The 72,089-nt window shown below is 44.0% G+C and overlaps 1 protein-coding gene and 1 long non-coding RNA gene across 3 annotated transcripts; one reads left to right on the top strand and one right to left on the bottom strand.

Annotated features, from left to right (window-relative positions):
• Nucleotides 1–2,081: 2,081 nt before the first annotated feature.
• On the top strand, nt 2,082–3,960 carry LOC124218126 (uncharacterized). Its single transcript, XR_006882993.1, has 3 exons — nt 2,082–2,248; nt 2,789–3,029; nt 3,321–3,960. It is a non-coding gene; the product is annotated as an uncharacterized lncRNA (long non-coding RNA).
• A 37,924-nt stretch (nt 3,961–41,884) lies between these two features.
• Nucleotides 41,885–71,144, bottom strand: LOC124217715 (homeobox protein abdominal-A homolog). Of its 2 annotated transcripts, none has more exons than XM_046623744.2 (3): nt 69,168–71,144; nt 68,261–68,305; nt 41,885–43,268 (listed from the first exon to the last, which is right to left on the bottom strand). In XM_046623744.2, exons 1-3 carry the CDS (start codon nt 69,916–69,918, stop codon nt 42,874–42,876), a joined length of 1,191 nt encoding a protein of 396 aa, XP_046479700.1. In that variant the 5' UTR covers nt 69,919–71,144; the 3' UTR covers nt 41,885–42,873. The 2 variants fall into 2 exon arrangements, with proteins under 2 accessions (XP_046479700.1, XP_046479786.1); XM_046623830.2 differs by having other exon boundaries at nt 68,273–68,305.
• Nucleotides 71,145–72,089: the final 945 nt, after the last annotated feature.

The raw sequence follows: 72,089 nt of genomic DNA, 5'->3' as shown, positions 1-72,089 counted from the left end.
ATCGGATCAGTGAATGAGGATCAGTACATAGATGACAAAACACGGCAAAACCCTTTGTCACTCGATTTAATTAGCCTCGGAATTCGAGTTATATCGTTAAATTTGGCACGCATAGTAATTTGCTGCGTAATTAGGCATAATGTATATCTGCATAAACAAACTGTTTCCGGGTGTTCTCTACAAAATCAATACCCACTGTGTTAGCGGATGAGAATCCGGTGCAACTGACGATCATCATCCTCCGTGAATATATAGGTATAAGCATTCTTTACGTTCGCGTGTAAGTTAGACGAATATATATTTATAATTTTAGCGAAATAAACGAAAGCTTGAATTGTTGATAACTCCGCAGAGTTTCACGTAGTCGTCAAGGAGAGAATATACTGATGATTTTGTTTTCGGCTTAGCAGATTCTTGGCGTGCCTGTGAGGGACGTTTTTACGAGAACTGAGAGGAAGAAAAATTTACTCACCATACCAACAAGGAAAGCTCGTTACGAGAGGAATGCCGTAATCACAGCGTTGTATAAAGTGGGTGCAATTCTGCACGCTGCATTAAAGGAGTTGGCTTCATCGGCATGACGGAGCACAACACCCAAAGCAAGTATAAAAGTAAGACGAAGACTCTTAATCTATGCTATAAAAATTGTAACGTCTGTTCCCCGTATCTGCTACCAGAGGTGGTTTCACAAATAATAAGGATTCCATTTATGAAATTTAGAATTTCATAATTATTGAGTACCTATGAGAAAGAAGAGTGTGATTAGAAAAATGCATGACTTCGACACTTGCGGCTGCTTCTTATCACGTGAAACTAAAGACGCTAATAATTTTTCTCTACAGCCTGTAGCTTTCATCGTTCACGGGTCGGCGATAACCGGGAGGAAGAAAGACCGCCTTGTCGAACAAACTAAACAGTCGATGTATGGAGTGGAATGTCAATCGTGGCCCAAGCTACGCAGACCGTCGGGACAGAAGTGAGTTGAATTGGAGTCGCAGGCATCAATGGAACGACTGTTTATTAACCATGTTATTCGGTTAGCTGTATGCAGTACTTTGGTTATCTCACATCTACGGATTAATTTTTATCATAAAGTGGAACACGTGTGTTCATACTGAACCATCCTGAAAGTATCATTCGCCCGTTAATTAGAAAGTAGGAATACGGTTTTCGCCATTTGTTATTTCACCATCGCAGTTTACCTTCTACCGAGAATCCAAGTTTTGCGACTCAACTAGCCGTGAAACGCGCTTCAATCACGGCACTCCATTTAGCTTACGTCGAGATGTATTTTACGCGGAAGTCGTGTGCTAATGGAAAGCCTCATGTCGATATCGCATACGCGTCTTATTGCGTTTAAATATTCATACCTAATTGAATTCAATGACTCGTCGTTAACGCGTGATTAACTCTTATTCCAGTTTTTTTGTATACAACGCCGTTCGCGATAACAGCCAAGCGATGATGATAAGTTTTCTCTAGTTATAAATATACGTATAGAATTTATAGATTGTAAAGCTGTTCTTGAGTCGAAAATTTAAAAAATTTTAAATGTTAAAATGGCAAATCGACTGGCATTCTCCCATTCTTTAGTGAAACAGGGTATATAAGCTCGTCATTGTAGGGTGGCGCCATCGTCTGAGGGTCCTTCAACCCTCTCAGAAACTACGCAACTCGGTGCGTACAAAAGCTCGGATTAAGCAGACTCGGTCGAGAACGTTGTCCTTCAAATTACCGTACGTAGAATACAAAGAAGTAAACAATTTTAACTTGATTCATTCGTATAGTTGGCAAATTTTAAGTGTCATTTTTGCGGAAGTCGATTTTTTGTTCATTCGTCATTTAATTGAGGGAAATAAAGCGGCGAGTGCTGTTAAGTCGAAACGAAATTACTCCTTGAAAATGATCAGCTTTATCGGTGGTAGTTAAAAGTCAGCCGGCATGCGCGGCGGCAGGATATATATTATTGTAATATAAATATTATAAATTGTCCTTTGCGAGTTAGCACATAAAACCAAGTTACACGTTCGCAAAATGAACAATGCTAACAGTATGAGTTCACGTTTCAGGTATGTATCGTTCCCTTCATCAAAGAAAATCCGTTAAAGCCAAACAAACTGCAAGCGTCCAACGGAGAGGCTGAAAAGCCAGGGTAAAATGAAATCGGTACGTGACAAGCATTGCCGAAATTGTACTTCTGAAAAAGTATGGCCCATTAAATGAAGCAAAATCACATCCGTAGCAAGAGGTAAGAGGAAAAGAGCAGAGAAATACTTTTTTCTTGCCAAAAAATTTTACTCACAATAATCCAGAACACGCGGCTGGATGATTCTTGAGAAAAAACCGCCCATTGCGGCAACAATTTGACTCCTACGGATTAATATTTATTAGCCCACATTTTAATCTAAAAATATACGACTTATCGAGTAGATTGAAACGCGCCCAATGATCCACCACATGCTTTAGCGATTCGAATTCTCACTCCATGATTCAGACACGGCGATAGAGCTCTTTTTTTTATCGTTTAATGATGCCCGGCTCGTTGAGGAGTTATAGTTATTATTTCCCACAAACTGCTTCTAGCTACCCCCTGCCGCCTCTGCCGCTGGCCCACCCTCTACTCTGCCTCTACAGATAATTTACATAATGCGGTAGTATCGTATGTTATGTAAGGAATAAATATCGGCAAAGCTGTTACCGAGGTATGCGTACATACCCATGGAGCCTGGGCATGCTAACATAATTTTCTATTCGTTTTTTGATTGTTAATTTAGGTGTTTTTTTGCAGAAGGCCATTGGTCAGCACCCACCAAGTCACTACGAGTATGTTCTTCCCATTCGTTATTCCCGGGGTAGCCTAACAGGACGCAATTGCTTTCCCTACGTACTACACGAAGCATGCGGAACGTGGGCGCTTAGCAACATATGTTTATTACTGCATATCCATTGCAGTTCACTTCTGTCATTGAGCTTCGTGTGAGTCAAAAACGGCAGTGATTGAAGGACTGAATAACACCGATAAGCTGAAGGTAAACATTGAACTAATTTTCAAGTTGAGCATAAGTTGTAAGGCCTAACCAATGAACGTAGTTAACGATCCGGGTCAGTTTAATCTAAACTACCATTTTATGGTTACCATAATATTGATTCGACTATCAAAACAAATCTCAAGATATACCATGGATTATTGTAGACAAATAACAAACCTTGCATGTCTCAGGTATGATTTGACGAATCAATTCGTCATTAGAAATACCGTTACTGCTAAATTCAAAACAAGCAACAATGAACGAGACGGAGTTTGTATTGATATGTTCCAGATGCAGACTCGGTGGCCAAAAACGATATCTCATCGGAAACTTTTTACAACGGCTAAGCATCCTGGATTCGGCTATGTAATATTAGCTGAAGAACGCTGCGGATTTGCAATTATCGAATGACGGTGGACAAAACACAAAATAATTAATTCGATACCAGGTCTAGATATGAGCAGAAGTTGATCCTTGAGGAAACAGTAGATTTGCAATGCAGAATAAATATAACACGGATAAGTTAGGCCTTGAAAACACATGAGATTGGCAATGTAGGATAAATATAACAAATTTAGAATAAATATGACAAAGATTGTACGTGAACAGGAAGTAAATGAAGTTGACGTATTAAAAGTTCAGTAGTTTATTGTTGGAAGGCAAAGAAAAATATATGGTACGTTTTCTTAATTTTACGCTGGATGGTAGGCAAGAGGATTTACAGCTATAATTGCAATTACCATATCTCTGATACAGAGGCGGTGCGATCTGAATAAGTCTGCAATTTCACACGACAGAAAAATTGCGGGTTTTATAAAGCCATTTTCCACTTTTAAGAACGGAAGATTTTGGTGAAATTATGTCATTAGATTAGAGCAATAACATAATGAAATATTTTCGATTGTCTTCCGTAAGTTTCAAATCATTCATCGCACTTTTCATTCTTTCCAACGACTCAAAATTAATAATAAGAACAGTTGTATGATCTTGAAATATTGCTTCGTCATAGCACAGCAAAAATAAGATTCTAGCATTTGAAGTAATGAAAAAAAATAATGTTAAAACCCATTGATAATAGGTACATTTGTCAACATTGTTAGAACCGAAAAACTTCCTCTGACTGAATCTGTTTCAGGAGCCTTGTCTGACTACTTGATTGATCGGTGAGTCGGAGAAACAACTAAAATTATGCCGGACGATAGCTGCGAAAAAAATACCAAATTTTCCTCATATTCAATTAAAAAAATTCTCTTCATACTTGCTGGACCACAAGGATATCAAAGAAGAATTTTGACAAACCTAATGATGGACAGCTCTTGGAGTGAAGAAAAAATCCGTAGCGTTTCTTCGGTCTTCGCTGTAACTTTTGATTCACGTTTCGCAGTAACTACTAAAATTCACTTCCTTTTTTAAAATTGCGTCGATATGGTGTCTGAATGAATCGTTTCAGAGCTTTTTGAATTCTGTCGAAAATGAACAAAATAATGCAAATCAGTTAAACTTACTTTTTTCTCGCGCGAAAAACTGTTCGTCTTGAGATTAATTGAGGTGCTCTTTTCGAGACAAATTGGACCCTCAGGAACGTGAAAAAGACATTGAAAAGGGCAAAGAACCAGGAGTGGACGAATGACGGAGAAAACTACTCGTTTTTTCTTGATCCGTCACTCGCAATGTATTTCGACTGGGCGCGATCAATTCCTCTCACAAAAATACGTCGATATAGTGCATAAAAGAATTGATTCCGGCATTATTTCAAATCGAACAAAGTTTAACAGACATAATTCTGAGGGGTTAGCCTGACTTTCGTGCGATTTATTGAGCACATGACTTTTCATCGCGAAATCTCTTCCTCGACTCTTCCTAGACCATTTGGACCGTCAGAAGTGCGGAACAGAAATCTAGAATAGCAAACGACTGATACTTGGAGAAGTACAACGAAAATACGAAAGAATTATATACGGAATATGGTCACATTACAATATCAAACATTGTAAATCGTATCCTGCAGAGGTGTGTTGCAACTGTATCCAGAACATAACATGAGCTGTATTACAAAACTAAAGTCATGACTATCTCGTGGAGTATTTATCATATACTGCTAGGAACAATGTATACAGCACGCATGTTTCTTCGAATAATTATTAGATTTATTATCTAATGTTGGATCATGTTTTTACATTCCTCTTAATTATTGACCGTAATTCCATTTCTTAACTTCTTATATGACTACACACTGACACGCAAACACTTGTACTAGAATTAGGGCATCTTAAATAAACTTGAAATTACAGCTGAAAATTAATGTATTATTGTCCCCACTTCTTTGAGAACGTCGTGTATATCATGTATTTCAGCAGGAACTTCTGATCCGTCGTAAGGCAAAATCATACGTTTTTGAAACTATTGAGAACTTCAAAAAGGATGGGTAGATATCAAGATATGCTGAAAACCAACAATAGGGAGATAATTTGAAGCTTGGCTCGTATTTCAGCGGCAACACTTAATCCGTTGCGCGTAGCGTAGAATTACTCAACGGCGGCTGATAAGATGACCGACTAAGGTTTCGTTCTGAAGCTGTAACTTTTGATGCGTTAATCGCAGCGTATTGGGACTGCGCCCAATCGGTTTTTCTCACAAAATGACGTCGGAATAGTGCCTGAAAGAATTGATTCCAGCACTTTTGAAAATCGCGAAAATTTTCGCCGAAAATACAAAGGGGTTAACCTTCCTTTTTTTAGACCAAAAAATTTTTCGTCTCAGATTCGATTCTAATGACCCTTACCTGACTAATTGGACCACCTGGAACCCAGAAAACACAGCGAAAAGAGCGTGGGATCAACAGGAGAGAAGTTACGAAGGAATAAGCAACTGCTGAAAAATGTCGAAAACACAGGTTCTCGTTTTTTGGCTCTAACTTTTGATGCGTTGATCGCAGCGTATTGGGACTGCGCCCAATCGATTTCTCTCGCAAAATTACCCTGGAATAGTGCCACAATTAAATTATTCCAGCACTTTTCAAAATCGCGAAAATTTTCGCCAAAAATACAAAGGGGTTAACCTTCCTTTTTTTTTGACCAAAAAATTTTTCGTCTCAGAATAGATTCGTATGACTCTTTCCCGACCAATTGGACCACAAGGAACTCAGAAAACGCGGCAAAAGGAGCGTGGGATCAACGGGAGAGAAGATACGAGAAAAAAAGCACCTGCTGAAAAATGTCGAAAATTCAGGTTTTCGTTTTTCGGCTGTAACTTTCGATGCGTTGATCGCAGCGTATTGGGACTGCGCCCAATCGATTTCTCTCGCAAAATTACGTCGGAATAGTGCAACAAATAATTTATTCCAGCACTTTCGAAAATCGCGAAAATTTTCGCCAAAAATACAAAGGGGTTAACCTTCCTTTTTTTTTGACCAAAAAATTTTCCGTCTCAGATTCGATTCTAAGGACCCTTACCTGACTAATTGGTCCACCAGAAACTCAGAAAACACAGCAAAAGGAGCGTGGGATCAACGGGAGAGAAGATACGAGGAAAAAAGCACCTGCTGAAAAATGTCGAAAATTCAGGTTTTCGTTTTGTGGCTGTAACTTTCGATGCGTTGATCGCAGCGTATTGGGACTGCGCCCAATCGATTTCTCTCGCAAAATTACGTCGGAATAGTGCCACAAATAATTTATTCCAGCACTTTTGAAAATCGCGAAAATTTTCGCCTAAAATACAAAGGGGTTAACCTTCCTTTTTTTTTGACCAAAAAATTTTTCGTCTCAGAATTGATTCGTATGACTCTTTCCCGAGCAATTGGACCCCAAGGAACTCAGAAAACGCAGCAAAAGGAGCGTGGGATCAACGGGAGAGAAGATACGAGGAAAAAAGCACCTGCTGAAAAATGTCGAAAATTCAGGTTTTCGTTTTTTGGCTGTAACTTTCGATGCGTTGATCGCAGCGTATTGGGACTGCGCCCAATCGATTTCTCTCGCAAAATTACGTCGGAATAGTGCCACAAATAATTTATTCCAGCACTTTTGAAAATCGCGAAAATTTTCGCCAAAAATACAAAGGGGTTAACCTTCCTTTTTTTTTGACCAAAAAATTTTCCGTCTCAGATTCGATTCTAAGGACCCTGACCTGACTAATTGGACCACCAGGAACTCAGAAAACGCAGCAAAAGGAGCGTGGGATCAACGGGAGAGAAGATACGAGAAAAAAAGCACCTGCTGAAAAATGTCGAAAATTCAGGTTTTCGTTTTTTGGCTGTAACTTTCGATGCGTTGATCGCAGCGTATTGGGACTGCGCCCAATCGATTTCTCTCGCAAAATTACGTCGGAATAGTGCAACAGATAATTTATTCCAGCACTTTCGAAAATCGCGAAAATTTTCGCCAAAAATACAAAGGGGTTAACCTTCCTTTTTTTTTGACCAAAAAATTTTTCGTCTCAGAATTGATTCGTATGACTCTTTCCCGAGCAATTGGACCCCAAGGAACTCAGAAAACGCAGCAAAAGGAGCGTGGGATCAACGGGAGAGAAGATACGAGGAAAAAAGCACCTGCTGAAAAATGTCGAAAATTCAGGTTTTCGTTTTTTGGCTGTAACTTTCGATGCGTTGATCGCAGCGTATTGGGACTGCGCCCAATCGATTTCTCTCGCAAAATTACGTCGGAATAGTGCCACAAATAATTTATTCCAGCACTTTTGAAAATCGCGAAAATTTTCGCCAAAAATACAAAGGGGTTAACCTTCCTTTTTTTTTGACCAAAAAATTTTCCGTCTCAGATTCGATTCTGAGGACCCTTACCTGACTAATTGGACCACCAGGAACTCAGAAAACGCAGCAAAAGGAGCGTGGGATCAACGGGAGAGAAGATACGAGAAAAAAAGCACCTGCTGAAAAATGTCGAAAATTCAGGTTTTCGTTTTTTGGCCGTAACTTTCGATGCGTTGATCGCAGCGTATTGGGACTGCGTCCAATCGATTTCTCTCGCAAAATTACGTCGGAATAGTGCAACAGATAATTTATTCCAGCACTTTTAAAAATCGCGAAAATTTTCGCCAAAAATACAAAGGGGTTAACCTTCCTTTTTTTTTGACCAAAAAATTTTTCGTCTCAGAATCGATTCGTATGACTCTTTCCCGAGCAATTGGACCCCAAGGAACTCAGAAAACGCAGCAAAAGGAGCGTGGGATCAACGGGAGAGAAGATACGAGGAAAAAAGCACCTGCTGAAAAATGTCGAAAATTCAGGTTTTCGTTTTTGGGCTGTAACTTTCGATGCGTTGATCGCAGCGTATTGGGACTGCGCCCAATCGATTTCTCTCGCAAAATTACGTCGAAATAGTGCCACAAATAATTTATTCCAGCACTTTTGAAAATCGCGAAAATTTTCGCCAAAAATACAAAGGGGTTAACCTTCCTTTTTTTTTGACCAAAAAATTTTCCGTCTCAGATTCGATTCTAAGGACCCTTACCTGACTAATTGGACCACCAGGAACTCAGAAAACGCAGCAAAAGGAGCGTGGGATCAACGGGAGAGAAGATACGAGAAAAAAAGCACCTGCTGAAAAATGTCGAAAATTCAGGTTTTCGTTTTTTGGCTGTAACTTTCGATGCGTTGATCGCAGCGTATTGGGACTGCGTCCAATCGATTTCTCTCGCAAAATTACGTCGGAATAGTGCAACAGATAATTTATTCCAGCACTTTTAAAAATCGCGAAAATTTTCGCCAAAAATACAAAGGGGTTAACCTTCCTTTTTTTTTGACCAAAAAATTTTTCGTCTCAGAATTGATTCGTATGACTCTTTCCCGAGCAATTGGACCCCAAGGAACTCAGAAAACGCAGCAAAAGGAGCGTGGGATCAACGGGAGAGAAGATACGAGGAAAAAAGCACCTGCTGAAAAATGTCGAAAATTCAGGTTTTCGTTTTTGGGCTGTAACTTTCGATGCGTTGATCGCAGCGTATTGGGACTGCGCCCAATCAATTTCTCTCGCAAAATTACGTCGGAATAGTGCAACAAATAATTTATTCCAGCACTTTCGAAAATCGCGAAAATTTTCGCCAAAAATACAAAGGGGTTAACCTTCCTTTTTTTTTGACCAAAAAATTTTCCGTCTCAGATTCGATTCTAAGGACCCTTACCTGACTAATTGGACCACCAGGAACTCAGAAAACACAGCAAAAGGAGCGTGGGATCAACGGGAGAGAAGATACGAGGAAAAAAGCACCTGCTGAAAAATGTCGAAAATTCAGGTTTTCGTTTTGTGGCTGTAACTTTCGATGCGTTGATCGCAGCGTATTGGGACTGCGCCCAATCGATTTCTCTCGCAAAATTACGTCGGAATAGTGCCACAAATAATTTATTCCAGCACTTTTGAAAATCGCGAAAATTTTCGCCTAAAATACAAAGGGGTTAACCTTCCTTTTTTTTTGACCTAAAAATTTTTCGTCTCAGAATTGATTCGTATGACTCTTTCCCGAGCAATTGGACCCCAAGGAACTCAGAAAACGCAGCAAAAGGAGCGTGGGATCAACGGGAGAGAAGATACGAGGAAAAAAGCACCTGCTGAAAAATGTCGAAAATTCAGGTTTTCGTTTTGTGGCTGTAACTTTCGATGCGTTGATCGCAGCGTATTGGGACTGCGCCCAATCGATTTCTCTCGCAAAATTACGTCGGAATAGTGCAACAAATAATTTATTCCAGCACTTTCGAAAATCGCGAAAATTTTCGCCAAAAATACAAAGGGGTTAACCTTCCTTTTTTTTTGACCAAAAAATTTTCCGTCTCAGATTCGATTCTAAGGACCCTTACCTGACTAATTGGACCACCAGGAACTCAGAAAACACAGCAAAAGGAGAGTGGGATCAACATGAGAGAAGATACGAGGAAAAAAGCACCTGCTGAAAAATGTCGAAAATTCAGGTTTTCGTTTTTTGGCTGTAACTTTCGATGCGTTGATCGCAGCGTATTGGGACTGCGCCCAATCGATTTCTCTCGCAAAATTACGTCGGAATAGTGCCACAAATAATTTATTCCAGCACTTTTGAAAATCGCGAAAATTTTCGCCAGAAATACAAAGGGGTTAACCTTCTTTTTTTTTGGACCAAAAAATTTTCCATCTCAGAATTGATTCGTATGACTCTTTCCCGAGCAATTGGACCCCAAGGAACTCAGAAAACGCAGCAAAAGGAGCGTGGGATCAACGGGAGAGAAGATACGAGGAAAAAAGCACCTGCTGAAAAATGTCGAAAATTCAGGTTTTCGTTTTTTGGCTGTAACTTTCGATGCGTTGATCGCAGCGTATTGGGACTGCGCCCAATCGATTTCTCTCGCAAAATTACGTCGGAATAGTGCCACAAATAATTTATTCCAGCACTTTTGAAAATCGCGAAAATTTTCGCCGAAAATACAAAGGGGTTAACCTTCCTTTTTTTTTGACCAAAAAATTTTCCGTCTCAGATTCGATTCTAAGGACCCTTACCTGACTAATTGAACCACCAGGAACTCAGAAAACACAGCAAAAGGAGAGTGGGATCAACATGAGAGAAGATACGAGGAAAAAAGCACCTGCTGAAAAATGTCGAAAATTCAGGTTTTCGTTTTTTGGCTGTAACTTTCGATGCGTTGATCGCAGCGTATTGGGACTGCGCCCAATCGATTTCTCTCGCAAAATTACGTCGGAATAGTGCCACAAATAATTTATTCCAGCACTTTTGAAAATCGCGAAAATTTTCGCCAAAAATACAGAGGGGTTAACCTTCCTTTTTTTTTGACCAAAAAATTTTTCGTCTCAGAATTGATTCGTATGACTCTTTCCCGAGCAATTGGACCCCAAGGAACTCAGAAAACGCAGCAAAAGGAGCGTGGGATCAACGGGAGAGAAGATACGAGGAAAAAAGCACCTGCTGAAAAATGTAAAAAATTCAGGTTTTCGTTTTTTGGCTGTAACTTTCGATGCGTTAATCGCAGCGTATTGGGACTGCGCCCAATCGATTTCTTTCGCGAAATTACGTCGGAATAGTGCCTGAAAGAATCGATTCCTGCACTTTTCGAAATCGCGAAAATTTTCGCCAGAAATACAAAGGGGTTAACCTTCTTTTTTTTTGGACCAAAAAATTTTCCGTCTCAGATTCGATTCTAAGGACCCCTACCTGACTAATTGGACCACCAGGAACTCAGAAAACACAGCAAAAGGAGAGTGGGATCAACATGAGAGAAGATACGAGAAAAAAAGCACCTGCTGAAAAATGTCGAAAATTCAGGTTTTCGTTTCTTGGCTGTAACTTTCGATGCGTTGATCGCAGCGTATTGGGACTGCGCCCAATCGATTTCTCTCGCGAAATTACGTCGGAATAGTGCCTGAAAGAATCGATTCCTGCACTTTTCGAAATCGCGAAAATTTTCGCCAGAAATACAAAGGGGTTAACCTTCTTTTTTTTTGGACCAAAAAATTTTCCATCTCAGAATTGATTCGTATGACTCTTTCCCGACCAATTGGATCCCAAGGAACTCAGAAAACGCAGCAAAAGGAGCGTGGGATCAACGGGAGAGAAGATACGAGGAAAAAAGCACCTGCTGAAAAATGTCGAAAATTCAGGTTTTCGTTTTTTGGCTGTAACTTTCGATGCGTTGATCGCAGCGTATTGGGACTGCGCCTAATCGATTTCACTCGCAAAATTACGTCGGAATAGTGCCACAAATAATCTATTCCAGCACTGTTGAAAATCGCGAAAATTTTCGCCAAAAATACAAAGGGGTTAACCTTCCTTTTTTTTTGACCAAAAAATTTTCCGTCTCAGATTCGATTCTAAGGACCCCTACCTGACTAATTGGACCACCAGGAACTCAGAAAACACAGCAAAAGGAGAGTGGGATCAACATGAGAGAAGATACGAGAAAAAAAGCACCTGCTGAAAAATGTCGAAAATTCAGGTTTTCGTTTTTTGGCTGTAACTTTCGATGCGTTGATCGCAGCGTATTGGGACTGCGCCCAATCGATTTCTCTCGCAAAATTACGTCGGAATAGTGCCACAAATAATTTATTTCAGCACTTTTGAAAATCGCGGAAATTTTCGCCAAAAATACAAAGGGGTTAACCTTCCTTTTTTTTTGACCAAAAAATTTTTCGTCTTAGGATTGATTCGTATGACTCTTTCCCGAGCAATTGGACATCAAGGAACTCAGAAAACGCGGCAAAAGGAGCGTGGGATCAACGGGAGAGAAGATACGAGAAAAAAAGCACCTGCTGAAAAATGTCGAAAATTCAGGTTTTCGTTTTTCGGCTGTAACTTTCGATGCGTTGATCGCAGCGTATTGGGACTGCGCCCAATCGATTTCTCTCGCGATATTACGTCGGAATAGTGCCTGAAAGAATCGATTCCTGCACTTTTCGAAATCGCGAAAATTTTCGCCAGAAATACAAAGGGGTTAACCTTCTTTTTTTTTGGACCAAAAAATTTTCCATCTCAGAATTGATTCGTATGACTCTTTCCCGACCAATTGGATCCCAAGGAACTCAGAAAACGCAGCAAAAGGAGCGTGGGATCAACGGGAGAGAAGATACGAGGAAAAAAGCACCTGCTGAAGAATGTCGAAAATTCAGGTTTTCGTTTTATGGCTGTAACTTTCGATGCGTTGATCGCAGCGTATTGGGACTGCGCCCAATCGATTTCTCTCGCAAAATTAGGTCGGAATAGTGCCACAAATAATTTATTCCAGCACTTTTGAAAATCGCGAAAATTTTCGCCAAAAATACAAAGGGGTTAACCTTCCTTTTTTTTTGACCAAAAAATTTTTCGTCTTAGGATTGATTCGTATGACTCTTTCCCGAGCAATTGGACATCAAGGAACTCAGAAAACGCGGCAAAAGGAGCGTGGGATCAACGGGAGAGAAGATACGAGAAAAAAAGCACCTGCTGAAAAATGTCGAAAATTCAGGTTTTCGTTTTTCGGCTGTAACTTTCGATGCGTTGATCGCAGCGTATTGGGACTGCGCCCAATCGATTTCTCTCGCGAAATTACGTCGGAATAGTGCCTGAAAGAATCGATTCCTGCACTTTTCGAAATCGCGAAAATTTTCGCCAAAAATACAAAGGGGTTAACCTTCCTTTTTTTTTGACCAAAAAATTTTCCGTTTCAGATTCGATTCTAAGGACCCTTACCTGACTAATTGGACCACCAGGAACTCAGAAAACACAGCAAAAGGAGCGTGGGATCAACGGGAGAGAGGATACGAGGAAAAAAGCACCTGCTGAAAAATGTCGAAAATTCAGGTTTTCGTTTTTTGGCTGTAACTTTCGATGCGTTGATCGCAGCGTATTGGGACTGCGTCCAATCGATTTCTCTCGCAAAATTACGTCGGAATAGTGCAACAGATAATTTATTCCAGCACTTTTAAAAATCGCGAAAATTTTCGCCAAAAATACAAAGGGGTTAACCTTCCTTTTTTTTTGACCAAAAAATTTTTCGTCTCAGAATTGATTCGTATGACTCTTTCCCGAGCAATTGGACCCCAAGGAACTCAGAAAACGCAGCAAAAGGAGCGTGGGATCAACGGGAGAGAAGATACGAGGAAAAAAGCACCTGCTGAAAAATGTCGAAAATTCAGGTTTTCGTTTTGTGGCTGTAACTTTCGATGCGTTGATCGCAGCGTATTGGGACTGCGCCCAATCGATTTCTCTCGCAAAATTACGTCGGAATAGTGCCACAAATAATTTATTCCAGCACTTTTGAAAATCGCGAAAATTTTCGCCTAAAATACAAAGGGGTTAACCTTCCTTTTTTTTTGACCAAAAAATTTTTCGTCTCAGAATTGATTCGTATGACTCTTTCCCGAGCAATTGGACCCCAAGGAACTCAGAAAACGCAGCAAAAGGAGCGTGGGATCAACGGGAGAGAAGATACGAGGAAAAAAGCACCTGCTGAAAAATGTCGAAAATTTAGGTTTTCGTTTTTTGGCTGTAACTTTCGATGCGTTGATCGCAGCGTATTGGGACTGCGCCCAATCGATTTCTCTCGCAAAATTACGTCGGAATAGTGCCACAAATAATTTATTCCAGCACTTTTGAAAATCGCGAAAATTTTCGCCAAAAATACAAAGGGGTTAACCTTCCTTTTTTTTTGACCAAAAAATTTTTCGCCTCAGAATTGATTCGTATGACTCTTTCCCGAGCAATTGGACCCCAAGGAACTCAGAAAACGCAGCAAAAGGAGCGTGGGATCAACGGGAGAGAAGATACGAGGAAAAAAGCACCTGCTGAAAAATGTCGAAAATTCAGGTTTTCGTTTTTTGGCTGTAACTTTCGATGCGTTAATCGCAGCGTATTGGGACTGCGCCCAATCGATTTCTTTCGCAAAATTACGTCGGAATAGTGCAACAAATAATTTATTCCAGCACTTTCGAAAATCGCGAAAATTTTCGCCAAAAATACAAAGGGGTTAACCTTCCTTTTTTTTTGACCAAAAAATTTTTAGTCTCAGATTCGATTCTAAGGACCCTTACCTGACTAATTGGACCACCAGGAACTCAGAAAACACAGCAAAAGGAGCGTGGGATCAACGGGAGAGAAGATACGAGGAAAAAAGCACCTGCTGAAAAATGTCGAAAATTCAGGTTTTCGTTTTTTGGCTGTAACTTTCGATGCGTTGATCGCAGCGTATTGGGACTGCGCCCAATCGATTTTTCTCGCAAAATTACGTCGGAATAGGGCCACAATTGATTCATTCCAGCACTTTTCAAAATCGCGAAAATTTTCGCCAAAAATGTAAACGGGTTAGCCTTACTTTTTCCTCATTTTTGGAGGCGAAAATTTTTGGTCTCGGATTTGATTTAAATGACCCTGACCTGACTAATTGGACCCTCAGGAACTCAGAAAACGTAGCGAAAAGAGCGTGGGATCGACAGGAAAGAAGTTACGAAGGAAAAAGCACCTGCTGAAAAATGTCGAAAACACAGGTTTTCGTTTTTTTGCTTTCACTTCCGATGCGTTGAACGCAGCGTTTCGGGACTGCGCTCCATCGACTAATTTTGCAAATCGACATCCATGTTTCGGTCGACAAAATCGATCCCGGCATCTCTTCGAATTGTCAAAATTTTCATCCCAAATTGAATGGGGTATGCCTGATCATATTTCAAGCCCGAATCTTTCATTCTGAAACGATTCGTCAATCCATGTCTAGATCAACTGGACTCCAAGGATCACACAAAGGCATCAAATATGTCGGAGGATCATTTACTGAGAGTAATACATAAAAATTTGGAGAAAATATTTGTGTATGCAGTTTTATTCACGATACATCCAATAGTAAGAATACATACTGTGTAATGCATATTATATTTTACAGCAAATCTGTGCACATGCACGCAGGTCCGATTCCAATCGATACCTAAAAACTGCAGTGATAACTATTCTATACATGGCTTTTTAAATCTCACTCAACGTAATGTGTATTACAGTTTTGTTTTGACATGTTTTATTCGGTTCTCTCATACAATGTCCAACCATTCTTTCAGATTTTTTTCTCACTCACTTTAATTTCATCTAGCACCTTATCAAAGTACTTTCCACTGACATTTGAATTAGGGCATAATCAAACAACTGAAACTGAACTGAACCTGTCACTTTGTAGATATGAATTTTACATTTCTCTTCACTTCTGTTTCTGAAAACTGAGGGCGCATTTCCTGTTTTTGAACTCAGAGTCGATCCTGTGGACTTTTATCCGATTCATTTCACCCGAAAGATTGCCAAAAAGACATTTAGACTATCCTAGGACTAACAGCCAATATAATACGCAGAAAATACGGAGAAATCTAATGTTTTCCGATTATCACTCCTCATACGTTGCTGTCAGCCACTCAACACTACGCGTAATTGATTAAGCGCCCAAGTAAATCGATTTTAGCCTTGTTCAAAATCCGCCATAAATGACTTGAAAAAATCCCAGGTGGTCATGCAGGATATACGTATCTCATTCGTTTTCCGTACTGAGAGAAATATATCTTACGTCAGGTAATGGTGTCAGTGGTTTGTCACTAGCTGATTACGATTTATAAAAATAGTTGTTAACACATGATTGTACGATGGTGTCACCATCTGTGATCCACCGAGTATACTTCATCCTGCATCGCTCGGTAGCCAGGCGTCTGCTTCAGCTTTCCAGTCATGGTATCTCCCAGATGGGCGTCTTACGGATCGCTGAACTGGTATCCACAGTGGAGATTTCTTTACCTACAGACCAACAGATTTATGATCAAATTTAAACTGACAATTATTATTATTATACGGACCTTCAAGGAGGCAGCAGATAATAAATTTGGCCGTAAAACATTAAACTAGTGGCTCTAATTTTGTAGGGCTGGTTTAGTGCTGAGTCGCGTGCGACGTCGCTCGTTAAACCGACCGTAATCTGACGTAACCACCAACCGACAACACAGCTGAACCATGTTCAGGACTTGCCCACGATTGCTTCACGGCCTAGGAGTGAAAAGTGCTGTTATCTTGATTCGACAAAGTCAATCATGTTTTTCACAACTGGCACATCTTACGTTCAGAGCACTGGTCTTCGAAAACCGGATTAGAACTTACACCAAGCTTTATTCTCCTTATCGATGCTCGGAAATGGGAGTATACGGCAACACTTGAATCAAAAACCAGCCGGTTGATGCTAAGGAAGCGTACCAACTTCACGATATTACCATCTATGTCAGACTAACATCGAAAATATAGTTAAGAAGTCAACCGATAGTGTCTTTAGCCTTGGTAACTCCACAATATCCGGCGTTACGGACTAACCGGGGACCGGGGACCAATTTGATCATTTTTCAATTTTTCTCTCATCATTAATAGAATATGAGGAACTGGTTTTCACGTAACACAACAAGTTCGTGGCAACCATGGTCAAGGGCAATCAGCTTTTAAACATCATGTTTAGGATTCCGCGTCGTTTCGGTTGAATGCTTCTCATCTTACTCGAAATCAATACTCGAGTTCCAAATTCAAAAAATATTTTCAAAAGAAGTCAAGTCCGTGTTTACATGAACATCCATGTCATACATGATATGTCGATAAGTTTCGAAATCTCTTAAAAATACTGATTGCCTTTAGAAGTTAGTAAAACAATGATCCACAAAGATACTTTGCTCGACAGAACGGTATTTACAAAGTAATTATGTTTTCAAATCTATTCCAGAAAACCGGTTAGAGCTAAATATGACCATGAAAACCAGAAACCAAAACGAAAGAATATCGATGATGTATTCTAGTGCCTGTATCGTATGGAATTGGAGAAATGGATGTAGAAAACTTTAATATGTGGTAGCGAAGATCGCTTTTTTCTTAGTCTCTCGATACCATTAGCTAAATATAGATTTACTGCTGTGGTCACGAGGGTATTAATTTATCGAAGAAATATCGGTGGTGCCGAGAGTGAGACGTTGTCGAAAAATAAGCATCCTGTAAATTCATCGCGTCATGGTGAATATTTTCACAATTATTATCGTGCGAAAATGTTGGAAAAATTGATTCGATCAACGTAGTGGAACGATTCTAACCAATCATAGGAGCGTAATGGCCTCCGAGTGACTTTCGAAAGTTCGGCGCATCGCCACTAGATGCCAGAGTCATAGCTGGTCATAAATCCTTACGAACTTCCCGCCCATTCTATGGCATGGGGGCGGTGCTTCGGCGGTAAATGACGTCAGAATACCCCTACCGCCCCCAGCTATCCCCACCATCCCAACGTCACGTCTCTTTCCCTCCGAGCCGTTCCTCCTCCGACGAGAGGAGCACGCTGGCTGCCCACCATCATGGCCATCTTCATGAATGCAGCAGAGCGACCGTTTCAAATGGTATTCAGGCTAATTTAAGTGCCGTTTAAGCGATATAGTGTTTGTTTATTGCTTGTTAAAGTGTTCTGGATTAAATATAAAACGTTGACAGGGCACCGAGGCTAGACCGAGTGGCGCGCGTTCGCCTCAGCAATGACTTTCGTGACCGCACCACGTCCCGTCAGGCAGTGCGAATATCTTTGTGAAAAAGTTCTTCAAATCCGCCAGCCGACGGCACCGAATCTCCGGCCTTCACATGGAGTCGGAAGTCGTAAAAGTCCTGCTTACGCAAATATTACCAATGTAAGACGTTGAATCGTCCGTTACGTCATTGGGTGATCCCAACATCGGTGCAATGAACCAGCTACTTGAGTATGCAAACTTCACAGTTGATTGCAATTTTCAAACACTGACGAAAATAAACAGTGACCAATGTGTTCTGGAACTCAGTGATCCATGTTCAAACTTAATCCATCCGAGGCTTCCCAAATGTAACATGCAATTCATACCTCAACTAACAACGATGAATACCTGAAGATCCAGAGCTCAATAACATCGTGGTTAAGGCATGAACTGGAATTATTTCATCTCCAAACCGGAATTCCACGGGTGTCATAAACTCCATTAATGTGTGAATTTTGGTATCTGCGAGATCAAACGAGGTTAAATTTAGCGATTGATATGTACGTTCGTGTTGAGAGTACCTACTGCTTCTAACCTGAATTATTCGAAGCCGCACATATCGGGCTTATTACAACTACAGGTATAATTGCACTGCAGCCAGGAGTGGACGGTATTTTCAGTCTTCAATCTTCACTGATGTAAAGAACGAGGAGCAGTAGCTCAGGCTAAATACGTCGCGCGTTTTTGGCCCAATCACCATCATTCCGTGAGCTGAAAATATGAGAAACCAGAAACCGCTTTCAGAGCGAGCATCGCTTCATCTTTCAGCAGTGATTAATCAATCTGTGAGCCGGCTGATGTTTCTTGTTCAGGGTTGAATTTGCGACGTAGATACGATGCCAGACCCACACAAACATCGACACACCATACCAGCAACTGCTGCGGGCAATCTCTAAATGCCCGTCACTGCAACGGACGTTTGACAGGCATATAAAGATACCGATGTCTTACAAGAAGTTCACATATATTTACTTGAAAGTGACAGGCACGATATTGTGCACGTATAGTGGCAGTTCTTTGCGTTTTCCAAATTGCTTAACACCACTTCACAGTCTTTTAAATAATCCACTATCGCGTTTCTTACGCTGAAAAAGCAGTTATATATATACGGGATAGCGATGGCTTACTGGAAAATACAGCTAGTTATACGTTGTAACTAATTACAATCCAATACTTTCCGCGACTCGAGTTTATTAGAGCAAAAACTGATCCAAGTACCTCTGTAGCTCTGTAGGAATCGCGGGCGTAAGCGTTGTTTAAATGAAAATTGATCGTAAGAAAGTAACGGGGATTCCATGATATCCTCGAAACATCGTATTCAGGGCGTTGTTGTCGAGCATGATTCTTCTCTACCTGCGAAGGCGTTTGGCCACCATTACCGCGAGAGCATCGGTGCGAGGTCCCATCACCGAGGGCAGCGTACCTCCTCGAATATAAATTCGTAGCACAATGGCCCGGGCAAATTGTGTTTATAGGAATAGTGAAATGTATTTGTCCCGCGGGAAATATAGACCTCCAGTCTGCACCAGTTGGATTGCGTCTATGCGAAGATACCGGCGCTGCCACTAAAAAGATCAATACACCATATACCCGCCCCATTCTTACCGTACCTGTATCCCGTACTCTCGCACCATGTAGAAAACGTACCTACTTCTTCGCAGGGTGGGTATGTACCATAATACTCCACCTTATACCCTGAGCCCATGCCTTGCTCGATGCTAAGGGGCAGCATGGTATCTATCGATTTACCAACTAGCCAGGCACACTCGTCTCTACGCCGCCTACAACAAAGTGTGAAGTCTTACGTACCTACGTAATCAAACGGACAGAGGCGAGGAACGTTTAAACACTTTATACCTTACTCGTGTAGCCCGTTACCTACCGTTAAATATGTCGCTATACAGGTCGTAGATTTGCACTGTCGCTGTTTAGAAATGCTGCAAGCCTTAAACCCCAATTAGACTGCGGAGTGATCGCATGGTGAATCGACCTTGAAATCTGAGTGTTTCCAAGCATGTCTCAGCAACGCTAAAAGCATGTACCTCCGTCCAAGATTCTCAATAGCTTGTACGTTCAAACGTTCGCACTGTAAGAGAGTGAATTATATGCCGAAGGTTATTCAGAATATTGTACGCATGGTGATAAAAAGTTAAGTACTCTCTCGCAACTTGTTATTGATGCTTGATAATGAGAAACGGAATTAACCGATAACTGAACGTCTAATGCGTCATTAAAAATTAGACAGTACAATATTCGACTCTATAATCGAGTATGAAAAGACACTTGAAGGTAGCTAATGAGGCAATGAGAATGAATAACGGATAGCGCTCCTCACTGGGTGACGTCTAATTTTAGGTATTATAACGATGCTCTATGGGTCGTATGCGTATAATAATGGTACCTGCATACGGTGCGTGAATACCAATTAGCAGGACATTAGACTTCTCTAAATTGTTGTAGCGAATAATTTTTTTTCTTCGGAGAAAAATGACGCATCTTTCGCGAGTAACCGCAGGCCCGTTAATCAGAGAACTTCCCTAACAGCTCTACCGATACCGCGATCATACCGACGCATCCGTTAATGCCCTTCAAAATCAATTACTTTCACGTCATGACAACGTCGTACGGACGTCGTCGGCGTACAAGCATCTGCATCGGTTGGAGGCCAGAGCGAAGACGTGCGTGTGTTGGCATTATATTCATACAACGACTGCGTGGGCAGGGACCAGTCGAAGTCGCAGGGCCCATTCCTGGCACGTGTTGATAGAGGGAAAGGCGCGTACCTGAACAATGCAACGGATATACCGCTAATGAATTCTCCTAGACATATAAGAAGTCATAGATTAGCGCCAGATAGAAACGGGCGTGCGCTTAACGCGATGCAGTGCTTGCAGCAGAACATCACCGGGGTGGAGCAATTTCAGGATCTAAATTAAAACTGGGAAAATTAAATTTATGAGTAATTAAATCAGGCCGGGGCGTAGGAGGCACCGGGTAATTGCATGCGAGGAACGATCGCACGCAGGCTAAGCTAATCTCGTCAGTCGGGCTTTTACTCCGAAGCCAACATCTCGGCAGACGGACGTTGTTTCGACACGTTGATCACTGGACGTCGTTTTTCAAAGCACTTTTCTCCTCGCCCTTCCCTCCTAATTACGCGCTCTCCGATCGCCCGAGCTACGACCCCGCCGATATCGGCGTTGCTGCTGCTCCTTCACCTACGCTTCGTATCACGCACCTTTAATTCTACGTCAGATATATAACGCCAGGTGATTCACAGCTGACACAGCAGTCCGGCCTTCTTCCAAGCGATCGTCCTTATTAGGACCCGAAGGACTTATCGCAAATCAAGGAACCGCGAGACGGAAATTAACGAGATGTCTAACTCGACGTGAACGAAAATTTACAGAACTTATCTCCGGGGTTCGATACGGAAACTAACCTGTATTGGGTGAAATCGGTTCTTCTTTTATCCGCGATACGGGGTTGAATATATATATATATACGTGGAGAATCGAGGTTGACCGTGAGTTTAAGTGCACTCGCGGCGTGCGATTAAATCCGCCCCCGGTTATCCGACTTGGCAGAATAAGATCAAGGCGGTTTTTCGTTCATCGCCTTGCAAATTTATCTCCGGCTGCACATCTGAAACATAAAAATCAACCTAGGAATACATCGGGTAGGTGTGTACGTAATTATACCTGCCCACCATCGCACTCCCAGTGACTGCAGGCAGGCTGCACCACACCGACAATTTACATGTTTGCGCGTTATTATATTTTATGGGTTGTAGCCAGTGCAACGCGCGACTGCCGCAGCAGAGCGCTTTTGGACGGCAAACCTTGACTCCGGGTGCGTTAACCGAGGTATACGCGTATCGGTATACCAGCTCCCCGTAGCAAACTGTGTTCAGCACGCTTTTAACTTATTTTTAAACCGAGATAATCGTCCGCGCTGCAAGATGAAGGCTCCATTTGCGATATTGCGTAATCGTTTTTACGGCTATTTTCATGTCGTTCTAATTGCGCGAACTGCTCATAAACCTGTCCAATACCACTATTTCGAATATTTGCAATATATTGAGTCCACAATTGCGATCGACGATTGACTCGCGGGTATATATTAGGTACTTTTTCCACGAATCGCTTGGTCGAACACTAAATAAAGGGCCTGCAAACTGAAAGGAGCCATTGCAATATTGCAGAATAAACTTAATGTCCGCGGAATCTCGACACACGGGCAACACGAGCTGATGTATAAGAAACTTGAAAGGAACACACATTCTCAACCGCGTTTACCTAATTAGCTGACCCTGGACAACGCTGTAATTCTGGTTTTTGGAAACGAATACCACGGCTGGAGACAAAGCGTGGGTCGTGGTACACGAGTGACTCACACCTCGGATGGTCGTTTCCTCCTAGCATGCTTGCCAGCGGTGATTCGAACCGATTCAGAAATATCCGTATAATGAATGGACCCTGGATTCGTTGTCACGTCCGAGAATTGTCCAAGGTATCCCCGCATTCGGTCTCGGAAATATACGGTATATTTATTCATTGATTAGTCGGATCGGCGAGGAGCGCGATGCGGTTAATGAAGGCATTGATCACGGGAAAATAGGTCCTTTCAACCGAATAACTTTCGGAGAGAAGGAAAAAATTTACCGCGTCTAGCGAACAGGAAAATATAGCGTCTACTCGTGATATTGCGTATACCTCTCGCAAAGTAATTAAAAATTGATGAAAACGACGCCACTCGCCGGAGTTGACACTCGAAATTGCATGTAATTTAGAATGCAGGTGCATCGCGCGGTGACTGACTGCCTACGAAAGTAACGATCGGCCATGCTGTTTATTAATTCAGCGTTATTGACGGAAACGCATAGAATAAGGGTTGACGAATAGGTCGTAAAGCGGCTGGGTAGATAGGTCAGCAAATGGCGAAGCGTTATCCGATCACTGTTTCAATCTCGTTTCACCGAGTGAGGAGGAAGTAAAAGAGGAGTATAAAAAACGCGCAAATATCAGAGGATGCAACGCGAAACTGTATAGGCGATGCGGCACTTTGGGGACAGATAAGTGGGCTGAAAATGCACCTCGTTTGCTAAATTGCAAATCGATTTCTCTGCCGGGAGTTCGCAGATATCTACAGCCTTTATTCAAACAACACGCGCATGCAAGGTATACCTACCCGTTAAGTGTTCTGGGAAAATGAATGCAAACAAGGAGGACTTTATAGACGATAGTGAGAGACGAGTTCTGTCTCACCTATTACCGGGCACGAAACGTCGTGTCAAGATGATAAACCAGACGCTAAGTGATCGTAAAGAAAGCGGCAGCATTAACCCGGCATACTGATTTTTTGCGGCAACGTGATTACGGCTAATTATATCACTGCGCATCAGGAGTAAAAATTTTACAGCATAAAAAATAGCCCGACAAATGCGTGAATTTTGTATTATACGCTCACTTTTTATACGTGTTCACTGCAAGTTTAACCCAGCTGTACGACTATTAGGTTCCTGTATTATACGCACCCTCCACGCTTTGAACGTCTTGGGGAAAAAGTGCTGCGAAGGCGTCGCGTCGGCGGTCGGTCAGAAAGTGAAGAAGATTGTCCGAGTGCCGTAAAAAAGTGAAAATGCAGGCGACGACGTAGCAGCCCTTTCAAAGTAGCTAAGGGTGTAAAACCTCGGTAGGTAGGTGATTCTCCGCGTGTCCAACGGCTTGGCCGACTTTCTACTTTCACGTTCGACGATATCCGCGAATATACGTGTACCTATAACGCTACGAAAGGTGTGTAAGTAGAGGGAGATCTTTCATCGACCGAAAACAGCGGAGTTTGAAAAGAGAAGAGAGAGAACGTTTCGCAAAGACTTCGTTATTTACAGCTAGCGCTGCACCTGCACATTGGCGAATATATTGCGAATAAAGCGAGGTGTTACGGTTGGCATTATCCGTTGCGGATCAATCCGGATGTTTGAAATAATTGCCTGAGTGAAACCATACGCTTACCGTCCATCATATCTCAGCAGGACTGAGAAGCGCGTTGCCGTGAAAAACAGTCTTGAAGGTCTTTAAAAAGAAAACATTACGTGATTAAACAATTAGGGATAAAGGATAAGCAAATAAAGATGTAAACCGAGCGTAATAAGTAACCGCTGCAGAGCTATCCGAGGGGCATCTAAAAGCCCGTCGAGTCTCGACTACAACATCCTGCCGCGGACAATGCGCGCCATGCACTTATACTCGGCCAGGCCACATGCCTATCCAACAAATTCATTTCCACCGTCTGCATCGTGGAATTTCTGTCGCGGGCTGTTGGGGCAATCCTTTTGCCGCAGTCGTACGGGGCACCAATTCCCTGTATAATGCATGGCAACCTGATACCTATCGAAACTGACGTTTCTACTGACGATTTTTACGAGTTGGGTGACACATTTGTCACCCTCTCGTCAAGATTCGTCTCGGAGATGGAGTGCGGGCAGCCGTTATCTCCGATTCGATCCGAGGTCCTTCGAAGCCAGGGGTGAACCGAAAACTGTAGCGTCGAATAATTTCAGTGCCCAGGGTATGAGAGAAAAACCGTGCACACGATGATTTTGTGCGTCGAATAAGTGGATTATAGTCAAATTAGTTTCCTTGTTCAACCCCTGCGCGCCATTACCATTTTTTATAACCACGGAGATACAACGGCGCCGTTACACTGACTTCTGCCTGTAATTAAGGTGGCTTGTCTTCATTAAGAGATATCTATGGAGCTGCTTTCAGGGCCCCGACAAAGAGCCGTATTTACAATGAATCAGAGTGCATAAAGGTCTCGGATAATGAGGTCCTAGCTGCAGTTTTTCCATTGGTCGTTGCTACTCCCGATCGGACGGCTCGTGCACCTATAACACTTTTGAAAATGAATCGAATTATACAAGGCAACAAAGGGACTTTGTACAAGATAAAATTAATTTCGAACACCGAGTGCTCGTGCTTTGCTGTTGCAGCCGTGCGATCCGATAAAACACGTATCGATACATTATTCCATCGTTTAAATAACAACGAAAATATCTTTACACACAATTTGAATTCCGTGTAACCAGGGTTCGGGCCTAATTGTTAGCTGCTGTACATGCCGTTTACAGAATAAACATGCGGTTGGTTTCACACGGTAAATCGAGATAAGGTGAGTTCGACTGTATAGCGCGAACAATTATATCCTCACGATCTACAAATATCGTGTACGTATGTGAAATGGAACCAGGTTCAAATCCGTGGCACCTGTAGAAATAACAATAAGGGTAGAAGTTAGAAACATTGATTTGCCACGATTTGGAAATCATCGTTTCTCTCAGACAATCGAACTGCATCGTCGAAGGTCAGGGTAGCCGTAAAATCAGAGGATCAGAGGATATATAATCGCGTCTAATCGAGCGCGAAGAGTTTCCCTGATACGGGATATGTGCAACGACTGGGTATTTGACATCGCGAGATCAAAAGACCACAGGGGTGGCCTGTCGGAGAACGAGGCAGGCAGGCGGACCAGGCAGCGTGTTGTGGGACAGTTATCTGCGGCAATAAAAAGCAACAAGACAGACGCCCCTCGTCAGGAGTGTCAACGGCGCTCGTCGACGGTCGACTCGGCGCGTAACGTCGTACAATCACGAGCTCAGGCCGCTCCGTTGCGTGCCGAGAGCTTTGTCAAGCTCGCTAAAGGCGGCCCGGAGAACCCGGGGACCCCGCAAGCCCGAAAACCACCCTGAGCCTACGCGTATACCTTATCTCCAGCTCGTTACATAATCATTCTTGTATACTCCTCGTCATTGTATCGTAACCCCGGGTCTCGTTCCCGACTACGGTAAGCAAATTGTCTGTAGCCATTCGCTACCCACCAAAATTCACCCTTAAGCGTTCCCAAATCGAACGGAAAACCTCTCGACATTGTTTTCCATCTGCCGGCATAACGTTCCGCCGTGTCGTGATGATTTTTCAAACTCTTCTCAGTCGAAAAAAGAGGAGGGAAATAAAATCAGCGACACCAATGACAGAAACCAATTACAACATTTCTATCACACGTCTGCTGGCGAAGAAATTAAAATTTTCCACAGCCAAATTGATTCAACTTGAGCGAATTAACCGACTGATTAATTATTACATTATAGAAACAAACGAAACGAGGCGTTATTTGACATCGCCTGGTTGATGAATAATAACTTGAGTAATAAAATTTCTAGTAAAAAAAAAAAAAAAATGTAATTTATGGGTGTACCGAAATCCGGCACATGATACTATGTGTGCGAAAAGATTATGTGCAGACCTCAAGACAGTGTATTTTGATGTATATGCGTATTTTTAAAATTCGGTTTCATCACTCTTCATTTTTCTCCCGTGATTTTGTTTGATAAATTCGTCTCGAATGGTATGGGGAACATAAGCACTTGAGCGCGTTATAGCTCGTGTATTATGGGCATGTTTGCTTATCAATTCTAGTACCTACACCGCGCGTATCTACACTCATACAAAGGAAGCTAGGTGTGCACGTGCACGCACGTTTTTCATAGTGGATATTGGTGTTTTCGTTCGTTTCTTTCCCTTTTTTCTTCCCTCTCCCCCGTACAAGCGATTCGATATTTGCATAAGAATTTCCATCATAGTTGAAAGATATGGAATAAGTATACATATACCGGCTAGAACGGAGTCGAGCGAGGGGAGCGCGCCTAGGAGCTGTAGATATGATCGCAACAAGACCGAATGAATGATTATGGGAGCATTTCTATTCCGGAATGCCATACGGATACCGAAGCGAGGTAACGCGGGGTGGGGGGGGGAGATCGGACGGAAAAATTAAAGCCGAGAGAGCCGGCCGTGCCGGGAGAAGGGAAGGAAGCTGCGCGAAGAGAGAAATAGGAGAAAGCTCGGTGCGGGTTAGAGACGCGGCCTGGGCTCGCTTTCACCCCATCTGCGGGGCGTTCTAGGTGTCCAGGGCTACTAGGGATGCTGCCTGTAGGGGCTGTGATGTAGCACGGGGGTGGGTCCGAGCATCCTGAATAAATTGCGGGTCCTTCCACCCCTTCGCAGTCGCTCACTGCCGCCCCTCGTGCCCCCGGATCACGAAGCAGGGCCGCCGCCGCACGGATGAGCCCGATAGCGACCCGAAGCAGGCAGCCAGTTCCGCCTAATCTCAACCTCACCGCGATAATTTTGTGCTTCGATGATACCGTCGCTACACGCCTATACGCGGGTCCGATAGATACCACGGAAAGATTATAAATTCCGTCCGGGGCCGATAGATCCGCGATCGATTCCTTTCTTTTACCCTTTTTTGCAAACCGTTTTATCCTGAATCTGCGGAGAATTCCGGTGTGCAGGAAGATCGATACTCACCTTTATAATTTCGGCTATTTATAACAGATTCTGTGCGAAGCAGATCGATATCCCAGAGATTGTAACAGATGTGAATAAAATATTACGAATAATAATTTTTCGCAATACTTGAATATTATCCACGAATTTTGAACAAGAATTTTTTTAGAACCAAGGTGAAATGGAATCGCGAAGACGCACAAGGGGTGACAATTTCGCCCCTGCAGTTTCCGCGTTCAGCATCAACAAATCAAAATATAGGGAGAGAAAAAAAATCCCGCGAACCAGCCCTGCAGGGCTCTAACAAAAAACCGATAAATAAGGGAAGAAGAGCGTGGAATGGTGGAGGCGCGTTCCCCGCGCGTTAATATTTTACGCGCATCGCTTACACGGCCCTCGGATTGCCAGGGTGTGGGGTGGCTGCCCGCGGAGGCGTCGCGGGGCGTCCTGGACGGGTTTTCAGGTCGAGATCAGCGAGCGATCCCCAGACCTGCAGCCGACCCGAGAACCGCGAGGTACGCATTTTCGGATGATGTTACGGGCGCCTTTCGCGAGGGAGGAACGATCCGTCGATGAGAATTTGGGAAGGGACGTTTAGCGAGGACCAGCGTCTCGAAAAAAGGCTAATTGCGGGACGATCGCTATCTCGGACAGAGCTTGTCCCAGTCCACTGCAGGCGGTAACGCGTAGATTACGATGGCCTCATCGGGACAAACCGATCCCGATGCGAGATCCTTTATTTTTTCACGTCGCAGCGGCTGCACATGCCCACGATGCTGCACCCCGACTGCAGCAAAGCTGACGGGGCGGGTATATTTCGTAAGTGGAATCGTTAATTTACATAAACGCGCTGCAGAGAGCGTTGGTATTTTCAGGTCCAGGCTTAATTTCTCGGTCTTCTCGGTCTTCTCTCTCTCTCTCTCTCTCTCTCTCTCTCTCTCTCTCTCTCTCTCTCTCTCTCTCGGTTCGTATAATAAAACTAGCGAGGTGAACACAGTGCCTTCCTACCTTCCTATACCTTACACACCCGTGCCCACCTACCAGGGTTTCGACGCGTTCGCCGCGTAGCATCGAGCAAAGATACACCCGCCCGTGGTGTTGTCTGCTGGTTAACGTACCCAGCGTGGCACCCATACCCGTGCATAGAGTCGCCATGGCAACCGATGGCCGAAGCCAGGACGACCCGGCCGCACTACGTACACGCCGGCTCTCAATTCCCCTCGTAAAGAGTGGAAAAGTGGAAAAACTGGGGTCGGGTCGAGTCGAGCGCCGGAAAAGTAGTAGAAAAGTACAACGATCCGGGAGCCCGATGCGCCTCAGATCCATCCGATGCCGGCGCATCGGCAGTGCAGCTGAATCAGCAGCACTGCTATGCCAAAAGTCTTGGCACCGCGTTCTCTCTGATACGTATGTATACATGGGAAATAGCTATCTCTCGGAAGTTGAAATCCGAACATCCAGAACTCGAGTTTTCGGGAAAAATTAAAGAGTTCGGTGCACGGTAAAGGCACGTATCAAGCTCGTCCAGAAACTGTAAAGCCCGTCACTGGGTACCATAACGTTGTAATATTATTCATGCGTTCCATGTTTTTCTTCGTCGCTCACTCCAGTGATTTTCATATTCTTCAAATCAACCGTCCGTACGCGTCGATACCTACTTCCAGCAGACGACATCACACATCTGGCTTATATTGGGCGATTAGATGGTTTTAGATTCCAACAGATTCCGATGATCGTCAGCCATCTTCATCTTGGATATCTATGTAACCGCAACGTACTAGTACCGGAACTGACGCATACCAATGACTGGGTGGTGTGTAGTTACATAGGTGCACGGAAGTTAGTTTGTCTTTTCGGAAATGAACGATGACCGAAAGGGTGGGTTTCGTATGAGATTTTTCTAATGCCCGGTTCACAATGGGGTGAATAGAATATTCAAGCGGTGGGTAACGGTGTTGTAGAAAAAATATGAGACTGAGATACACGGTCGAAGAGGTGGACTCGACCGGCACCCCGGAGACCGACCATTTTCGATATACCAGCCCAGAACTTGATCTTCCGATGTATGAGGGCACAAAAGGCTTTCGCACCGCGTGTGCGGAGGTATAGGTTGCCTATACATTCGAGAAAAAAGGATGAGGAGAACAAGAGAAGAGAGAGAGAGAAAAAAAGAAAGAAAAGAAAAAGAAAAATAAACTCACCGCGAGCGCTCGCGATGCTCAGGGGTGGGCGAGGCGGCCGTTCTTCTTTCTCCGCATGGGAAAGGTGCGCCGCGGCCTGGCCCTCGACTCCTGCAGTCCAAGGAAGAGGGGCCTTAGCCGGCAGGAGGGCACCGTGAGAGTGTTTGAGAGGCTGACGGTGGGTCGGCCGACCGCCATTGGCCCTAGGAGCGGTCCGTGTAGCCATTCTTGTAACATTAAATACATATATTACCTCCACGAGCTGGCCGCCCGTCTCCTCTCCTCTCCTCTCCTCTCCTCTCCTCTCCTTTCATCTCATCCCAACCCGTTCCAGCTCGTCCTGCCCTTGTAGCTCTCAGCTATTCCGGTGTCTTCATGCCACGCCGGCATCACCAGTCTAGAAATCGGGTTATTTAATCGATGTATTATTCTCCCTCGTTTTACCGCCGCAGCTAGGGGCGAAGAGGCGACGGGGTCGCACAAAACTGGTCGACTCGCCCCGAAGAGATAAATTAATTGATTTCATTATTCGGTCCACGTCAATTGCGCCGTTGGGGTGACGCTTCGCGCGCATGGCACTTCACCCTCGAGATATGACCGGTTAACAAAACGCCGGCCGAGCACCGCCGCCTTTTACTCTAATCGCTTGCGGTAGCCCGATCCACGGAAGATCAAGCGGTGTAAAGTGCCGATATCGCCGAGTACGACGGACGTTAGAGATATTTCTAATTTCTCCTAACGGCGGGCACGCACATCTGTATAACTGACAAACGAGTTTTCCCGACGCGGATGTACTACCAAAGGGCTGGCTCGATCGGTCACGTAACAAATAACCGATATATACCGGTTTTGCACCGCAGAGTATTGCCGGTGTTATAGGTATACGTGTACATAAACCCGTCCGCCTCGTACTTATACCTATCCGTAAATCGCGTGCTTTCCTCGACGAGGCAACGAGCGACATATCCGATTTGCGATAAATATACCTACTCGGGTATTGAGCAGGTATGTAAGCTTGTGTACGAGGCTCCTGGCTCAAGACGATTGAGGCATTATCTATGTTAAGTCGGCACATCCAACTCTAGAGACAGAGTTAATAATTTGCATACACCTAACGTGGCCATCACGGTTCACTCAATCGCGTAGTTGATCGTCCGCAGCTGTTTTCGAAAAGATTTTAATGCTTCCTCGAATCAGCTATGAGACAGCCACTCTTTAAGAAATCATAAATCAGACTCGGTTCTGAAGTATGTATACATGGCATTGGGTTGCTGCACACAGATTGAACGCCACGCAAAGGCGGAGTGGAGTTCGGGATGAAATTTGTTCATCACTTTATAGGCACATCATCGGAATTTTAACGACGAACGGTGATACGGTCACTGTTATAAAGAAAGAGAGATAAAGGATAAGGAACAAGAAAACGAGAGAACAGCGGGTTTAGGTACTGAAGACTGGGGGCTTGGCGGTGAACCTACTTAAGTCCCAGCCGAGAGAAGTAGAAAATGAAACCATACCGTGCAAGCGACCGAAAAGAAGTGATCGACTCGCTGAGCCTTGGATCCGAAGGATGGTCGTATACTTTGGCCGGTGCGCATCTTGGCTCACTGACATTGAGTTATAAGGGACACCGATACCCATACACAGACACGTGTCCTCGCACAACGCTTTGGATCTTAATTGGATACCAGCTGTAGGTGCATGCGTGCGCGTAAAATTTTCAAAAAGAGTAAGGGAAGGTACCGATTGGCTTCCAAGCCAACAATGTATCCTTATCCACCATCACCCCTGTTCGTCGTGACAGCAATATGAGGCAGTTATGATCTGTTTATGCTGCTGTATGGTGCATCGGCATAACCGCGAAGCGCGTACACGCCTGTATTCGAAGCAACGGACTTATCGCGAGGAGATTTCTACTCCATGCCACACGGACATGACGCCTAACACTGCGGCGACTGCCTCGGTGTGCGTCTTACCCTACATTATAGAGAGCCAAGCTCACCTAGCGATTGTCTGACGGTATAGTTGCCTCTCGACACGCCACATCCGCGTCTTTTTTTTCTCGTACCGTTTTTCATTTCCTTTTTTTCCTTCCCTTTACGCTCGCCATGGTTTTTTATCGTCAATGCCATCGGCGTGTTAATTATTGCAATATATCTTTAGGCCGACATCGCGTACTCACGGCCTGCAACGGGTCGCTTCATGATTTACGAATAACTCGCAGCGTTGCCCCGAGTCTCGGCGGGCGTGAAGAAGACATTGCGATCGCGCTGCCCTGCTTGCTGTTATAAAGGGGGGGTGATGGTTTAATAACTACGACAAAATCTCGTGTCACTAGCTCGTTGCCGCGTTGTTTTATCGCGACTTTAACGCCGCGGGCATTGTATGTAAATGTGTGCCTCTGCAGCTGACGGCGACAGTCATGCGCGTGATACATTATACTTACAACCATTACTTGATCCAAGTGATCACACTTCTGATGTACATTGACATTTGAACGCGGGAACGTAGATCTTACAATGAGATATCCCGGCAATCACGATTCACTGCAGCTAACTCTTGTAATAAAATTCATGCACACGATGAATAAATCCGATATCGCAATTTGATGATAGTTTACAACGCTGCGCTTGGTGCTTGTAAAGTGTAACTTTTTTTTTCTTTCTCTCTCTCTCTCCCTCTTTTTTCCAAACTATAATTAGCTTGTCATTCACGCCACGCGAACACTCGCCGAATGCACACTGCATGCCGCCAGATTAACAAATTCCACTCATCGTTTATACGACCGGCCGGTTGCGGTAGGTCAGTACCATCCGAGTTGTGCCATAAACACAAATCGAGTGCCATTGACCGGGCGTCGTATCTTCGCGGATGAAATTCGAAGCCTGTCACGGTCAACCTGCGTGGAAAATGACACGATACGTCAAATATCAGACATAATTCACCGCGTTCTCACCCGCTGTCAACCATTGGTCTTCGAAATAATTGTAGAAGTAGGTATATAATCGAGTCATGCACTACAATGCGAACTTGCAAGTTTATGCATAGCGTGCAGGATGAACCGGTTCGGTGAACTCGTCGCTAACCAAGCCGCGTCGAAGTGTCGACGTAATCTCTCCCCGCTGCAAGCTCCATTACTCCAGAGCCATCCTTGCAAGCGGACTGTGGCATCTAGCCGTAAGCAGCATCGCCTTTGAGCACACGATTGGGGTAAAAACTGGCCGCTGATCCGTCGGCAATTGCTGCAAATAGGCCGAAGAAGGGGCGGAAGAACCCTCGGGTCAGGTTCTCTATACATTGCCCGGAACGGTTATTCGGAAATATCAGCAGCCATACGCGGCCGCTCAATGTTTCCATTTCAATTTTCCGCCCCTCGGAGCGTAAAAGTGGCGGGAATTCGAGATCGCGAGGGTGGACGCTACGAGGAGCGGAAAAAAAAGGGTGAACATCACTCCGACGGGAATGTGACTACTCCGCGATCGGCAATGACCGTCTTCCAAAGACGCTCTTTCCCGTCCCTTTTCCCTTTCCCCGACGTACGTTGCGTCGTAGGGAAAATATTTTTCTCCCGTATAATTGAATTACGATCGACGAAAAATCCGCGCGTTTCATAATTTTTTTTCGCGCATAGAAGAGTTGGGTATGCACCTACCTTTGCGAACTCGGAACGGTGGCTTTGTTTCTTGGGAATTTTCGAACAGCTCGTATTAACGATGATGATTCGGTTATACCTACTGGAGTAAATCATGCAAACGCGTAAATCTCTAGCTTCCTACCTATGGAGCAAAATAAAAAAAGGAGAGAGAAGAGAATTATATATAAACAACTAAGAAATCTACGGTGGATAATTTAGATCTCAATTATTTGAACGCGGAATGTAACGGGGATAAATAGACCGGAAGCATCGACTCGTTACTCTCAATTTGTTTCTCGAACAATTTCGTCACGGTAAAGATATTACCGTAAAATTTTTCTGCAAATGTACACGCCAATATAACGACGATCATGCGACGAGAACACGCGAATGCAATTTTTTTTTTCCTTTCTTTTATATATGATGAGATAATAAACGTTGAAAGGGGAACGCGGGTATTCGGCACGGAACCTCTCGAAGAGGCAAACGAGTCCCTGCTGGGATGTAAAAGCGTGCCCCATTATTTTTGATTGGAGTGAAAAGTTGGAATGGCAAATGGCTTTTCGCTTCACTCAGTTCGTCAACGGGGCTTTTATTCCCGTAACTATACACGGAAGTCGTTTTTAGTTTCTTCTAATTTATATTTATAAATATACCTTTTACGTATCGAGTGCCACCAAATCGTTTCAACGTGCCAATCAAACGTAATTTTTCCTCTCACGGATCTTTATAACATAATACAAAAAAAAAACTTGCGAGCAGTAAACTCCGTTTCAATTCCGTTCGTGTCGCGTGACGTGTGTCGCAGAATTATTGAAAAAACTTTTTTTTTTACCGTAGTAAAATATTTCTGATTGGAAAATGGCGTTCGATACAAAATTGATTATATGTTGCTGAGGACGCGATTACTTTAAAAACTACACTGTTAAAAACAAGTTCAGAGCCGTTTTTTTTTTTTTTCCACGTTATACCTGTAATTATTGCTATAGAAAATTTTCTATCCCCGTACCATGATGGATATACCTACGTAAAGGCATAAACACCGCTGGTTAAAATTAGAGATATTTTACGATATACCCGTCAATCGGTTCAAGTTGGGTATTACAGCTCCGAGCAGATTACAGAATAAAAAATAACAAGTTGCAGCTATTGCAAATACTTTCCATATACTCTGTTGCGAAAATTATTATGGGTAAATTTAATAAGTCGCGTTTATCTAACGCACTAATTGCACGGTGGTTGCGGGAAGTTCCAAGTTGTTCGCAGCCCGCTTTTCGTTATTAAACCGGTATACGGTTATAAAACGTGAATGATATATGATGGTCAAAGATATTTACTATATTATGGTTTTTATTTCGTTTGTATATTATAGATATAGCTTATGAGTATAATTCTACATCAAGTTTCGAAAATGGATACATTTACATTCATTGTCAACGGATTATTCATCGATATCATTAATTATATATCGTCGCATTATATCCTCATCAAATGATAATCGTTAAATCATTGCTGTCGCATCGACGTTATCATTTTGTAAGTCTTGCCTTCGTCAGCGTTATAATGTTACTAGTTAATTTATTATTTCATTTCATTTTATTTTACTTATTATATCCTTATGTTCATTGTTTTTTTTTTTTTTTTTTTTCAAGTTTTTGTTCTTTTTTTTTTATGAATTTTCCTTTGTTTTGTTTGGATTTGTTTAATAGTCGGTACAGACGTGAGATTTACCTCGTTACTTTTAGTTTTCATTACTTAACATATTGTGTAGGATTTTTATTTATTTATTTTTTTTTCTTCTCTTTCTTCATCATCATCATCATCATCGTCATCATTATTATTACTAATGTTATTTTAGGACAGCTACGCATTCTTATCGCATATGTGGTAATACTAGCCTTACATTAATTAGGTGTTTGTATAGGTTTTGCGATAATCTTAGGGGATGGGGACGAGGGACAGTTTCTGCAGCGAAATATTACACGTTCTTGAGACTAAATTCTCACTTACTGCAGGGCGTGTTATTATATGTATATTTGTATGAATTAATTAATGTTAATATTTACACCGAGAGTTATAGGAAGTAGTACACGGGAATATCCATTTAGTATACAGCGATACAACACATAGCACGGCAATTTTTATAATCATAATTTACTCATTGTGTTTATTTATATTTCATATTTTAATTTTACTCTTACTTTAACCAGCGAACAAGAACGCGCACGAGTACATTTACCGAGAGACGATGTTGCACGCGGGGTTGAGTAAATAAAACACGCGTGCCGGTCAAATATTATAGAGCTTGTCTTTTTTCAGGTATCATACGTGAAAATGCAAAATCCGTTTCAGTAACGACTGTATTGTAACATGTAATATCGATTTCCCGTCCGTCCGTTAATTTTCGAATATCAATTCGATAACTGCATATACAAATTACGTAAATTACGAACCTGATCGCAGCTGAATAAATTTTCTTTTACGACCCATTAAATGACCCGAGATACGTGACGCGTTCAACTTTACATGGATACCGTTGAAAATTGCGTAATTTGACGTGGTTTGTAGGATGAAAAAGCGAAAAACTTGTTCAGGTTAAACATTTTTATACATCACCGGGGTTGAATTACCATTCGTCAAAACTCGTTCATTATTATTATGACGATTAGTTCGGTAATACGTTGAAAATAATTTTAAAAACAAATAATAAAGAATAAATAAAGTAAAAAAAAATGCAGTGAAGTAAACGCGTAAAGTTTATCCACCACGTGAAGAACCGGTAGTCGGTGCAGGTACGCACCATGTCCAAGTAGACGAAACTGACTTCATGGTCTGCCTCGGCAGTAAAGCCTGCACTTACGGTCAGTAATATAGCTATTTTATGCGCGCCGAGAAAAGTAATTATGTTACCACCGGGCGGTCAGTCGGTAGTTCGTGAATGTAAGTGGCGAAAACGTTCAATATTATTACGAAGAAAATATACCTGGGGTAAATTCTTGCGACAAGTAATGCGTGTACTCGTGAAATGTGTAACGTTTCGAGAAGACGATAAATAAAATTGTGAAAAAACCACTTTAAAACTTGTTGATATTTTACCGTCTCCTTCTTTTTTTTTTTTATTATACCGTGTTATCACAAATTTACGTTTTATTTGTTTTACAAACAAGGAATGAAAGAAAATGATGAATAATATTACTATCAATCGAGGTAACGAAAATTTAACAAAATTGCATCTTTCCAAAGTGCTCGTCAGCATTAGAATTTAGGTTTATTGCTGCTTATGAACGAAAACAAGTTTATGCCGGATATTCTGAATATTCGTCAACGTTTTACACTTTTTTTCGTTTTCAATACATACGTTTGTAACGTTTTGTTTGAGATCCCATTAAATGAAAAGTAATAGAGATAGATAAAAAAAAAAAAAAATTAATAATAAAAATAACAGGCGATGACTCGTATAACAGAATATCATGTAATTAATTACGTATAACAAAATTATCAGCCTAGCTCGCTTTCACGCGTGTCAACAAATCAGAAAAAGAAGAATAGAAAAATAAAAAAAAAAAACAACAAACAAACAAACAATTTTTACCAAAAAAAAAATTATGTAATATACGCGTAGAATAAACAGTTCATAAATAAACAATAATCTAGTAAAGAAGATTAAATAACAAACAATTTCAACTTGATCGTTGAGTGTTCCGTGAGACGGATTCGGCTACTAGAATATTATAATAATATTATTATTATTATACGTTATTTATACGTAATTCCTACTGGAGGAAAATTAAATTTTAGTTCGTTTATTCATTTATACTTATATACTTAATCAATTTTTTTCAAGTATTTACTTCCATACTTTAATTATTATTTAGTCACTAATTTATGTATTATATGTATAATATAGTACGCTTCGACATCTACGCTGCACGCATACGCGTTCATTCGTTCAATAATCATTTAATCCTCTCAGTCACACGTCGCAACCCCTCAATTTATACTCAACGCATACATATATATATATATATACATATATATATTGTGTGTTCGTGTGTTTATACATATATATATATATGTACGTATGTACGCATGCGTGTATAGTTGCAATCACATCCGTCGCTTGAGCCGCACTCTGTTTTCTCCGCCTCATTTCTATTTCTCGTTACGATATTTCTTTTTCTTTTCTTTTCACTCACGCACACACACAATCCCCCTCTCGCCTCATTTCATCAATTTTACACCGGTAATCCGTAATTAATAATTTTTCTCTACCTGCACATTATACACCGCCCCTTAATTCGGATACGAGAAGTTATGCATCTCACGATGCTCGATACATATTGTTCGTTACATCGACGAGTTCGGAAAACTAAATTCGCAAGTTTGGCAAGTTGGGCATAAGTTGTACTACTATATTATATAAGGTATGTATACATAAATATGCATATCGTACACCTCAAGTTATAACCAAATATTTGTATATACATACACCGGTCAATTTCGATATTTATACTACATTTATATTATAATATTGGTAAGTTTATTATACGTATAGGTAATTTAATTATTCACCGTACGCGTGATTGCGTGTTTGCGTCAAGTGTCGTCCTATATCTGTGTGTGTGTCCTATATCTCTTTTTACGCGGCCAGATGAATCTTTTTGCAAACGTTTCACGACCGTGCAACAATGATATGAATTTACGCGCGCTGCTTGTCTACTAGCCATTAATATAACCGTTCGAATTAGACAAAATTTCTCTTATATACGTCAACTAAGAATAATCTGGAAATCTAGGATGAGAAAAAACTAGAAGATGGACGGCGCCGCGCACTGTGTAAGATGTATAATATTTGAAAATGAAAAATCGCCACGTGTATAAACGAAACGTCTAACTTGCCAACAATCGTTGCGCATTTTCGTCAAACCCCGCGGCACGTGTTTCATCGCATAATAAAAGATTTTATTACAAGGTTTACATCTAAGTATACGTGTCAAGATATTTTCTCCGTGTATAAATATATGTACGTTTAACGCATCGCATATTGATTTGTGTACGTATTTCTGCGCGTATATGTATAATGTATGAATGTATGTATCTATTTATCATGTATAACATGGCATGTAAAATGTATAAGGTACTATAATACAGAAAGCAGGCCTAAAAAATGTCTTGCTTAATTTTTAACATCGCAATTGTTTCATCTGTACAAATTTTTATAACTCGCTGCTAAGTTTGATTACGATAATAATGACAGTAATAGTGATATAATAATAATGATAATAATGATAATAATAATAATAATAATAATAAGCTGTGCGCATGATATAAGTAATGATGATTTATAAGTTGCCTGCTCCATTGTCGCAGAGCAGCTACAACAATTAATGATAATAATATCAATAATAATAATGATAATAATAATAATTATAATGACAATAATAATAATAGTAATAATAATACGTGGCAGACTAATTATTAACGACAATATAACATCAAACGTAACTAGCAATAATAGGTTCGTTATTGATATATGTATATATATATATATATATAATATCAATATATATATATATATATATAGAGAGAGAGAGAGAGAGAGAGAGAGAGAGAGAGAAAGAGAGTGAGAGAGAGATAAAGCTTTCTACAAATACACAATTTTCTTTCTTTTTCTTTTCTTTTTAGTACAATACTTAAACTTGTAACGTATCGTTTTGCCGTATACATCTGCCGGTTATAACGTGTTTATCAGGCGCAGTCGATCACACTCTTTTTGACGTTTAAACGCGGTAATTTTTAGCGTTTTGTTTTTGTTTTTTTGAATTTATTTATTTCTTCCTTTTTTGTTTCATTTAAACATTTACTTAACATTTTTCAAATGCGTCTTCGAAACTGAGAATATTACGCTCGGAACGGAACGGATATACGATTATTATATGTTCGTATATAATAATTAGATCGAGTAGTTTTGTTTTTCTTCTTTTTACACAATAATAACATATCTATATTATACAATATGTATAGGCATATAATAGCTTTAATTATTTTCGTTTAATTAATTTCCCTCTTCTTTCTTTCTCGTTCACTTGATCTTGTTTTTAATTTTTCTTTGGATTTTTGGAATTTCCATGTTCCGATATCAGCTCTGTGACAGTTGTTTCATTCTCATCGTTAGATTACGTTCAAAAGATTATACATGACTTTATGTGAATTGATGTTCGTAGTTAATTATACCGGTTTCGAGCTATTAATCGATGAGACAAATTTCACCATTTTTAAAATGTACAACTTGATTAGATCGAGTACGAGTGAACAGTACGCTAGTCGTTACAATATAATTACGTGGGCTACTGTTTGTCAACCGTAGATTATATTTTTTATCGTACGGATATTATTAGTCGCTTTGTTTTTCTTATCCTTCTTCTTATTATTATCATTATCATTAAATTAGCAATACGTCTAATATATATATATATATATATATATATATATAATATATATGCATGTGTATGTGTGTATATAATAATAGTTACGGTTATGTTTGCGCGTTGAGTTGGGACGTCTATTCAGAGCTGCTCTGTAAGTTTTCCTCCTATTCTTCCGTTTTTTTTTTTTTTTATCTATACTTTTTCATTTTGAACTATATGTATTGTATAATGTACTTACGTAACAGTAATTATCACTCCACCTATTCTAGTCTCATAACGAATACTAACTTCAGAGCACGATACAATAAATTTATGATACATAGCATGTATGCATTAATGATGACATAATTAAAGAACAATAATAATAATAATAATAATCATCTTTAATAATATTTATAACCTGTGGTTCGCCTCACAGAATAAAACTACTATTCACTAGTCAGCGTGTTTCAGATTCTAATGCTCACAAGGGAACGCTTCGTTTCTCATATCATACGATTTGTAATATTACACATATGTAAAATAAGTTTCATAAGTTTCTAATTAAGTACCGTTATCATCAATCTTCGTTCTGTTTGTGTATTAATTTTTTTTGTTTTTTTGTTTGTTTCCTCTCAGCAGTTTCTTATACAATTTACGCAATCTCACCGTGATTATACAATTCGTCCGATCGTCACCGCGGAGGGGAATGATTATTTTTATTTAATTTGAAACTCGAGGGCAACTTGTGATGTGGTTCCTTGTACGAACGATAGAATCCAAAATGATCTGATCGATATATTTATGTGTTGTAATTACGTATGAACGAGGAGGGTGGATAAAATAAAATGATAATAATTTATGTAGCGATTGTATATGCGTCTGTGTGTACGTATAATAATATGTACCTATATATAATATAATTCGAAATGTGTGTGTGTGTGTGTGTGTGTGTGGTTTTTTCTCTTCGCGTGTATTGTGTTTTACAACTACTACGTATAGTTAATACGAATATTAGATTTCATATCTACGGAAAGGTCTACCCTGACACCAAATTACGTATTTAATGTACTAATTAGAGTGAAATACTCGTCCGGTTAGTTTTCGTGTACGCACGGCACACCTTCGTTAGGTGGCTGCGTTAGACGCGTTAAAGTATGTCTCAAATTTCTGCGTGAAATGCGTATGTATATCATAGTCTTGTTCAGGGTGGAAAAAAAATGCTGTACAAAATTGGTATAAACCAGAAAACGAAAAATAAAAAAAAAAAAAAACATAATAATTAGAACGAGACGATAATAGGATTACACGTGATCGTTCGTATGGATTAAATAATAGAGAAAAACTTGAACACAGTAAAATTCTCGATAATATTATGGACACAAAATTAACATGACAAATAACGCTACGCTGCGCATGGTGGTTTGACTTGAAGCGTCAAAGAATTTTTGGGATTCTATTAATTATATGATATAAATTTCCGACACATTATTTATGTATTTTTATACACATGTAAACGTCTGATTCCCGAGAAAAGAGAAGATGAACATTTTACCTAATACACCAAAAAAGAAGAAACAAAATTGTGCACGCTGCTGGAATTTAGAAGTACTTGTAATTCAAAACAATGTTCAACATACCGATTGTGAGCATTTTACGCAGTACGTAGTAGAATGAAATATTTCTATCATTGCATTGAAAAAAAAAATACCTATGCCGAGAAAAATTGTTACCTCATCTCGACGATCGTCCGACACTCGACGTTTGTTGTGTCAAAAATCAAACAGCATCACACCGTGTGAAGTAAAAAATTGTTCCAGCATATTGTTACACGATCGACTCGCCAGCACGCGGATAAGATTTTTATACATTAACGAATTAAACTCCGAAGACAAACACAACTTAATTTCAATTGCACGTGATTGTATATGTTATATGTATACATACATTATATACATAAACATATATGTATAGATTATAATAGTAATATATAAAGGTACCGATTTTACGAAACGATCTAATTAATTTATATGCACTATAATAATTAGAAAACAACCAAGAAATAATAATATGTATATCAATGGAAATATACAGACAACACGTATCGTTTTAACATGAAAAACACGAGTGAGGTGTAAAAAAAAAATAATAATAATAAAAATAAAATTAAAAAAAAAAAACAAAAAAAAAAACAAAAACTAGAAAAGAAATAATAATAAAAATTAGAAAAAAACACGATCTTCTTCGAATATCGCGTAATAATGGCCCTTTTTCTAACGCTGCACACCGCGTGACAAACGTTGCACACATTAATATATGTATACGTGTGTAACATAAATTATTATATTACTTCGACTCGAGTCAGCGAATTATTACATACATATATATATATTATATGTATATGTAGCTTAGGGACGAAATACAGTGGACATTGTGCACTTACTTCGAGTCGCAAGCACTGCACATCTTCCACGCCTGCGTCCGTGTGTGATTGCGTATTGTTGCGTTTGCGCATTAACAATTAACATGGGGTATTCGCTTGGGTGCGGAATACATCTCGACATACGTATAACATAACGCATAAACACAACACAATTGATACTGCACGCACCCTATATAATATTAGGTATATCATTCGGAGGTACGATAAAAAATACCTCGCAACGCACTCGGCCTCACCACTTACTGGTACATGTTGTACAGTTCCACTTCGCGTTCGCCGTAAGTGCGATTGCAACGAGCGTCCTCGCGTAACTCGGCACTCCGTTCCTTCATATATATATATATATATATATACATGCATACATGTATATATTTTTATTCCTCTTCTTCCCTAGATCCCGATTTCTCGTCAATCCTCAATAATTCGCCACGCGTCTCTGCCGATTTCAACAAAATTCTACATTCTACAAGGAATATCAGTCAGGCTCCGGCGGCCCTTCAAAGAGACAAACACGCGCGCTACTTTCGCGCGCGGTGCTGTTAGTAATTCGGGACCGGCCAGGTAAGTACGTAGTTGTGGGTGTAAGGTTTCACTCGTTATCATAATCGTCGTCTTATAGTCGTTGCCGTCGTCGTCGCCGCAGGTGATGTGGGATGATGGATGCTCGCAGTCGGCCAGACGCGGCATTCCCCGCAATGTAACGCGTGTAACGTACGCGCGACGCAAGAGCGGCTATTCGCGTACGTCGTACGTGTGAAAACGATAAAATGATAATAACTCTCGCTGCAGACTCGGGGCGGCGTTCGGTGTCTCAGTCGCGATCTCGTTCTATGTCGGTACCTTGCTGACCGCCTTGAGGAGGTCGCTCTGGGCCTTGTCGAGGCCGGTGACGTGGTGCTGCTGATGCTGAAGGGCGTTCTGCTGTTCCTGCTGCATTTTCGCCTGCTTCTCCTGCTGCTGCTGCTTCATCCTGTCCTGTTCCTCCCGCTCGCGCCTCGCCTGTTCGTTTATCTCCTTCACGGCTCGCAGCTCCTTCTTCAGCTTCATTCGCCGATTCTGAAACCATATCTTTATCTGCCTCTCGGTGAGACAGAGCGCGTGCGCGATCTCGATCCGCCGCCTCCTCGTCAGGTAGTGGTTGAAGTGGAACTCCTTCTCGAGCTCCAGCGTCTGGAACCGCGTGTAGGTCTGTCGCCCTCTGCGTCGCGGACACCCGTTCGGGCCTGTAACAGAGAAATGAGGAACTGGTATAAAGACGCGAATACGGAGTGAACGCCTCCCTCGAATCACGGCCCACGCTGCTATGCCGCAACATTCGCGCATTCTTCACCCTTTCGAGCCTTTATTTTTATATCCCTTTCTCTTTTTTTCTTCTCTCTTACTTTGCCCCGCTTCGTAATTACTTCGGATCGAAAACTCGCGATACGCTACGAACGGAGCCAGACCACCTTTCCGAGCTGTTGTGTGGGTTACAGCAGAGGCAGGCACAGCCCGACGTGTTTACGAGTCACGAGGCAGTTTCTCAACCTGGCCACGAATCGATTCTAAGGATCTGACGCAAACTTAATTCATTAAAAATTTTTATTTCGTTTGAACACAAGCTTGTAACATCGGTGCCTTCGGCGTGGGCAAGCTGTGTAAGGTATGAGCGAAACACGGCAATCAACTTGTGTAACGAACACGAATATATAGTATTTTACATCGCGTACCGCTAATTACCTTTCTCAGGAGAGATACTTCTTGTTTACGACCTTTCATTTATCAAATAACAAAATCTTTGGATACGGTCAACTCTCCCCGGCCCTCGGTAATATACGTAGAAATAGGGGGTGGGAGAGAGATCTGTATCGAGTAGTTTTTTCCTTTCTGTTCACTCGTTACTTTCGTTTCCTCATGTTCTTTTTACCTTCTTTCCCTTTTCTACTTTGCTCTTCCCGCGAAGGCTACGGTGCGACCACGACGTGTACCTCCTCCAATGTACGAGACGCGGTCAGGCACGATCTGGGTCTATACCCGGGTTGAGCCATGACGAAACTTGGAACGGAAAAGGGGAGACGGTAACGGAAAGAACGAGAGAGAGAGAGAGAGAGAGAGAGAGAGAGAGAGGGAAAATGTTAAAAAGTTAAGAAAAAGGAAAGCCTCGTGCGGTTCGAATTTCCACTTACGCGGTATAGCGCCTCAACTTTTCCCATTTCTCAACTGGTGTCCACCCTTCCTGGGGGTACGAGAAGACCGAAGAGAGTCTCTTTTTTTACGCTCTCCCTCGCTCTTTCTATCTTCTAACAAAAGGGTAATTCCGGATGGGCGGTTTATTGCAGGGGTTGAGGAGCAGTAAAAAAATATCAAGGGAAAAAAGGAAAGCTGAAAAAGAAAAGAGAACGAGAGAGAGAGAGAGAGAGAGAGAGAGAGAGAGAGAGAGAGAGAGAAAGAGTGACTGGATGGGGTTCTAGAAGGGGGGAAAGAAAGTTTCGGAAAATTCCTTGAAAAAGTTTCGATCCGTTGTTACGACGACTGGACGATGAACCCTTTTCGAAAATTCACCTACACTGTATTGACATAATCGCAGAACGAGTGCTGGAACTTGCCTAACTTTCTCTAAAAGAGTCAAAGTCGTAAACACCCCGATGACACGCGGCCCGAGTCGATGCCGTAGTATACCGAACACTAACAGCAGACCGGGGGACTGACCATTTTTTACGATGTTTGGGTACCTAAACTTTATCTCCTTGCCATCGGACGGCCGTTATAAAAGAAACTTCCAGGTAAACACCTGCCTGAACATAACGGCGTTCGAACCATATTTATGAAAAAAAAAAAAAAAAAATGGAAGAAGCACGCAAAGGTTAAATTAGATTAACTACCATACACATATATTACCGTTCGCGAACTAAAAACGTTAACAACCCTCTCCGGCGGCCTTTTCCTCCTTCCTCTGCGCGTTCCGAGATGCAAATCGAACCAACCGACTAACGCCTCGTCTGAGTTTGAAATAATACATAATGGAAGTTGCGGAGCGAGCAAGAGGACAGGCGGTAAGATCCGAGATGTTCGAGGCGACTCGCCAGCTCGGCGGCGCCGTGACGAGCATCCAACGTAATTTTTTTTTCTCGAACTCTCGTTCCACGTCCACCACGCTATCGGGTCTAAAACCCGGAGGCAGTCCGTCCTTTTCGTATTCGTAAATACATACCGAGGCATGCACCTCGCGTTCCCACACACACACACACGCACGCGCCATGCACGCCACGTGGCGGTTTGGTGAGACCCTTTTCTAACTTATCGTCACGGGGTCGTTATGCCGCCTGTTCGCAACTCGGTGCAAAACGACGCGTCTTACAGCTGCAGAGTTCATAGCACCTTTGGATATTTCCAGCATGCACGGTACACGGCCTTCGTGGAAGGCGTGAAAGAGCTACGCGCGCGAGCATATCGGGTTTATGGAAATCGCAAGGCAGAGCGAAGTTTGCCACGATTCGCGATCTTCCGTGCACCGGAGAACCCCCTGTTCAATTCGCTTCCCGGAAAATCACGGCTTACAGAAAACCTGCACACTGACCCGACGGTTCAAGGATTGGATCAATGACGATGGAGCGAAAGGATCGGGAACTTTCGTCCATATCTCGGCTACTCTGCGGCTGCATCGGGATAATGACGTCCGAGATTTTCTTATCGAGGTCAAAGATATTCCCGGGGAGCAAACAGCTCGTTGCCGAGGTTGTTGTTCGACCGTCTTGCGTCCAGGACGCGGGCCGGAAGGAAGAAGCTGACCGGTGGTTGTTGGTCGTTCTTCCTCGGGCGGCGACGGAAGAGGAAGAGGTTTGTTTTCAACGGGTTGACGAGGGTTGGGGGTTGAAAATCGCCAAGGGCGAGGGTTCCTCCTGGCCGGAATGCCGGGAGCGCCGATATTGAATTCAACATGGCCGTTCGCCGCAGTCGTCGACGCCGCTCTCGGGTTCAAACGTGTGCGTGCGACGTAGCGGCGGGGGAATTTTCCCGAAGTTTCACCCCCGCAGCCGGCGTTCGCGAGGGGCGGCGGTCGTCGGGCAAAGTCTGAGGGAGGAGAGCCGCCGGATCCCGGAGCCACGGTTGCCAAGGCAACGGCATAGGGGCGACCATTTCATCCTGCTGACGGCAGAGGCGTCGGGGGTTGCGGGGGATGCAGGGGGGGTAGAACGTCTATGGCGGTAGCTGCACACCGGCCATAAATATATCTGAGGATATCAAGGTGCGCTGTGCCGGCTATCAAAAATAAATTCAACGAAATTAGCCTAATGCGAGATTTATTTAGATATCCGGATCCTGCGCCCTTCCCTTCACCCCGACTCCCATATTCTCGGATCACTCCCTTCCTCGAAGTTGACCCTGCTCCTTTTTCCCCGCGCTGTACACGTAACCCGCACACTTTCCTCCCGCTGCTACTGCAGGCCTGACTCGCCTTGCGGAAAATTCACGGAGGGGTTGGAGGAGCGACTTTACTTATGGCTTTACTTATATTATACACGGGGTTGGCAGGTTGCGAGGATTTCTCTACTCGTAGGTTACACGAGTACACCAATAACACTGGAATGAATGATTATTCGTCGATTGGAGGAAGTACGTACGCGATATTCACTGTTACGAACCATATTTGAAATGTGATCAAGAAGGGTGGGCGGGGGGGGGGGGGGGGGGAAGCGACGGGGTGAATTGTCTCGAAAGAAAATTGTATCAAATCATTTCCCCATTTCGGCTACAACTGCCTGATGCGCTTTTTCGCGTTATAGGTATAGCTTAGCCATCGGTTCAGCGTCGTTGTCGCGGTTATCGGACCTGATTTTCTTTAACCGAGCGTTATGAGCCGGGACACGTAAATCTTCCCTGGTAAACTTTCATGGTTTGATGAAGCTGAAGATACTGCTGAATTTAGTATGACTCAGGTATCTTTCGCGTCGATCTGACAGACAAGACAGAGTGAGAAAAAAAAAAAAATGAAGAAACCAGCGAGAATAAAATTGAAAAAACTGCACAAGTATGCAACCATGCAACAATTTTTTCACACCTATCTTATTGATTCATGAGACGTGACTTTGAACACTCCGAATTGAATTTCCCTCTCAACAAGCTGTAGGCTCGTAAAATTTAATTTAACAAGCAATCAAAGAATAATGTTGCGTTTTCAAGACGGGACGAGTTTTCAAAGCACAAAAAAAATATAAAAATTATTCTTCTTCGATTCGAAAGGACTGCAATTTTCTCGTTACTCAACTTCTGATAAATACACTCGCACACGCGTATAATACGGAAAAGAAATCGACCTATACCAAATAAAACGCCGAAACAACATTGAGTACGAGGAGAAAAAAAAAAACGAAGTGAAATCTTGCGAGCAATAAAATCCGTTTGAGCGTTATTAGCAAGCCACTAATTCAGGCTCCCGATCGCGAATTTGTCTCGTACTGGATATAAACCGTGGCGGCGGTGGCAGGGGCGGGGGGATGGGGGGGGAGGAGGTCCAAAAGACGCAATTGATCCCCCGTCGGCGGCAGGGGCGAAGGGGGGGAGGGAGGAGGGGGGGGGGGGGGGGGCTAGGAGGGTTAATTCGCGCTGGAGACTATTTAGCATTTTGCCTCTGGAGATTTAAACTGGTTAAAGTTACGGTTGACAGCGGCTCGGAGGTGTCTGGAGCCGGAGTCGAGGTAAGGGATGAGAGGCGGCGGCGGACGGGGGAAGAGGCGGAGGTATGTAGCGGTGGAGTGGTGCGGCCTGCGCCTAATTGCAGCCATATATTAAGTTTAATATCTGCTTTCGGTTCTCGCGAGCTGCAGAAGCCGGGCTGCCGACGCTGCGAGGGGGTTGCGAGGTGGCTGCGGAGCCGCGGATATTGGGGAAGTTTGCTCGGCTGCGTGCCTCTCGCGCGGAACCCCCGTCGATATCCGACTCTCCACCCCCCATCCCCCCCTTCCGTCCCCGCCCCCGCCCCCTCGGCGGAAGGCCCGAGCCAAGATATCTCGAACGGCAATAAATCGTCGCGCTACGGTTAACGTCAGAGTCAGCCCTCCTATCTCCCCGCTCTTCACTCTTCGCTCTTCGCTACTCGCTCCTCACTCTCTGCCGTCCACCCACCCACCCCAACCCCCCGATCGAACCCCTCCTATAGCCCGTGTACTCACGTTCGGAGACATAAAGGCACTCTCGATGCCGCATTGAAAACAGCTTTCCTTCGCTCATCCATCCCCCCGTTTTCGAGGAGCAGCAGCAACCGCCCAACCCTCCAGTTTCTTACACTCGATATCCATCCCGGCAATACTTGGACGCGGAAAATTCGGTCCCGAAACAACGCCGGGCGTCTTGTATACTCGCACCCTTGTTTTAAGGGGGTCGATGGTGGATTTCAGGATCTATTTTCCCGGCTAGTGCAGCATGGGTAAGGCTTCTATATCAGGTACGTGGAATAGATTTGTCGCAAGGTTGGTTTAATTGGTCTAGAAAATTTGATCTACGGTTTAACTGCACACCTTCGTGTTATACCTGCGATAAAAATAACTACCGCCATCATCATTGGCGGTTATCGTTACGTTTTAAGATCACCTCAGCAACGCCGAGTTTCAACTTATTAACCTGAAACGAACGATAATTATCGCAGCATGCAAGTGTTGCTTCAGACGGCTTCGACAATTAGTGGATTGTCTTATACGGGTATGAGTGTAATAAAGTTTTCAAATAAAACAGACCTTTCAGCGAGTCGCAATCGCAAGCCGCGTGCCAGTGAAACATTCTCTCAGCCATCGCGCAGCTGCATTTTTTCCCAACTCATTCTTATTCTTTCGGATACTTTCACGTTGCGCAAATATACTTCAGGATCGAAGTATCGCCCGAATACCCGGAATCGATATATGTAGCTGGTACCCAGATTCTCTCCGGCTCATCCCGCGATAAACTTCCATTCGTCGGGGGAATTCAGCGTCAAAAACGAGAAAGTCAATCGGTTCGGGGGCGAATCGTATTCTCTGAAAACCGCGGCTTGGCGTGGAATTGTAAGTGCCTATTTATCGGTTCGAGAAAAAGGGAAAGGAAAACAAAAAAGGAGAGGTGAAGGAAATATTCAGAATCTGAGGAGGACCCGACACCAACCAGTCTTCGAACGCTTATCCCCCGGCCGATAAATTTTTCCCGGCTTGAAAATGACGACGAACGACGTACGAAAGGATCATTCTCGTAAATCTTTACCGTCGATTAACCTTCCGGACCACCGTCACTCGGCGGAATTCTATCACGGAGAAGTATAACTTTAAGAATACGACACAAAAACAATACGGTCAGGTTAACGAGCGCTCAAGCCCGTCGGGCTGATCCTAATTGAGGTTTACAGAAACAGTGCTGAAATTTTAGAGCTCGATTTTTTTTTTTTTTTATCTTCAAGAAATGGACAAAACTTTTCGTACTTCTGAATCGCGAAGAAAAGTTTGGACGTATCTTGATAGCGTGCCATGTATAGTACCAAGGAAATATAATCGTCGAAGTAGTATTTTCACAGGGTAAAAAGGCAAAGAAAGACCGTATCCTCATAGAGAAGAAGTATGCAAGGTAGTAAAAATGTTCCGACGTTGTGTGGAAAATGGTACAAGAGCAAAGCCATGGTTCATTGGTTGGCGGAATCCGATGGGACCGCAGAAACGATTAGCCTCGGCTCCCGCGTTGCGGCGAACCATTGCCTTCTTACTCCGCGTTCGCCTTGTCGGCGAAGTCTCGAGACCGTCTGAGTCTTTCACTCGCGTGGGATTTCACGCTCCGGCAGCGAGTCCGCGGGGCTAAATTAAGCCGTTACACGATATTTATAACTATAGATGTTAATGCAGCAGGCGAGAAGAAGGAGGAGCTCGGAAAGGGGGAGAAAAAGGCATATTTTGAAATAAGCTGCAATTTGTTTAAATTGCGAACGCGGCGGCTCTCGCCAAATGGGGGAGAAGAATAACGGGAAATATGGGAACGAGGAAATGGAAGCCGCGGAAAAGTCTTGTATACCGATTTTACACCGATGTGCAGAAGAAGTTATCGACTCTACCGACGAAGCCTCGGCTCAGCCGCGAAGATCCCAGGTGGTTGTGGTGGTGGGCGAATGGGCGAATGTTGAGTTTCACCTCAGGTAAAGCGATTACCACCGAGGTCTCCTTCACGGTTCAACGACGAATGAACTTGTCAACGACCTTTCGTCCCCGCGTTCCGATTACACGTGAAAATCATCCATTCCTCCCACTCGTCTCCCACCCTCAATTAGCACAGACACACATTGCCCGTACCGCCAAGCTTCGAGTCATTTTCCCACGCGTGAAGACCGACTCTTTGCCGCTGAGACCAGAGCCATCGTCATCGTCATCCCCCGAAGTGCGTTGTCTCCGCAGTTCCAAGCCGACGAAATAGCCTGACAAATTTATTTACGTACTCCTTCGGCAGGTTCGTTGCTCGCTTAGATCCTGATCAACGAATCGAACCAGCAAACAGATCGATCAATCGAATGACTGGCTGCGCGGGCTCGACCACCAATAACGCCAATTTCCATTCGATTCGTTCTCACACGTCGGGTAAGTCTCAGGATTTACGGTCCTCGAACGGTGAGAATGATACGATGAATTTGACAGTGATCGATGACTAGACGCAAACGCCCGGTACCGTATTGTTGGATCAGACGTTGTGTCAAGACTTTCCTCATAGCTTCCAATTCTCGATTTCGATGTTCTTAGGACTCGGAGTAACGACTGTATGTATTTGATTGCGGTTTCAACACTCGAGCTGCGCACGGTAATTGCCAACCATGCGCCTGCGCTCTCAACGGTTAATAGTAACGTGTCATGAATGCTGATATACTACCGAAGTGTCACTTTTAAACATCACCATTGGCTCCTACACGGCCGGCTCTACCACACGCCACGTGTGCCCGACGCTATTATCGTAACGTAACAACAACCAGCGGCACCGGTTTACCATAAACGTTTCGGGAGCAGCGGTTGCACGGTCTGTAAACCAAAGTCGATTCACGAATCTCTTCTCCTATCCTACTGCACAAAATTCCAACCCTTCTGTCCCTTTTCTCGTTGCCGTAACCATTGGCGAGGGTTACATACAGAAAAATGGGATTTAAATCGAGGGTAAAGAACTCCGCTGATCGCAAATGGCAGATTCACTCCGTTGGTGAGAACCACGGTAAGGTGAAGCAGGCTTAGCCGGGTTCTGCGAGGATCTAGACTCCGGGAGAAAAGCATGGTCCAATGGCGAGAGCTGAGCGGGTGAGAGACGGCGAAGAGAATCCGAGCGTCCATCACGCCTGGCAATAGACTTAAATCCTGATTGGTTGGACAGCTCATTCCATCCCGGCTCCGTGGATGTGCAGTGGTGTGTGTACACCGGGCAATAAAGGATTCCGACAAGGATGGATGGCCGAGGGGAGGGAAACAGCAAGAGGGCTTCCATTGTTCCCAGCGGTATCCAACGCCATCCAGAGCTGTCCGTAAGGGTGCGTCCTATTATCGGGCGTGTATCGCCCCCACACGAACACGTCGAGAAATATAATAGTGGCGATGCAGGGACGAACCGAAACCCATATGCACGGATGCGGCGCCGTCGGATCGTAGCTTGGATTCTCTTTACGGTGAATCGCCTAATCGCACATTCCCACACGCCGAGTCGATGCGGTAATTTCTTTTTTTCTTACCGCCTCTTTTTCTTCTCCATATTTTATCTTATCTCGTCATCCTTCTCCCTCCTCACCACCTTGGCGATCATTTTACGGCAGCCGAAGGGTATTTCGCTCAAGGATATGGAAATTTCGGTGGCGCTTACCTCGATCAGTCCGATTTATTCGCCAATTTATCGAAACCTTATCGCGACTGCGATTTTGCGGCCCGTTAATTGGCTCGTTTAATCCATTGTAGTGTACAATATGCACGGTGCACGTAATATACTATACTCCAATACGTCTTGGAATGTTTTTTATCTTTTCTTTTTTTGTTCTGTACAGTAAATTGTTGCGATAAGCCAAGAGAGGGCGGGGAGAAAGAGAAGCAGGGACCACCGCACCAGCCTATTGATACAGTCTGGACTTGAATGAATGAATGACTTCTTTGTTCTCCGCTCATGGACCTGTTCATGTTAAACCACGCACACGTCATTGCTGCTCAATGAGATTGTGTGAACGTGAGATGAACGAGAGGACGACGTACACGCATCACGAACGGTTGGATCTGAGCTCTGGAAATAAGCAACGAGGAGGGTACTGGCAGAGAAGAAAAAAAGAAATTACTCTCTCCGTCTATGTATATGTAAACCGAGCGAAAATAAAACACTGAATTCAAGTTACGTGCCTACTAAAAATACAATTTCAATTCCCAAAGTGGCTACAAGGAAGGTTTCCGACCTCTCAAAGCTGCGATCCATCCCCGAAATTTTTTCAATTCGAATGCACGACTTTCTCGATACTTAGAAAGAGTACCTTGCGGCGATCTTGGGTCAGATTTAGTTCAAGATTTAGAATCCAAAAAAATTTATTATTAATTTTTTACCTTTCAATATAACCTAATTAAATGTCTTATTGCAAAATTCGACGCCTTATAGATTCGTTTCGATTTTAAAGGTTGAAAGTTACAACTCGCAAGCAAACGGTATTAAGAACATTCTACTCCGTTCGCAGATTATTATTCAAAAAATAATCCAACTAAATCCGAGCGGAGAACTTCCCTCCTGAGTTTACAAATTGCTATTTTACGACAGGGATAGATCCCCGCTAACAACCCCCTACTTGAATGCATTGGTTGGAAAGTCGTCGAGGGCAGGCGTGACTTTGAAAACACAAGAGCCAACCCGACTGCGCGTTACAGGCTGCAGCAGTTTCGAAACTAAATGTAATCTCGCATGTATACGAGAGTAGAAGGGAGTCGCCGATGGCGGCGGTGACTCGCCTTGGGATTAGATTTTAATTTCAAAATAAATGATGACATATTGAAACGAAGCCGAGGCTCCCTCGCGGGGGGTAGTTTCGCGCACCCTACAGGCTCACCTACACGTCCGTGCGCGGGTGAACGTGTAACACGCAAAAATGTATGGGTACGCATCGGCAAAGAACAGCGGCGGTATTCCACCCCCTCCCCCATCCCCCTTCCTCGCCGTCTGTCTGTCTACCCCGGCAGGAGCAGAGAACAGCACCTTCTAATTACAGCCCAGCGCAACGTTTTCCTACCAGTTCCCCCATATTGCCGTCACCCCCAGCCGTCGTTGGGTACAAATGCCACCGTGCTGTTTTACGTAATGAAACAACAACAACAACAACGGCAACAACGATATGAACGAAAAGAAGAAAACAAAAAAAAACAAAAACTTACCAAGTAAAATGTCAAATACGAAGAAAACGTTGTACAGAGCGTATAATTATACCTCTGATACGTGCTCGCTGGGTCCTCCTTGCGTTTGATGCACTTGCAGCAACACCGACTGTAATTTACGTCTTTCGACCGCACTCGATATACGTGAGGTACCATTGGTAGAAGGAGCTGGGTATGGTTGTTCAATTTTGAAAGGAACTCGACTCCGGAGTATACTTCCACCGTTTACGACCCCCTTAATTAGCCAGCCGTTGTGCACCCGGTTCGTCTATTCTAAACTCATCAGGCTGTGTCTGCGGGAGGTTTCGTTGTAGCTTTGAATGGAAGAAGAGAATAACAGAGATGCGGATCGAGATGATAAAAAGCGAGACAAAGTTATTCGTTGCCAAATTTTCAGCCAAGTTATAAGGTATTCAGCTGAACAAAGAATCGAAAAGAATGCAATCCGAGCGTGTAAATTTGTGCGTGGTTAAAAAGAAAAGAAGAATAAGAAGAACTGGAAACGAGACGAGGTAAAATGATGAGAAGGATATAAATTCGTTTCTCAAAATCCCCCGACGGGTCTTGAAATAAAAATAATACGCACGTATAAATTGTCTTAACGCGGTTGAACCGCAGCGTCCAACCTTGGCCGAATGTCTACATTCTACCGAAGATACGCGAACAAGAGACAAAATGGATCGCGAGGAACAAGTTGGCGTCCCTTTATGGAGGATCCCGCTGTTTTTTTAGACAAATCAAAAACCGCGACCCGAAAAATACCTCGACGAGTCCGGGCCTCGTCCTCGATCCTCGGAGCTCCTCCTCCATCTTCCCGTTTGGCCCCATATATTTCCCAGCAGGTCGTAATATCGCAGCCTACGTTCAATCTACCGGCGAGCTCGTACCTAGGCGCGTACCCCCGCAGGTATTCCCCGTCCATACGCCCCGGGAAAAGAATTTCGTCGAAGAACGGTCATACATTTTTTCTATTTTCCTTATCCCTCCCCACCCTCTTGACGCTATTGAAAGAAACGCGGAGGGCGCGCGGTGAGAAACGCCTGCATCACCCCGACGTAACGTTTAATCAGGCCACGTTGCGGCTTTACGATATTGGTCGTCTCCGCACGCACCTAAACCGCCCCCGCCACCCCCCCAGCTTCCTGGTTTTCCGCTCGGGCTAAACCCTCCACCCCCCCGGCGGCCGCCTCCTGCCGCAGACCTGGAAGTCGAGGTGCTGGATTGCTAACTGTGTTTGCCCGCCCGACTGCGGAGGGTCGTTGGTGGGTACCTACCAGGGGTTCGCCCGAGGAGTACATATTGGCCGAGCTATTACTGCCCCATCAAAATGTCGCCACCGCTTGTAAATCCGGGCGCAGTCGGGAGAGCCACGCATATGCCGAAGAACTGGACAAATTTTGCCGATGCCATCTCGGTTTCGCATTTTTCACAAAATTAGAAAACAGCTAATCAACGAAAAACACAACAGATGTACGAATTTCGAACTCAATATCATTGATTGACTTCAGACTTGAATTGCAAACAACGAATGGGAACTTTGCTCGCGCTTTTGTACTCTCAACAAAGCATTTATTTTCAAGTAAAAAAAAAAGTTACCCTATTGTGCGGAAACAACGCCTGGAACATGGTCGGAGAATTTCAGATTCCAAAAAGCGTCGTAACACCCGACTGGCAAAGGGTATTCGGAGGCACGCGCTGTTTGGTTTGGGAGCGAGTATCGCGTACAGGCGCCACATTGAAACACGATCGCGTAACTATTAACATACACGCACGCGTTTGGTACACATGTTTTGCAAAGGAGAATACGTAGTTACGCATACCGGTAGGACTGTCGCTACCCGACTGTTGCAAAAAGGAAGCAGAACTTTGGTCTTTGTTCCTTTCGTGGGAAGGAAACGAATGTAACAACACTTCGTGCTTGGTGCCTATATAATGTGAGTTTGAAAAACATTACTGGCGCTAATTTTAACCGCAACGTTATACCGCCTCGAGCGCGCTAAAAGACCACACCACGAAACAAAGTGGAGTAGGTACCTGTTCGATGAAGTATGTTGTACACAGTTTGTAATAGCAAAACAGCGTTCAAGTAGTAGAATTAATGTTCAGATACGGTTGTCACGAAATTCCCTCAAGGCACGTGTTTAATCGTGAACCCCGACGGCAAGAAAATCAAGCAATTTATTTACGTCCGAAACTACCTTGTAATCGATTAGATCGTCGTAATTAGACGACTAAGAGCTCCGGCCTACAAGTAAACGACACGTTTGGGAAATAACAAAACGCTGAGTAATTATCATTACACGGGTTAAGATTGGGGCTCGTCGTATAGCTGTTTGGTCGATAGCTAACCGCGATATGACATCGCTCAAATCTACGGCGGTACGAGAGCCTGCTTGCAGGTTATTATTATAATTTTTTCCATTCCTCAATTTTCTTTATTACTGGTATCATGATTTTCTCTCTCCCTCTCTTCCTCGGGGGTAAAGCGCGCTTGGAATTTGAATAACGCGATGCGGTATCGGTATATAATATATTTTGATCACGGCTCGATAGCGAGGAGCAGTTTTATGGACCTCTTTACGTCGTTCGAGGAAGAAGTGGAAGTAAGTAGGTGAAATTCTTACCCCGTTATCCCGGAAGAAACGCGTGGATATAATCCTAACCTCATCGAGGAATCGTACCGTATTTATTAATGAAAACGTGCAGGAAGGGGGCGGGGGTTGGGGTGGGACGGGATGAACGAGGAGGACCGAGGATCGACCCAGAAGAGCGTCGTAATCGTATACATACCACGAGCTGGCCAAACTGTACTTTGTCAGGGGGGGGGTTGGTGGAGGGGCAAACATATAATAAAAGCAGTATAAGATAGAGGAGGAGGAGAAGGAGGAGGAGGTGGTGCTGGCGGCCGAGGAAAGGGAGAACGGCGAACGGCGAAGAGAAGAAAGGGGAAGGAGAGACGTATAAAGGGGTGGCAGCGGGAAGAAACTCCTGCAGGAGTCCACCGGCCGCGTGTCTCGACCCACCCCTGTTCGCGGACAAAGAGATTCCCCGCCGCGCCCCGCGACTCGTTCCTCGGCGCATGCGCCGAACTAGTTCGAGCTCGTAACGATTCGACTCCCGTTTGAACCCCGCAGCCTCAAGCCCACCCCATCCTCATCCTCATCCCCAACCCCATCCCCATCCCCATCCCCATCGCACCCGCGGCGTTTCGGGATTCACGAACGTCCGTATTCACATACCCACGTACTTACATCCTCCACGTTATACGTAGGTATGTGTTCCTACTTCGTGTTATACGTATCATATATACCTGTGTATGAAAACGGATACACGGTCATGTGTGTTCCGGCTTGCACACAAGGGTGACATGGGTCAGGTGCAGAAGCGCATTGCGCCCCGAACAAGCTCTCTTGCAGGCTGCCTAGGGAGAAAAGCTGGGAATTGAGACTTTACTTTTTATCGGGGGATAAGGTCGTGATAACCTTTGTGAATAGAAGAAAACTGCGAGAGGACGAGAGAGAGAGAGAGAGAAAGCATCGTGGCGAAAAGTCGACTTCGGTAGAACGTGCATATAGTCGTCCACCTGAATCCGCGGCCACTTTTACCAATCGAAAAAATCGTCCACAAGATATCGCGACAAGGTTGGAGTAGCGCGATTTCGAGGTCGGAAAATGGTGCCATCGCATTAAATTTTTCCCTTGAAAAGACTTTCGGAGATGGTATAAAAAGGCAAGTGCGGAAGCTGGGCGATAGCCGGCTCCGGAATGCTGCCACGCGGCATTGTTACAAGGAGTGGTATTTTCTTTCGTCGACGACGGAGGGTGAGGGTGAGGGTGAGTCGAAGTCGAGATAAGGTCGGAAGAATGAAGGTGTACGCTAATGCTTTCATTGCGGCCTTGGCAGGCTCGGGGTTTCCCTCATTAAACCTCGTGGCTCTTTGGGGAGACATCGAACTGGTTGGCAAACGTTAGCGCCGTTGTTTCAGCGGCACAAGTCTGCCGGAGCTGAACGGGGTAGCAAAAACCACCACCACCACCACCAACCGGCATCGCCACCATCAGTGGCCGGTGGTTCGGTAACGGGTTTGGGCAGAGAACGTCGCTGCGTACCAGCGTACCAGCGTGTAGGAAGCGCCCTCGGCTCAGCCGCCGCAGCCTTCACCCCCTTCTGCCACCCACGCAACCCATTTCGTATTGGCTATCTCGCGCCCGTAGATTACACCGAGACCCCTGGGATGCCGGATGGGGGTATCCCGAGGCCTCGAGGTGAGGGGCGGGAGGCGGAGGCTCCATTCACCCCGTCAGCCCCTGATGCCACTCTATATAGCTAAAGGTCTATATCGCGCGCCGTCAAGCTCGCCGGAATTGCTCGTCGCCGTGTTATGCAAACGGCCGCATTTGTTACGATAGTGCTCGCCGGGGGGCTGTACTACCCTGCCGTCCCGCTGCCTCCCTTCGCGGCCCGTTCCGAACCGGCTACGTCACGGTCCAAGAGTCGTTGGTGGCTACCGCGTTTCCTGGACAAACGTACCTCCACGTACGGTATATAACCTTTGCCGATTGGCCGACCTGCACCGAACTATTTTATATCGGTTATTCGTGTATTTGCGCGCCTTTGTTCGTTCATATCTTATTTTTCGCTGCCGCGATACGTGTATACGTTGCCAGCAGGAATTTGCCGGAAAAAACCGGAGGGAAGGAACAATTTGTTTTTTTTTTTTTTTTTTTTCTTCCACTACCTTCAGATATCGAAAAAGTTTCTCGACCAACTTTGGTGCTAGGATAGCGATCGGCTGAGGTTTTGTTAATTGGGTTTTTTTCCTATACCCATTCTCGAAAGATGAGAAGGGAGCTTTATGGGGAAGGACTGAAATACAGAAACTAATTTATAACTTGACAAAGTAATAGCTAGTGGTGGTAGTGATAGGAGAAGAGAGAAGCGCGAAAAAGAAAATGAATAATTAAACACAATCCGGTTAATTTTCACACGAAGATCCGTGGCAGAGACTTCTCATCGTCGATTAAACCCGCGGTTGAATTCCAGACGCGATCGTAGACGCATCAGCGACAACAGCAGCAGCAGCAGCAGCGTCAAGGAACAGCTGATATTAATTTCAGAGGTCGTCAACATCCCGCGATAAGGTTCAAAACAAACTTTGTTTGAAATAGTTCGGCGAGATTAAAGCAATCTGGACAAGGTAGGAAGACGTGCGGAGGGGGTGAAATTTTGATGCCAGTCTCGTGTATGGTGGTCATGGTTTATTATCGCAGCGGTACGGCAAATCGGTTGCACGTATCGAGTTACCGATGCACTCGCGTAACACTCTGGCGAAAAGTTTGCCGGTTATCAGTAACGAGATTCGAACGGGAGACGCAGGAAAAGGAACGAAAAAACGCTTGGCCGCCGAACCGCAACTTGTCCCCGCAGAGTCCGATTGTCTCGCTTGACGCGGAATTACACGTGTAACTTGGAGTAATTGTGAATGTATGTGGACACAGAGACCTGAGCCGGACATTAACGCCGCGTAACGAGGCTGAGTGTATTATACACAAAACGTTTGAACGCGAAACGTGATGATATGTACATATACGTGCGTACATAATACATAACATTATATAAACGCTTGAACAAAATGAAAATGAAGAACGTGCATATAACTACGTGATAATTAGAGTAATTTACAATTAATTTGGGTAATTAAGAACAGCGATTGAGTCATAAACCGCAGGCGTTGTTGTTACGCTCGCTCGAAATCCCCAACGAATATAAACTAAAAGTTGATAGAACACACGTATGCATATGTGTATAAATGTTGGTACGCACATGCGTGCGAGCGGTATCGTATTTTTATCCGTATCGACACTAAATAAAGTTTTATTCTTTTCCGGGGGTTGGTACGTAAATAGTACCATGACGTTATATATCTGGAACTGATATATACGTACGCAAAATACTTGCACACTGCGCGCACCGCATTTGTGTTTTATCACATCAGATAGCCGGCATTGTCAACCGCATATAACGGCCGATTACCTGTAGAATTGAAAATTTACGTAATGACCATTTGAATTCTAACTCCAATGTTTGTACGACTTGGACTTAACGGAGTCAGTGTATTCAAAAATTTAATATCTGCAGTTGTAGATCGTTCGAAACCTTTTGCCAAATTTTGCAAAACGTATTTGACGGATCGGATAGTGAGTTTAGGGCGTAAAATAAGCTCTGCGATACTGAAATGTTAATTTGGTAACATCCTGAAGGGTGCGGCAATAAATCGACGGTTAAAGAAGTAATTTTCTTATTTCCAGTAAGATTCTATTTCTGCGAGTGCGCATCCGTTTCACGAAAATCGCTAGTGGGTAGATAAATCATGGACATAAATATGAAATTAGCATAAAAGAAACGAAAAGAAGAATAAGAGGATAAAAATTGTTCCGACGTTGACACGACGCTTCCGATTCCTCCATTGCTGCTCTACGACGAATAAAAATAAATAAAAACAAACAAATAAGAGAAAAACTGTTACCGAAACGCGATCGAGGATTTATCCGCAACCGAAATAAGAACAAGAACTGCGTTTCCGTTGGAATATGTATTATCATACAATATAATGAAGTCGCGATACCGCGGAGAGGAAGGCAGAAAATTTATTTCTGGTTGAATCCTGCGTTTCCGATCATACATATGTATACATACCTATACACGGTACACGCCACGAAGTCTGCTACGGGGCCAGAAAAAAAAAAGAAAAAGAAAATCACCGACGGTAGTACAAACAGATTTGAATTAATGCCGCGTAGGAAGAGCTTCGGATCTCGGAATAACGCGTAGCTGCTCGATTATTTACTCGAAGAAAGAATACCAAGGTAAAGAGAAAAAAAAAAAAAGGAAAAACGAGAGACGGGGTAAAAAGGAAAAAGCTCTCGATCAAGGGCGCGCGGTCTCTAAAGATTTCCAATCCGCGCACGTACAGCAGCGGATCTTCCCACTAAGTCTCGAATCAGTATACGAGGTACTTTGTCACCGATCTCGATAGCCACACACGCTCTTTATAGGTACCCACGAATCATGTCAATACGTAGTCAATGTGGCTGTGCGTTTGCGAACGGTTAAAATAAGTCGTTCGATTAGCATAATTACACCGGCAATGTATACTCAAGTATTATCATGCATAGCTCAACATCGCTGAGGTTTTCTGCCCGGTGGCGGAATTCAGTTGCACGTCTGAATACCATCGGTTAAAATTGTTATTGAACAATCAAGTCCGGTAAATAAATGCCCATATACACAAGTTGCAATTTCTATTCCCGTTACCCCCGATGCCGAAGGTACGAGCACCGCGTATTATAACTACTGGTAATTCGATGCATGGCCTCTGAAGATGCCCGCTTTTCATCCTCCCGATGTAATTCCACCTGCACAGTTATGCACCTACACTGCTCGAACGAACTCAACTTGGTATACGAGCAGCGATGACTTGCCTCGTATGCCTTTTTTCCGTCGCGCATTATAGAGATAACGTTGACGGAATAATTGCGGTAAATTGGTACAGGATGATAATTACCCACTTCTGCAAAAGCATCCACAGTTGAGTGCCTTCCTATCTTCTACTTGTTCACCTCGGAATTAAGAGCGAATATTATTGTCATTATTGTTATTATTATTGTTGTTGTTGTTGCTGTTATTATTGTTACAACTGTATTTGCAAGCATGATCTTATATTCCCAGAATGCCAAGTGAGATGTCATGAGAAGAAAGAAGCTGCATTACAGATAAATTTCGCGGCGCATACATCGCGTGATTGGCAACTTATAGTTAATTGCATTGAAATTCGTCCAACTGTATTTTAATGCGGGACATAGAATGAATGTTGATTCTTAACCACGGATCGATTCCAGAGGTTACTTGGCTCCCGATGAAATTTGGTAAAACGGAGAGATCGAAGGAGTGAAGGAGAGACGAGCTGACGGGGGTGAAAGTTGGGTAACGGCGTGGAATTTGAAGGAAAACTAAATTCCGCGTTTTTACCATTTTACGAGGGAACTGCGTGCAGCGCAAAACCGGGTCCCGGCTGACCAAGCCTTTACTTTCTCCGGGCGTTCGTTGCCCGGTCGGTGATTTACAGACTCACGAAGCGCGAAATTTTTTTTTTGGTTTTTTTGTTTTCTTTTTTACACCTTTCGTTTCTTCGTTCATTTTCCTTCTCTCTTCCCCCTTCTTCCCCACCCATCGTCGTGGATCAGGTAAACTTTATTGAAGGTGGAGGAGAAGGAAAAGGGAAGGTACTCGTAGCGTCCAACAAGCATTAACAAAGGGTGCGGAGAAAGTTACGAGTCAAGGGTAAAAAAGGGAAAACGAGAGAGAGAGAGAGAGACAGAGATGGAGAAAAAAAAAAAATAACACCGAGTGAACTAGAGAAGAATAAAAAAAGGAAAATAGCAGAGAAAAATTCACGACCGAAAGGGGAACCTGAAACGAGCCCCGGGGAAAGCGGACACGGACGGATGAACGGAGCGGGTTGTAAATGCCACGTAAGCTTTCTAATGTCACCGTCTCATCGTAGACTAAGGCAAAACTGCAAAACAGCTACGTTTGGCCAACTCTATACTCGTCCCCTTTATTTTCTTCACGTTGCGTAGCTATTCACCTCGGAATTCCAGACTGGCCGCCCCCGAAAAGAAACGGGCGTTTTTTTTTTTTTTTTTCTGAAGAGATGTTTCATTCTATATTCTTTTTCTAGACGTCTGGTGCGAGAAGTTTTCATGTCGGCGATGGTAATTAGAAAGCTGCGCACACTTCGAAATGGGCAATTTTTTTCAAGACTCCGGGAGACATCGAGGGAGTTTTTTTCCCCTCGATACTGTTGTTTCATTACGGCACTTTACCGGTGTTATATAAGAGTGTACAATTATCCTTCAAAAGACACGAGCATTTACGCCTGATTATTATTTAACAAAAATTATACGAATTAAAAAAAAAAGTTGTCAATCTTATTCACTCGCCAATTTGCATAACTGCATGGATTCTTGTCTCCCGTTAACCACCGTTTTGAATATATATATATATATATATATATATATATATATATATATTTTTAAGCAGTAAAATCTTTCACAAATGATTATAGATATAGAATATCGAAAATATGCTGCTACCTCTGAAGTTATTGGGAAGAAGAGAGAGAGAAAAAAAAACGAAAGTAAATAAATATACAAATAAAAATTATTAAGTGAATATAAAACCGGTGAAGTACTGTAATAAAAATGTTTTACCGCGACAAATTTGCTCGAGACGGGTAGAGTTATTTACAAGTTGTATACACGCCGTTAAAATCGCGGCTGCGGTTTCGTCCCGGGTACATACGTAATACGTACATATACCTGCTGCATGTGATAACTAAATACAGGGAATCGCATCGAAAGGAAAATCGAGTCAGACGGTAAGGTAAGGGTTGAGAAGGTTCCTTACGGACTTGGCACGCGACCATGTGCAGTATGGGGTGGTGCGCACGCATCGCCGTGACCATAAAATAAACGTTTGGGGTAGCGTCGGCGGCGGCGGCGGCGGCGGCAGCCCTGACGGCACATAAACACTTATATAACGGCAATTAAACTGCTTTTAAGACCCATAAAACTGCAGTTTCAATAATCTCTGTGACAACACGATCCTGACCTGCCCGTAGTCAGCCTTCCGCTTCTTCTTCTTCTTCTTATTCCTCCTCCTCCTCTTCTTTCAAGTTCCCACGCGACCACCGCAGCCGCCGCAGAGACCTGCACGAGATAGTCCTCCTGGTCTACGTCAGACGTCAGCTACACGCCTTCGTCTACAAGTCGTAGACACCGCAACGTACGGACCGTCAAAAACCCAAACAGACTCGATCTTGGGTTACGTGATATAACTTTACGCCTCTCTCGGAACAGATATACGCACCCCCACACCACCCCAGACTTCGCCTTGTGCCTTATTCCACGGATCTTGTCGTGGCCATACGCGAAGCTGAGATCGTCAAAACGTGAAACGTCACACCGACGCAGTACCGTGCAGTCGTTGACACGATAAAAGTGTAATTGAACTCGAGGCGATGATTCACTCTTTTCGTTGATGAAAATCTTGATGTAACCGTAAGTTGAAAGCACCAGAAATTTTCACGGCTGAGTTGGGTTGGGTTAGGCTAAGCTGACGACACATTGAGTCGAGTGTTTGAAACATTACAGAGTGCTGATTTCTCACCCAAAAGATCGACGTTGAACAGAAAAAAGCAGCTGGATGGTATACCAGATGCGGGAGTCTTTAACCCCGGGTTACAAAAAAGTTCCGTTTTGATCAGGGAAAAAAACCAGAAAATAGATTTATTTGCAAGAGAGTTTTCTTTCGGTACCTTGTACTTCAACCGATGCCACATTTGTGACAATTTTTCCATACGACAAACCCGTAACTTGGGTAATTTTTCTATCGAAAAACTTTCATGTCATAACGAAATGAAGAAACTGATTTAATAATTGTTACCGCGTTCGAATCGCTCGAGTTGTTCTTCATGCGAATCGAACACCGTAAGCATGAAATTACAGCAAAAGTGTTCGGAACCGAGGCAAAAGCAAAAAAAAAAAATTAGATACAGGATCAACCCTACGTGCAATGAGTATCTTCGAAGAACCGATTTGTACGCGTTTGCACGTACCAAAACGATGGTTCTGGTTATAGAGAGTGGCTGGTGTGTGTAGGTCGGAAATCGCGGGTGTAACGAACGCACAGACACAGTCTTGATATCACCTAAATATCGTCCATACGCCTGCCTTCGAAAAGTGTTGGTATGGAAGTTCGATTCGTTCCCGCAGGTTTTCCTCTCTTTTCGTTAGTTCACTCGGGGTGGAATTGAAGGGGCGAGGGGTTGTCATGGGCGGAGGACGCGGGGGGCCGAAAGGACGGGGGGCTGATCCTGATCCCCAGGCGAGTTGGGATAATACCTACAGACTCTGCACGATGCGGCGGCCATCATCGAATGCTAATGAGGGGTGGGTTCGTTCGAACTGGTGTGTTCCGACCGTGCACCAGCGGGACCAAGAGCAGCAGCAACGGCAGCGGCAGCGGCAGCGACAGCAGCAGCGGCACCGCCGGATCGGACTGATTATAAATTATGCATTATCTCGGGTTCCAGCATCCCGCCGGCCCCCAACCGCCCCCCGCCACGATCCAGGGCCGAAAACGTGGAATGCTCTCTCCCATACATGGGATAGATTAAAACCGCATCCACCGCACGCTCTGCACCCACACTGTCACCGAATCAGCGGCACACACATTGCGAAAATTAAACTCTGCATATTATACACTTCAAGCCACCCTTTCTCAGCCTCACTGCTGCATTTGCTGTCACGGTATGGTAACTGGGAATAATTTCACCCCCATTTGCCCTGCACTCTTGTAGAAAAATTTTATATACGAGTCGATCGTGACAAAGATAAATTGCTGAGAAAGTTTTCATCATTTTTAATGCTTACAATGACTTGTATTCAAAATAAGAGAATCAAACCCCGCGCCATTGGAAGAGGAATTACAATTCTAGTTATATTTTCCGTAAAGATAGAAGTTATTCAACTTTCTAGACGTCGTGTAAGTCACTGCAGGGATAAGTGCGAGTATGAAGGGCGAGGAATATAATCGGCCCCTATCTTGTTACGAATGCGTTTCATCCGATTTATGATTCCGAGGAGTTAAGAGTTCGACTCTTTCTTCCATTTGCTGCGTGTGTAGACGGTTCGGAGGAGGATGATCGAGTTTTTACGGAGGGAAGGGGACGCCCACGAAGTCGTGAAAGAGAATGCGATACGGAAAACGGGAGAAAAATAGTGTGAGGAGAATTGAGGCGGAGGAATAGGCGTGAAGAATGCGTCGATAGGCGAGAATAATTCAACGGCGTAACGTTAATTTTTATGAAAAGAATAAAAATATATCTCAGACGGATATACGTATCGGGAATATTAATTCTCAAAGTATAATTTATTATAGAGTAACGCGTCTTGCTTCGTTCTTGCTCGCTTCCAATGTATTTTTTCAATACAGACTAAGAAGGATTAAGGCGTGACAAACGAGGCGCCGCAATCTCTTCACGTCGATTTATCGAGGGATTGATTGGGTTCGACTATGAGAGTAAAAAAAGGAGCGGGCATTCTTCCAAGTGGAATCGAAAAATATACGACTCTGATATTCGGCTTTCGACTCCTGCGTGGCAATAGACGGTACACATCCTTCGGATTCTATAGAAAGAAGTCTGATTAGTGAACTCGAGAACATTGGGCAGTACGTATGCAAATTAAGCACATTCCGCAAATACCTAAATATACCGAAATGCTCGCGCCGAATTAAAGTGCCCCGGCAAATGGATTCTCTCTAGGTTCGTTCGTTTAATGCAAAAACCCTCCGATAGACCGAAGCGGCGAATAAAAATTTCAACGGCACTCCGTTTACCAACGCCTCGGTGTTCCTCTACCACACCGGCTCGTCAGAAAATCGTGCTTGTTTTCTCTTTTATCCAACGAATGAAATCAGACAAAGAATCCGTCCAAGTTTCCCATCGAACGAGGGCATTTTCCTTCCATAGCCCTTCCAGCTTAGCCAGAGAAGGGCTTGGACAGCGAAGTCAAAATTCAACCGTCCAAGCCAGACCTGCGATGACTTGGATGCAGGGGTTCAAGTTTTGAGTCAAGGTGTCATTTCCGGAAATTTCGCAGCTCGGGAGCTGGGCTCGTTTCACGGGGAACGTTCGTAACGGTAAACACATAAAGCCTGGGGCGGCGAGTGTAATGATTTTATGGGTTTATGGTGTCTCCGGCGCGCGCTGCTACCCTCCTCCCCGTATCAATTCGGCTCGTTTGCTCCTCACCGAATATCACCGCTGGCTTACTAAGTCATTCATAAACACGTCGTATAAACCGGGGATTTCGAGTATACCTTAATTGGACTTCGAGCCTTCAGCAGCCGGGTCTTTGGGTCGACTTCATCGTTCGCGTCTAACTTTTGCGGGGAAAAATTACCCACCCCGAGAAAATATTAGCCTCGTAAAAGTTTCAAGTTCATTCTGAACGCTTACTTTGCATCTATCTAAAAATTTTTACGTGTATCTGTAATAATGTAAGATTATATTGAGGAAAAAAAATGTTCAACTATCGTTGTCAAATGGAGACAAAACTTTTACGGAATACAATGGACGATTTTAAGTCATGGGGTTAAAAATAATCGAGAACGAAACCAGGGAATAAAAGTCGTTGACTCTTACACAAAGTTTCGATCTTACTTCAAGGATGGATTAATACGGAATTTTTTCTTCTTACCTACTTACTAACTCTATCTTCGATACGGAGATACAAGGTTGAGCGATTGGTACTTTTTACCGCTTTTCAACGAGGAAGGATAAAATAATTATACACAGAATCAGAAAAATATCTATCAAATGAAGAAAAAAAAAAGATCCCAATTCCGTTTCTCAATGAATAATAAAAGCTAAACGTTTTTCCTCCATGTACTCATCGCATGGTGCTCATATCTCAAGTACTAGTACTTCAGTCGAACCGGTTGGCTGAAGCTCAAGATACAAAGTTATCGGTAATCGTGTGCGTAATACGTCTTATCGCGCGGTAGTCTTTCGAAAGTTCATCGTCGCAACGGAGTGTCGATCGGTTAGTCAGTTTGAACGGCGTCACTGACGTCGTCGACGACGAAGAGTAACGCATGACCCTGTATGTGCATGCGTGGTAAGTAACTCCAGAAATTAATTGAAGCGAACGAAGAATGCGTTACGTGCGTGATCGGGCAATATGAATACATGCACAAGCGTTTACACATAGATTGTAATACGAATGTAAACAAACAATTAAAGATAACTGATAATGAGCAAAAATATATATTATATACACAAATTGTACACTGTGTATGTAATACATTTATAAATATGCGCGGGATACCATTTCCGACTGTACCTATAAGCGCTTTTTTTCCTCGTCTGAATGATCGTCGGAAAAAAGAAACCGCTTGCGTCATAATTCCTATTAAACCGCTGTTACACGTCCCATTATTTTATCGCTACGATGACAATTCCATTGGGACAGAAACATTTACAATAATGGTATAACGCTACAGACGAGCAACACACATCTAGAGAGCTGTTTCGTGATAATTGACAAGACGATTTGATAAGTTTTGTGCCAGTTCTGGTGAAACGATTTTGATCGCTGAGAATTCTGTTACTTCGCGCGCACAAGAGAAATGTTCGTTGTAACATGTGTATACACAAGTATATATATGTGTATAAATAAATGACTACATGTGCGCAAGAAAAAGACATTCGTTGGGAAGAGCGACTGGTCAAATCTCACGATGGCTGCAGTTTAGGTCTATAACTTTTATTGCTCATAAATAATTCAGTGCATGATTACGAAGCTTTGGATCACCGATAATTAGATCTTAATTGATAATTGGCTAATAAAGTGGCCATAATATAAAATTCACCGACTCGTAAATCAGCGCGGGTAAAGGTTATAATACCGGAAAATAAAGCTCTTCAATACATGTGTATGCAGGTGTAGTAAATTGCGTTCGTTGCGCAATGATTAGGTGGGCAAATATTTTAGAGAACCGATCACGAGACGACGACGACGACGACGATGATGATGATGATGATGATGATGATGACGACGATCGTAAAATTGGTTAATCCACACGAAAATAACGATCTGACCAATCGATTTCAGTATACTCGACTCACGCGTACAAATACACGCATCCTATCGCAGCGTAGGTCATGAATAGTGGTAGTAGTAGTATTAGTAGTAATAATAATAGTCATAGTAATACGTAGCGGAAATTTTTATATGTACCTATATACTCACCACACACGACTCTGTCAAAGGGGCTCATCCAATCTGGAAAAAGAAAATGAAAATATTTGATTACCAAAAGGGGTTTCACGGTGGTCAGTGCGAAGCCCGGGTATAATGGAGGCATTTAACACCGAGAACGCGCATGCTTTGCGCAAAGTTAACAACCGGAAACGCACGTTCTAGACAACGTTACGCCAACAAGATGCAATTAGAAATGGGAGGGTCGGACTCCTAATGAGATACGCAATGCTCGGTAGTACCTTGGTCCGGGGATTAAAGAGACCTTTGACGCGTGCAGGCGTCGCGACGGCCGTCGAACCGACGCCACGCCGCCTCGTACTTGCCGTCGCAACCGAATCCACGACCACGCACCGACATCCTTCGAGTTTTCCATGATTTACACAACTACGTTCGAGCGTTTCCACGATATCGATTTATGGAAAGCGTCATGTTTATCACCGTTAACAGGCATGCGCTGCAGATATAACGAACAATAAACACGTAGGACGTTCTCTTGGCTCTACGTTCACCAAACGTGATTAGGAACCGACTACGAAGGTATCACGGACGGACGACCACGTAAGAATTATGCAATGATTCTAAACCGCGGCACGTCGTTGAATTTACTTTCACAGTCCGTTCAGGCAGAGCTTGCAGCAGCTCGACGTTTGCCGACGGCAGTCGACTCGAGTTACCGAGCAACGAGCTTGTCGGATTCTCGGATGCTTGCGTTATCCATTTTCCGTTTACGAAAACTCACGTCAATGAGACGACCGTCGAGGCTTCGGCAAATATTACGGGGTTCGATCAAAGGGTGACGATAACAAGACATCGGGGGGAGGTCGGACAAAAAAGGCATCATGCGTGGCAAGAGCGTTAAAATCCCGAAGATGTATTGACTCACCGGTAATGGACATCCATGGATATCGCGGAATGTCCGGTATGCCTGGCTGTCCGGTGGTGGGCTGCTGGCACGAGGCGAGAGGATCGACGGCGGCGGAAGCCGCCGCGGCCTGGTGGTAGAACTGGGCCGCAGCCGCCATGGAAGCGGAGGCTGCGGAAACCGCGGACGATGCGGAGGCCGAGGATACCAGACTTCCGGGTGTCCCGCCGTTCTGGTGGTGGTGCCCGAGGGTGTAGTTGACCATGGGGTCGCCGGCCGACGGTGCGACGTTTCCGGCCAGGCTAGCCGTGTACCTGCACGACTTGTCGCCGGCCGTCGCCGCGTCTACGGCCGCAGCCGCGGCCAAGGCGGCGCTCGACGCCGCCGACGAGCCGAACCCTGGCACCATGGATGACGTGGCCCCAAAAGCGGCGGCCGCGACGGCCTGCTGCTGCTGATGGTGGTGGTGGGCAGCGGCCGCGCTGACGTAAGGATACATTGCGGAACTGCTTCGAGCCGCTGGCGATGTCGAGGCTGAACTCCCCGAGTGCTGAGGACTCGAGCCCGTCGGTGACGGTGAGTTGTGCTGTGCGTAGTTTACGGCCGCGGCCGCTGCGGCTGCCGCAGACAGACTCGATTCAAGGCTGGATGAAGCTGGGCTCGCTGTGCAGGCCTGGACCGACGCTGGGTTTGTCGAGCTGAACAATTGCTGATGGTGAAATTGCTGATGGTACTTGGGTAGCATACTATCGATTATGAATTTCGAACTCATCGCTGCTCAAGAGCGGACGTTCGAGTTCCTCAACACCCGCAGCACTGCACGTCTTCCCCGAGGTCGCACCGTCCTCTCTGCGGCCACATGTTAATCGGAACTCACTCAATCGTCATGAAATAATACTCACTCTTTCAATGATCACCAACGGAGATTCTTCGAGCCCCGGTGTCGTCCGCTCTTCACCGGCTCGCCCAAGAAACTCACCCCGATACTCGATCCGTCGTGGTGCAATTCGTGTAATTCAATCACTCGGACCATAAGCGATCTTTACCTTCACCCTCCATGCACTTTCTACAAACGCAACTTGTCACACCACGCACAACAACCAGATGAATTTCCGTCATTCGCGGATCCGCGGGATCTTCGAAGCCTCGACCAGCTCCGGCCGTTCTCGCAGGCTTGAGGCGCGAAACGTAGCATGCACGACGATCGAAACCGAATCCCGCGCGCACCTGCACACCCCTGTATCTCTCCCTCTCTCGCTCGCTCTCGTTTCCCTTCCCGTCTCTCTGTCGCGAGATCGGGAACAATCTCGTCGTGCGAACGCCTCGTATCGCGTTTGTGCGTTGATTACAGTTCGCCGGACGAGCCCAGCTGACCGCCGGTAGGTATTGTTGATCCGTGGCCGACGGGTAGCTGGCGGAGTACCGAGAGCACGAAAGGAGAGCGTGGCCTGTCAGATGGTGGAAGCAGTTTCTTGCGTTCTTCTCGGATAGTCGACGAATCCTTTATGGGCCATGCATGAAGGTACTATAGCCCCCTATCCCGAACCCGGCGTACTACGCCACGGCCAACTAAATGTAACCCCTTACAATAATGGCGCCGCTTGTCTCACGGTCCCCTCTCTCCGAACCCGGCACAGCTGGTAAACAGAGGTGGCCAATCAGCGGGCGTCCTTACCCAGCAGGGGCCAATGGAAGCCGAGCTAGGCGCGCCAAGATGAATGGGTCTCGGTCTCTCGCCTCGCTCCCTCTCGCTCCTTCGCCTTCCCACCCGCTCACTATCGCTCCGTTACTCTCGCTCTCTCTCTCCCTCTCTCTCTCCCTCTCTCTCTGCCTCCTTCCTTATCTACACACTCTGCCCTCTCCGTCGAAGCACCGCGGTGGTGTACGAGTCGTGGGACTCACACAGGCCTCGGTAGAGAGCTCACCGTCAGCTCGTCGTCGTGTTGCTCTCGGAGAGCGCGCGAACCGACAGGGTTGCAGTACCACGCCGCCTGTCAGTCAAAGGCCTTCGGCGCGTTTCCTCCGCCACGTTCTTTTTTGTTTTTGTTGTTTTGTTTTTTTATTTTTTTTTTTTTCTATTTGTTCTATTTTATTTATTTCTTTTCTCTCTCTCGCTCCCTCTTCGTCGTCGAATCAAATTTCGCGCCACGTCGTTTTCCACCTTTCGGGAGATAATCAATCCGATCGCACGCTTCCGTCAAGTCGAGACGAAACGATGCACCAGGGTAACCAAGACCAAAAATCACCGAGCCTCCAAATGCGATGCACCGGGGGACCGCGTTCGAACCGTCGCGCGGCACACTCGGCGACTATCGGAAACTTGCACTGACACCGAATCTCCTCGGCGTGCCCGAGCACCAGGGTAACGCTCGCAAGGGCAGCATGGTAGGGGCGCGAACGGGTCTCTCAACTTCACACACAGACGCAAGCCTCTCACGTAGCTCACCGACACTGGTGCGCCTAGAATCCAGTCGTAAACACGCCATCCTCTCTCTCTCTCTCTCTTTCTCTCTCTCTCTTTCTCTATCTCTAGCTCTCTCTATCTCTCGCTCCGACTGATGCACCGCTGGACATGTGTGCACCATGCGCACACGCTCCCACGTGTTTAATACGCGTACGCACAGGAACGTCTATTTTTACACTCACAGCGTAGCGATTTCTGATTTTTCAGAGTCGTTATAAGATCACGACGACGGAATGATCTACGTCACGCCGGAGGCGTTATACCCACGCTGCATGCCGCGGTGTTGACGCGATCCGCAGGCTCCTCTTCCTCTATGTTTTGGTTACAGTAGGATTAGAATTAGCCCCGTACACGTTGTAGACAACTCCGGATTTAAGCCCTCGAGACATCGTTGGGGTAGGTTGTTTTTGAACGAGTACCTTCCCATATATATACGACGTGCACACCGTCCCGCAGTGATGCGTGCAGGACGCACTCGG

Source organism: Neodiprion pinetum, chromosome 1 (genome assembly GCF_021155775.2).
Source record: "Neodiprion pinetum isolate iyNeoPine1 chromosome 1, iyNeoPine1.2, whole genome shotgun sequence".
In the NCBI taxonomy this organism is placed as follows: domain Eukaryota; kingdom Metazoa; phylum Arthropoda; class Insecta; order Hymenoptera; family Diprionidae; genus Neodiprion; species Neodiprion pinetum.
The sequence above is the reverse complement of the archived record's forward strand: the minus strand, read 5'-3'. Positions and strand labels throughout refer to the sequence as shown.

Excerpts from the sequence above, each read along its gene's own strand:
- LOC124217715 (XM_046623744.2), bottom strand. The coding sequence starts at position 69,918 with ATGAGTTCGAAATTCATAATCGATAGTATGCTACCCAAGTACCATCAG. Across the intron at positions 68,306-69,167 it reads TCCATGGATGTCCATTACCG|ATTGGATGAGCCCCTTTGAC; the intron begins GTGAGTCAATAC and ends TTCTTTTTCCAG. Across the intron at positions 43,269-68,260 it reads CGTGTGTGGTGAGTATATAG|GCCCGAACGGGTGTCCGCGA; the intron begins GTACATATAAAA and ends TCTCTGTTACAG.